The sequence below is a fragment of the Erpetoichthys calabaricus genome, chromosome 14, assembly GCF_900747795.2.
Source record: "Erpetoichthys calabaricus chromosome 14, fErpCal1.3, whole genome shotgun sequence".
Lineage (NCBI taxonomy): Eukaryota > Metazoa > Chordata > Cladistia > Polypteriformes > Polypteridae > Erpetoichthys > Erpetoichthys calabaricus.
The window spans coordinates 50,198,631-50,270,719 of record NC_041407.2 but is presented as its reverse complement, the minus strand read 5'-3'; positions in this window follow the sequence as shown (position 1 = coordinate 50,270,719).

The window sequence follows — 72,089 nt, the reverse complement described above, 5'->3', positions numbered from 1 at the left end:
CCCTTTTTCTCTTCTGTCTGTCTCCTTACTGACGATTATTCCCTTTCCTTTAATTATTATCACAAGAGAGTGTTCTTATTAGGTATATTGTAGCTGATAAAACCATTATTCCATCTAAATGGAAATCCCCAGAACTGATGACCACTCAACATTGGGTTGTTTCTTTTTTAAATTTAATCCATTTGCAAATGTCCACTGCTAGAATTAATAATGCTTCATCTAAATCTGTCAACCTGTGGAGGTTGGCTGCTGATGCACTAAATATATGCCTATATATAATATAGCTTCATTTTTCCTCTTATATTTTTGCACCTTCCATTAATGGTCGGGTGTTAAGATTTTATTAAATTTGTTTTTTATTGTGTAATTTCCATTTTTGTACCAGGAGTTGGTGTTTTGGGTTACTACAAGTATGTGCTGGCTGGGATTTTTTTGTGTGATAGACGTCCGGGGACCTTGCCCCACCGGGACACCTAGAGATGGGAAGGACCGGAAGAGGGGCTATATCTTCCCCGGAACGCAAGAGGGCAACCTCCCTGGATTGCATGGGGGCCACAGAGCTTGGAAGTGCAACCCTATGGGGGGACGTGGCCACCACCAAGGGGCACCCAGACAGCTCCGGAACTGTGGAGGAGCTGGATGCCCAAACAGCACTTCCGCCACATCCAGAAGTGCTACCAGATGTTAATTGTGGAGCACCTGGAGTACTTCCGGGTGCATTATAAAAGGGGCAGCCTCACTCAATTCTGGGATCCAGATTTGGGTGGAAGAGGACGGAGCTTGCGTGTGAGGAGTGGAGGTGACAGAAAAAAAGAGAAAGAGCATTATTGTTGGTGATTTGCACACTGTGTTATTGTGTTGTGCAATAAACGTGTGTGTTTTGGGACATTCGGAATCTGTGTCTGTCTGTGTCCGGGTTCAAGGTTCACAATTGCTATTACAATTGTTATTTGAAACTTTTGATTGTTTTTATTGATGGAAAATAAATTAAGATATGATTACAAAAAAAAAAATTGTTGGTGAGAAAACGATAGCACCTACCCCACAGGAACTGAATTTGAGGCCCTTGAGTTGGCTCCTCTTCCGTTGGTTTGGTTAACAGTTCTGGTTAATGTAAAAATAAACTGTTGAAAGGGATATGAATTTTAAAAAGTCAATTAAAATGAGAGCAAAAAATGTGTGTTCAATTAGCAGCAGTAATTGGATAATAATTAAGCAACTGGCAGGAACAAAAACCTTAAGCCACTAATGGCCCTGCAGGCTCTGATTTTGATACCCCTCTTTTACATGATATTTGTGAATACAAGTTGTTGGGGTGGCATGTTAACAATAGTTTGGCACTACTATTCAGAGTCTGTCTGACAAAACAAGCTTTCTTATAGGTGTCATTGTAACGTTACCCACGTTCCTGAAGTGGAAGTTAGTAGAAGAAAGGGTGAACGTTAGATCGAGGCAAGAGCTGAAGCCTTTTCACTTTCCAGATTATGTGAGTTTTACAGCATACGTATAGCATAATGTAAAATATATCTGTGTCCTCATGAAATCTGTAATTCTGGGTGATGTTAAAATCAGAACAAGTATTGAAATTGGCTATTGCCAGCACATTAAACTTAGTTTTTTTATTCAAACTTAAATAGCAATTATAATACTTCTAATTAAATATATCTATTGGTAATTAGGTTTAAAAAAATATTATAAGAATAGAATAAGAGGACTTATATTTGTGGGAACCATTGAAGCACTTTGTTTTGAGAAACATGATTCCTTGTTTTTTTTTATAGCCGCAGACTTATATAATATTCTTCATTTCAGTTCCGTACCCCATTTTGACACTGGAATCTTCCTTATAGCACATTAATGACCAACTGTTTTTGTAGGACAGGGTTACCTTTTCAGCATGGTGCATTGTATGCAATTAGTCTTGTAAGCAGTGAAAAACACTGGAGTGCTTTAAAAGATGTTTCTTCCTTTTAACTGGGGCTTCTTTGTTACTAAGAGTTTTTATAACTGTAAGCCTCTTTTCATGAATACTGATTTGCCTAGAGGTTAAAGGCAGGTTACTCTTGATTGCACTGCCTGCTATTGCAGAGATAGCCAACAGCAAGTCGACAGTAGCCATGCATAGAATGGCTTTTTTGCTGTGGTGTAGCTTTTATAAGAAAATGCAGAGGAGCAAAGTTTCTCTCCAGGCATGTATACATGCTGCTATATCTCTGGCTGTTGTTTACATAGCAAAGCTTCAACAACATCACAAGTTTTTGTCCTCTGACTTTTCTGATACCCAGGCATTATGAAAGTTGGAAGGAATAAGCACATCCTTAGTCTTTACTGTTTAGGTTAGTTGTTGCTTAAATGTACAAATACCCATATGAGGTTCATGATGAAGCATTACTGAAATGAAGTGTCCCTAAGGTTCCCAAATATGACTTTTGCTTAATTCTATTATCCAGCTTCATTTTCCTATATGTAAAACATTTATGAAAAAATATAATTTCCACAGAAATCTATGCATCAAGACAAGCTTACACATTTTATTTATTTTATTAACTGATCTTATTAAAAGTACAAACAGTAATCAGTTTTACTGTAGAAACTGGTAACAATTAATCATAATTAAAAGTGTCAGGCAGACACTTAGCAGATTGTATATATTTCAATTTTTGAGCAGCAGCCAGTAGCTAGAACACTATGTGATATAACCAGACATGTGAGTCATTGTAGTTGTACCACACTTAAAATTATACTGTATATAAAATAAGCTTGCTTCAGATTTCTTAAACATTTATGAGGCTAAGGATCTGCTCTGGTACCTGGAAAGTTTCTGGTTCAAATCCCATTACTGCTAGAAGGGATACTACTCTGTTGGGCCCTTGAGCAACGCCCTTAAACTGGAAATTGCTCCAGGGATACTATACAATGGCTGACTCTGTGCTCTGACCTCCAAAGGTCATGGGAAAAGACAGACAATTTCCCCTTGGGGGATTAATGCAGTGTACCAAATACCCCCCAAAAATAAATAAATATGTGAAAATACACTTTTGTAAGATAAAATACAGTACATCTTTTTGGGTAGATGTTCACCAAAAGTATTAGCCAGTGGGAAAGCTGGAAGAGAAAGTTCAAAGTGCCTTGTCTGTTCCAAAAAGATTTTCTATAAAACAGCCACTGACTGTTGTGATGCTGACAGCTATCCATGATCTTGATCATGTAATCTCTTGTCACTCAGTAATGGTACTTGTGGTGCTTCTGTCTTATCAACTGTCGCTGCTGTTGATGCCTTATTTCAGAATTCCTTCTAGGTGTTTATTTCTCTTTTGTTATAGTGTTTTCTAGTTCAGAACATTCAAAAGTGTGCCCAGGAGACCCCTCTATGTAACAGCTGAAACATCCTGCTGCCATTTTCACACTAAAACATAGAAGGAAGCTAACACTGCTGCATTATTAGTCAATCATCAGCATAATTACTCAATCATAACAGCATTAGGTGTTCAGATTTAAAAACAGTACATTTGTCATTGACAACCTTTATTAATTCAACTATTTTATAACTCTTCCTATTCACAATTCTGTGTCACCAGTTAAAGCAACATGCATATCTTAGGGATGTGGTAGATAACCAGAGTACAGAAAACTCTTATGTACTGTAGACACAAGAAGAACCACTTTAAAAAGGCAGTGGCCTGTCAGCGAAATAATTAATTGTTTTACTTGTGATTTATATGTCATGAATTAATATGTCTGTTTTCTTTTCTAAAGTACCCCGGGCAGCACGGTGGTGAAGTGATAGCGCTGCTGCCTCACAGTAAGGAGACCCGGGTTCGCTTCCTGGGTCCTCCCTGCATGGAGTTTGCATGTTGTCTGCGTGGGTTTCCTCCAGGTGCTCCGGTTTTCTCCCACAGTCCAAAGACATGCAGGTTAAGTGGATTGGTGATTCTAAATTGGCCCTAGTGTGTGCTTGTGTGTAGGTGTGTCCTGCGGTGGGTTGGAGCCCTGCCCGGGATTGGTTCCTGCCTTGTGCCCTGTGTTGGCTGGGATTGGCTCCAGCAGACCCTGTGTTCAGATTCAGCAGGTTGGAAAATGGATGGATAGATAGTACCCATCTTCAAGTACAGAAAAACTTTACCTTGTTGTGAATATTTAATATTGAAAATAGGCAAGAAAATGCTTTTTGTTTTTAATATAGTCAGGCAAGGTCAGTAAACACTGCTCTATTTTTTATAGTCTGTTGCTCACTAACTTGTGTGTGAAAAGTTCATCGAGTTCTTTTTTTCCCTATTGGAACAGGAGGCACGCTAATTTTAAAATTCAGATGTCTTAACAGGTTTCAATAAATCAGTAAACATCTAAATTGTATGTAGGTATTGAGGGGCTGCTATATTTTAAAACACTTTGAAATGAAAAAGATGTATGTCCTAAATGGCACAGTGTACATCACTTGCTTTCTGTGGAGTAAAGCAATATACAACGTGCAGTAGACTGATCCCACAAAGCATGTCATTGTCTCTCCTCCATCCAGAAAAAAACAGACATTTGGGAAGGTTCACTTCAGATTGTCCATAAAAATACAAACCCTTTCTCACTAGTGAGAAGTGTTTAGAAGAAGGAAGAATCTTATACTTGACCAGCTCTGAAATGTTTAGGAAAACAGAGGAAGGATTCCAGTTCAAAAACTCAAGAAATCCAGATTCTGTTTTTTTTCAGTAGAGGACAGGATAATGGACCATCAGCTTTTATTTTCTGAATTACTGTATTTAAACTTCAAGGACCAACTGTTCCCTAGTCAAAAATGTTATTTTAAGGAAGGGTATTCACAGATTCACTCAGCAGAACAGAACACTGTGTTTTGCACCCCAGTTGACATTAGCAGTACTGTGTCCTTCCCTTTGAGCTACACAGGGCTCCAACCACTTTCCAGCTGTGTTGGACAGACTGCTAAAGCCACATGCTGTCTATTCATATGATAACATCTACTATTCTAGTATCTGAAAAGGAAACCTACACCACCAGTGGGCTGTATTGCTAAACTTCAGAAGTGACAGAATGTTATGTTGTGCTAGCTGAAACAAAATCCCTATTGTATGTAGTAATACAGGGAAGGTTAAACTACAGGTGTCTAAAAATACATCAATAGATACTGTGGCCCAAAACAAAAGTGCAAGCACAAGATTTCCTGGGACTAGTGTGATACTGACATAGGTTTTCTGAACAACTGGCACCTTTGACAGATCTCATATAAAAGCATGCTCTTTCATCTCTATGGAATGGTATCCTAGGGCTGAACTTGCATTTTGTAGCTTAAAAAAACCACATCTCCCATATTGTCACCAAAAAAGATTTCTGGAATGCTAGCCATAGATGGATTGGATGGAGGATGTCTGGAAAAGCGGATTATGGTCAGCCTCCTGGAGTTGTCTTTACTCTGTTGCAGATGACACTGGAGTTTGGAGTGTATTTAAGGAAGAAGCCGACTGAAGACATGTAAGGCATTAGTTTCTCAAACTACATATTCTGACATATTTTTCCTCTATTGTACTTGTGCATCTGGGCCTTCCCCTTCTTTTTCTGGCCTAGTAAGATTTAGTTTGCCCCTTCTCTCAAGATGACACATTTGTATAAAATCTTCAGTTTTTTTGGCAATCTATTGCATTCTGCACAAATACTATAGACTCCCGTGGTTCTTGAGAAAGCTGTTTCATTGTGGCCCTTATTCAACTCAGAACTGAACGTTAGGTATACCTGTACCTAACAAACCAAGTGAACAGAAAAACAGGCTTTAGTGGTGTTAATTCAACTACAGTGGTTTCCTTAATAACCAATTATCATTTATGCATAACTAATTAAAGATAAACTAAGGGTGTTTACCAATAGAACACTGAGGCAATGGCTGCTGAAAATGGGTCTTTGTGGTCATAAGTGAATAGTAAATTAAAAATGAGTAATTTCAAGCAGTCATAGCCATTATCAACAATAATAATGTCTTGGCAAGGATTTTAAATACATTTAATTGTATCTTGATGAAAGAAAAGTACCAATTTCTGTCAAAAACATCAGTGAGGGACAAGCCGTCCATAGTATAATATAATATTCCATCACTAGCAGCTGGGTTGCCTATGAAAACAGCAAGCCTGCACACTCACAAATACTATTCCAAACAGTATTACATTTACTGAGGCAATGGCAAGCAGTCCTTTTAAGATTAGCGAGCCTCCTAAAAAAGCCATATAAAGAGGAAAAGGATCTGTTCTGTCAGTCGGTGCTGGCGCTACATTGTCTTCAAAAGGGAGATAAAAGGAAGACCTACTGCCCAATTTTAGCAAGTGCCAAGTTCTTCAGAGACTGCAGTAGACTGGTTTGGCTCTTCTGAAGAGTTGCTGGAAAGTTTGAAGGGTGAGATCCGGAATCTGGAGTGCCGTTTGCTGCATCGGTACGGGGGGAAGACAGCTAAGTGACTGCTGCCTCTGCAGCTCCACCAACACTTCTCCATCTTCTAAGGTCCCTTGGCCTGGGTACATGGATGCTGATGGAGCTTCTGACTTATGAAGCTCTGAATAAGTGTGGCAGATAGAGTTTCCAATGACCTGCAGGTAAAGTGTGTGAGGCCAGTGGTAAAACTGCACAGGGAAAGGATGAGTTGGATTGCAGGGGCATTACAGACCAAATAATGGAGGGAAAGTCTTAAAGCTGAGATCTACAAATGGGGTCTCATTTATAAAAGTATTGTGTGGAATCCAGCATGAAAATATGTGCACACCACAAAACTGGAAAATGTATAAAAAATATGCACGTTTGTATAAAGTGTATCTTTTTTAATCACAATCATTTGATAAATGTGCATACGTGAACACACCTATACGTTGAACCTCTTCTAGTTGCCACCCTGAAGTAACTTCATTGGCTGATAGAGTAGCTTCTCATTGAAACACTGCCAACTGCATCTATGGTGCACTTGGCATGGCATAGAAGCATGGGAATGGGGAAAGGCGTATGGCAACAGCATCTGAGTGGGTAGCAACTGTCACCTGGCATAATGGCATGATTGATGTTACAATAAATAGTATAGACTTCATGATAAACTGCAGGTTCAGCCAGTTACCTTATAAACAAGCCAGCAATCACCTATAATAGCATTGTAAGCAAATGGTTGACCAATGCTACTTTGTTTCTAAATAACTGAATCATGAGTTGACCCAGGCCACTGCTAGGCATCACAAATGAGTTGTATGTTTATGGAATTTCAGTCCTCACAGTTAACAAAAGTAGGGTCACTCTTTCTATGTGCCTACATTGCTGTGAATTCTATCAATAGCCCTTACTGTGTCTGGAAAATTGAATGGCTCTTGGGAGCCTAAACCAGCTGATAAGTAAGCCATCATCATTGGCAAAAAAAAAAAAAAAATTCCTTGTTCCTTTTGTATATGGCCATCTGCAATGTTTTCAAGCTGCATCAAACAAGCTGAATTTTTTAAAACCATTAGGCTATGAGTAGGCTGTAAGACATGATATTTATAGCTTTCTGGACACAGCGAGTGAATCACACCTGTGTTTTTACTGTGGTTTGGTTTCTAATTCTGAGAAGTGACAATGAGTAGACTGTAAAAAATGACAGAACAAAAACATTTTTTCAGTGCATATACACTGCATTAGACATCTTAAACCAGAACTAAAGTAAAGTCTGTATATCATATTGATTACTTTTGAGCTTTAATATGCTTGTCACGTCAACAAAAATTATAATTGTAATTATAAATACGAATTATTATACATGTGACTTGTAATTCTTGCATTTCCCTGTGTCACACATGTGTGTCAGAGAACGTCTCTGTGGGCTCAATTCAGGTATGCAATACCCCACTGAGACAAGAGGGTGGACTACCGCTAACTTTATTTTCTTGTTCCTCTTCCCTTACAAGGCCGAAAAACCAACCCAGAAAGGGTACTTAGTCCTGACCCTTCCAGTCCAACCACCATAAAACCCGGAAGTCTCAGAAGAAGCATCTTTTGTGAAGACCAGAGCAGGACGGTGCACTGTCTTAACGTTATACAAAGAAGAAAAACCTTTATGTTGTATATGAGAAGTCCCAGTTTGGGGAGCAGCACTAAGCTGCACATTTTCTTTTTGTTTTTTCCATATTTTTAGTCTGGAGACAAATAAAAGGGGCCACCCAGTTGACGTCCCAAAAAGTATTTTTGAGACTGTTCTTACACTGTCTGACCACAATTAATGGATCAAGGGTGTTGTAATTTTTCTGTTGTGTACAAATGGGTCAGAGTTGCCATAAATACATACAAGTTATAAATCCTACCTTTTGCATGGAAAGTTATATACACATGTTTTGAGCCTTTTTTTGTGTGTATGCAAGTTTTATAAATCTGATCCCTAGAACAGCATTTGCAGTATCAGTTAAGTGAAGGAAAACAGCTGAAAAATAATCTACAGCTCCAACTAAGGATGCCTGCTCACTTGAAATCAAAGATCACTGCACAGAAGTGCAAGGTTTAACACCTATGCTGCACTGCATGACAGTGCCATCTGAGAACACAACACACAACATCTCTGCTGCACCACCTAAAAGCAAAGGCACTCAAGACCCCTTCTGATGTGCTTTTGCCACCAACCACGTGATCGCAGCCGAAATGAAAACCACCCTACTCTTTTGAAGAATTGTGTATCGTTTCACAATGTAGGAAGTGGTCACTGGGGACAGCAACTTTGAGCGGAGGGCTGTGTAATAGTGCTGAGGAGTTGTATTAGCCAAGGTTGAGTTACCTATACTATGAGCTGCCATTCTATCATTAGCGGTGCTTATAAAAAATAAAAAAAAGGTAAGCCTGCAAAGTTGCGCACAGAAAAGACACAAGTAAACTCACCACCCCCAAGCACATTCCAAAAAATGGAGAAGACCCTCCAGATTTATAAAGTGGAGTGAAGTTCCTGGCGGTGATTGGCAGGTGGCCCCACCTCTTGGGGGACCACCCAAAAAACACATAGTACATAACAAAGGCAGCTTATATACATAGACAAAATAAAAAAAAAAAAAAAGAATGATGCACAAAATAAACATAAATGATAGAACCAAGAAAGAATATAAGACACATAAAACATAAATTTGAAAGCCAGCCAGGGGAGGAACCCTGGTTGAGACATGACATTTTTTTTAGTAAAGCATCAAGCCTAGCAGTTTATATTATAAAGTATTAAAAGTGCATTTCTTTCTCCAATGAGTACATTTTGCTTTTAATTGAACCCATGCCTGTAACTTAGGAAAAAAAAACAATTTTAGAAAGTTCCACTATGTTTCCTCTTATATAATACTCATTTTCAAATGCCCAAATATCAACCAAATCAAACCTTTTAAATGTGGTCATTACATACAGGTAAATGTGAATGATCAAATCCAGTAAGCTGCTATTGGTGCACAGCCTTGTCTTTTACTCTGCTTTAAAGGTATGTATGTAATCATTTTCTTAATGAAGAACACTTAGTTAAACCTGAATTCCACCATCCAGTCATTCTTAAGCCGTTAATGACGATATATGGTGTACTCCCAGATGATATTAAAATGCATAGGAAGAAATCAATGGTAATAGCCTTGTTTTACTCTGTCTTTTACAGAATATGCCCAAACGTCTTTTAAACATGCCAAGAATTCATTAATATCATTTTAGTATTAACATGCCAGGCCTATGATTGACTCTCTTAATGCTATTAATTGTATTATACAGTATTTTATAATGTTAAATCTGCTTTTTCTGCTCATGTCTTTCTTTTTCTGTTTCATTTCATTGAGGTTGAATATTGTTTTGCTTTTTTCATTGTATTTCTATTTTTCTCCAGATTGATTTTGAAGTAAATTGTTGCATCTGTTGTGCTATTATTTGTCTGATTGAATAGTATGCCATTGTAATGTTTTTCGTGAAAATAAAAAATTCCACCATCCATCCTTTTTCCTAACTGGTTCATGATCAAGATAGAAACCATATCTGGGAAGAGCACCAGTTCATTGTAGAGCATAGTCACACATACACCAGGCCAGTTTACCACTGCAAATTAATTTAACACTAGAATTACCAGAGCCTGCAAAAAACTCATAATCCCAGCCCTCTGTAAACTCTGTAATAGCTCTGTAAGCTGTGCTGCTTCATTGGATAGGTGTGGGGCAGACTGACTGGCAGGATGACGCTGGACCTCGTCCTGCATCCAAATGGTGCCATCTTTCATCTTACGTCCTGGTGCAGCTGTGTTGTTCTTATATGTGAGTAGACGTTTCTTGCGGGGAGGGCTTCTGTTCTCTTTCTCCGATGTAGAACCCTCGTCCTCATCTGAGTTCACCTCTGCTATAACATGTCTTTTATTTGAAAACAGCAGTGTCAGATCGGGACAAGCATGAACGTGACTGAGAGAATAAAACTGAATAAAAAAAAATGCTAACCTTTACAAGTACCATAAATTTACACCAGCTGTTACAGACCCAAATCAAATGTATGTTTTTATTCTATAATAGTAAGAATAAGAGCAGCTCACTTCTCAAACCTGAGTTGTCCAGTATCGAACCACGAACGTCTTGATTAAGAGTCAGCAGTTCTTACCACTGCATCACCAAAGTGGTTTTATTAAGGGTGTGTCAATGTTGCACCCTAACCCTATTTCTTTTTCTTCCATTATATTCTTGAATAAAAGAGCATTTGTTTTGTTATACTTATACCTTTTGTGAAAGTCTTTATTTGATATTTGGACTTCAGGCTGAAAACATTATACACTTCATGTCTACAGTTTGTCAATTATTACTAAAACATGAAAAACATTTCTGTTTAAACGATGTGTTAACATAGATTTTTGTAGACACGGAACACACATGAAATGCAGGTGTTCCAAAAAACGATATATTATTTACCCAATACAACTCCCGGCAACTCACACACAGGTAAACAGACTTCAGCTGTGAGATCTTTTTGCCCTTTCTGCGTTGGTGGGAGGATGGGATAGCAGGCTGCTTTGCTGCTTATGCTGATCGACACATTTAAAACACAAAAGACGCTGATGGAGAGATGCGAATGGATTTAAGGTGGGCTTTTCGTAGGCTTTGGTAATTCTAGTGTTAATCTGCACAACTTTGGGATGTGGAAAGAAAATTCAAACAGACATTAATGGAATGTTTAAACCTTATAAAAGCACTGATTGGGTCAGGATTTGAGCTCAGAAGGGTATAGCTATGAGTTCCAGCTGGGCCATGCTGTACTAAGCACAAATTCCCACAAAAAATATGCATTACTGGGAAATCTGATTAAAAGTACAAATTATTTGGATGATTGCCATTTTTCCTCAGCTAAAGATAATTTCTTTATCAGTACCTTTCAATCACCAGTACAGCTCAATAATGACACCTGCTTCTTCCTTTTATTAAAGCAGGAGTCAAATTAAAAACTAGGCATACATTACTTTGGCTTTTGAAATTAAATTACTTCTTGATAAATTACTCTTGGCACAAAATAACATTTATTCTAAAATGTAGTACCAGGTTTTACAAACACAAATGACAAAATAACAATCATTTACGCTGTTGTCAATCACACTCTATACCTGTTTAAATCTTAATGAGGAAAGCAAAGATTGCAGAACTGAGCTTCCTTGTGTGTTTGGTTTTGAAGTGCACCATTTATTCCATAAAGTCATTCTAATACAATAAGACTAGCCTGTACATGTGATTTAAGATGAACAGTGAGACTATTGCCCCCTTTTTATTCAAGTCTCCACTGAGACTAAGCAATATAAACGTCTAAGGAGATGCAGCACGTTACACCAAAGGACTTCTGCATGTAATTGATGAGTGATTATGGATGGAGATGACAATAGTTGTCAATGATGGAATGCAGCAATTTTAGTTCAAGTCATAACTTATAACTTGATTATTCTCTCAACATTTCTCTCAAAAACAATGTCCCTTGGAGAAGAGGACTGGAATAAGCAAGTGAGTGGTTACACCGGCACACTCTTTGAGAGATGAACAAGCAGACCTTTAATTTAGAAATTAAAAGATAAAAAACAGGAGCTTTGCTACCACCCTACTACCATATGACAGATGTGACTGCGTCTATAGCCAGTGCTACACAGGTCACTTGGGAATGTTATTTGTGGAAATTTAATACAAAACTCCCCCCCTTCCCCAGTATTCTTGTTTTGGACTGTTTGTAGATGCAATCTTTAAGGTCTACTTGTAAGAAAAGGTTACTACTTTTGTTACCTGAAATGACTACATCAGTTTATTGATAAGGTAAATCTCATAGAAATATGTTTTTGCTTCCCTTTACATCGGTCATATGTAACAAACATAACATTTACAGTGTACATGCCTTCTTATTTATTTATTTGGTTTAGTACAATGCTTGGGTAATGAATTATTATTATTAATTATTATTATTATTATTATTTTTATTATTATATACTGTATACCCTGCCGTTCTTTCTTAAACTCTGAAGTGCCTTGAGCATGGGAAAGGCGCTATATAAATAAAATGTATTATTATTATTATTAATCCAATTCAGGATCATAGGATTCTAACCCAGTGGCACTGAGTAAAAGACAGGAAACAGCGCTGAAGATGCTGTCAGTCTATCACAAAGCCCACACACTCACACATTCATTCTTATACTATAGTATAAGAACTAAGGTATAAGTGGGTCCATGGCTCAGAAAAAGGTGGCCAATTTTTAAATAAATAATCATGCCCTGAATGTGCAGGCTCCAATTGGGTGCGGGCATGTATGAGTGCATTTCGCTCTGCAGTTAATTGGGGAACTAGTTGACCGCTCTGCATCCATATGTGGAGGTGGGCCGATCAGTCAGGCACCAAAATGTTGCTGCGGAGGGAGCAGCTCCTCGCAACCATTCCTAATTTGGAAGCAGAGGATAAACAAGCCTGCACGGGACAGAAGGGACGGGAACCGAGAGGAGACATGAATGAATAAAAATGAAAGAAAAAAGGGAGGAACAAAGAGAAAGAGGCAGGAGTGAGCGAGAGCCGGTGCAAGACAGAAGTAAATAGGAGGACAGGAATGGGGTCCCAGGAAGGAACGTGTGGTCAACATTTAGGAGGGCGGCTGTGGCATCTCTCCTTTTGGGTGATTATGTAGCAGGAGCGACCATTGTGCTCAGGGTGTTCTCTCGCCGGGAGCAGTCAAGGATTGGAAGCGCTGGGAGGAGCCAGGTATCAACAACAGTGCAAGCGAAGCAGGGTTTGGCAGCTCCCCATGGAATGTTGTGGAACAGGGATACAGAATAAAAGGTTGTCTTCACCTGTTGGATAGACGTCTCCCCATGCTGCAGGGCATGTTCAGGGTAAGACGGACAGACGTCAGTTTTAAATGGAAGGCTTCAGGGCTCTGAATTGTGAAGGACAGTTTCCTGCCTGTGAGATTTTAACCTCATTTTGAATGTATTTATTTATTTGGGATTTTTAACTCCCACCATCACTTTTTATTGATTTATTCTACTTTTGCACTGCAGTTTGTTTTGAACACCATTAGTTTTGACTGTTTTAAATAAAAGACCCTAGAGCACTTCAGCACCTACACTTTTACTTTGTGTATTGTGTCCTCATCTGCTGGCTCATCCTCGAGTACGTTATTGGTGGTAGCAGGTTCAACATGCTCCCAAGGTGCAAATGGTAGTGTGGAGCCAACCTGCACTGTCACAAGGACCAACTTTGAGTACCTGAAGGAAAACATTCAAACTGCATTGTGAGATTTGAACCCAGGAGGCTGGACATATGAGAAATCATTGCTAATTATTGCATGACCATGTCACCCTGGACGAAAAGTCATTGCAGTTTATTTTGCAGGAAGTGGGGAAAAAGAACAAGAACAATATCCTATTTGAATAATGTAATAAAGTATCTATCTATCTATCTATCTATCTATCTATCTATCTAATAATCACGGTCTAAACATTTCTTGCTGGATAACTGAAATTTCATCTTCCATTAACCATAAAAAAAGAAAAATGCAGAACAGCTTGCCAGACTGAACACTACATTCTCAGACAAAAGAGGTGCTATAGATTAAGTCCACTCAGTTACATTTGTTTTATTTTTTTTCATAAACTAAACTGTGGACACTGCACGGTATTGCATAGGTGAGATTAGTATGAGCTTTCCGGGGACTGATGTTAATGAGGAAATGGGGGAAGAATTTGAATGTGACACTGCAAATTTACCATCTACTGTATCTCATCTGCCGGTAAGCAGGAAGAACACAACACAGAAGTGAACATGCTGCCACACTGCCTCTGTTTCTGCTTCTTTCAGCCCTGACTTACTTTATTTATGTATTTATTGTTCTGGGAATGCCTTATATTAGAAGCATTTTGGGAAAACAATATTAAAATATATCTTTCTGATAGCCTTGGATATACAGTATAATAACTCCTAATCCCTTAACAGCAATATCTGGTGTAATGCCAGAAGTGATAAAGGTGTGCTTTGAAAAATTGGTTGTAATTTTCTATATGGAGTTTTGAAAAATGATATGGGGCCATAGATGGAGATGTAACAATAATTGGTAATGATGGGATGCAGCAATTATCTACCATGTTCATAAATACTTATTCTACTTAACTGGAAGAAGTTTCATCTATAATTTAGCAGGAAAACAATGTTCTATATTATAGAGAATTTGAAAAGATCAAATTTTGTCTATAAGCATCTACTATTTTTTTCAGAACTTGATATTTATGCAATTCTATAGTACACGTCATTATTTATTTATTTATTTTTACCCATTTGTTGTTGTATTCTGTGTAAAGCATCTTTTACATGGGGCTCTGTAACTTACTTTATTGTTGGGTGAGTGGAGATTGATGACTTTCGTGGAGTGTCTTTGGAACATGCTATATTGTAATATTTTCTTTCTTAAATGATATAAAATTAAATTAAAGAAATACCTGACCATACTTAAACACATTTTGAAAAGCAGCCAATTTTGAAGACCCTTCATGGGATGGCAGAACAAATGCTAGGTTGTTAGTTAGCAAATGTCACCATTGGTGGCAGCCAAGTGAAGAGTGGCTGTAACGAAGACTCCACAGTCTTATGAGTTAAAATCCACCGAAGTGGTTGCTGCAATTTTATAAGAAAGACTTCCTTACTGTAGACTGCCATAAGATATTTTTCTCCAGTTAGGCACAGCAGGTGTATTATGGCCTAGGCGAGCAGCATGCCAGGCATTATCAAACCTTAAAAAAGAGAATCTTGCACATTATGGAGTGATTCTGGCCACTTGAACTGGGGAGTGCTGAGACCAGAGGCATGATCCCAATCAGACCTCTAGTATTTGCCTGTGAGGAAGGGCTGCAAATTGATGGTTGACAAATACCTTTTGCATTATATTCCAGATGTTCTCTCTAGATCAATAGAGAGGCAGATATGGAAGATATGAAACAGTTAACACAACCTAGAGACCCTGTCTGAAAGAAAGATGAAGTGAAAGCAAACTACCAAGAATAAAAAGAGAAAGCCACCTAAAACCTCTGGCCTAACAGATGGAGTCTTCCTGACAATGAAAACCAGAACCATCTGACTACAGCCAAGGCGTGACATGTAATCTTCAACTGCCCCTGCTAGGCCAAGCAAAAAAAATAATTTGTCTGGGTTTGAAGAAATTACATTGTATACTGATGTCTTCTTCGTGCTATGAATTGGTTCAAAGGTACTCTTGGTATAAATTTCAAAAGTACACATATCTAACTTCTCTACTAGGGTAATGGTAAAAATTCAGAGTCAATAAATCCCCTAATGTCCCTGCCATTAAGCCTTTCCAGTAATTTTTCTAAACAAAATTGCGGTAACTGTGATAATATTTAAATTAAAAACTACAAAGTAAAAACCATAATAAAGTAAAAAAATCATAGGATGTTCCAATAAATGCACAGTTGAAAATATGACAACAGAATACTCAAAAATCGGAATAAAAAGTAACCCAAAAAAGCATTATTTGAGTTAAGTTGTCAATTAAGGGAAAATAAAACCTCAAATGTCCAAAACTGATGCCATTAAAAGGTAATAGATAAAAGGCAGCTACAGGCATTATTAGGATCTGCTGATATTATCAGATGTATGTACAAAGTTATGTTAAGGAGCTGCACCTTTAACTGTTCTAAAATGAAAGACTGCCCCATTACATGTGCTATGTACCCCAAAAAAAGAGGTGGCATTTCACGACCTAAAGATAGTCTTGACCAATGCACCCATTTTTGTGCCTCTTAACTTCTTTTTTCTTTACATTTTTTCAACTGATGCCTGAGACACTGGATTATAGAAAGTATGTTAACTAAGATCAACCAGGAAGAACTGCACCCCTAATGCAATTAAGCTGGAAACTATTGGACCAAGAAACAAGGCACACTACAGGGGACATAGCAACCCTGGCTATTAAATCAACAAAATCCCAACACAGATATTATCTTTTGGTTTGGGTGAATTCACTTGCAGATAAATGGCCTCACAAGTGGACATTAATGCTTAAATCATTACATGGATTAATAATAATAATAATTCATTACATTTATATAGCGGATTAGATATGTATCTCTTCTTCCTGCAGCCAGGAAGATCCCAGCTCATAAGAGATTCCATGTACTAAATACCACACCATTTCCCTACACTTTAGCCGCAACTATATTTAAATAAGACAACCATAATGGAGTCAGAAGTGACCACATTGTAAAGACTGCACACTGGTGTTGCTTGATGCACTATGCTGTATTTTTTACATCATAATATGAATAAATATGATTAAATTCAAGTACCCCAGCTCTTTGTGCCACGTTGTGGCTCTTGTTTTCACAACAGCAATTCTCTAAATAAAAGATATCAACTAAGTGGGCATTATTCGATTTTGTTAGGCTTTCAGTTGCACACAAGGCCTTAAATGTAAAAAACAGTACCAACATACGGTCAAGCTCAAATTCAAGCTCTATGCTAGTGACTGAGACCAAGCTGGAAAATTAATCCACGTTTCAAGGAGGGGAATTTCAGTGCCTTTAACTCTTATGACAGAAAGGGTCCTCTTCAATGTGTCAATTGAGTGGCTGTAGACACAAAGAGCATAAAAGTGAGCTGAGAAAGACAACACCACACCATGGACTAGGGACCATGTGGCAGACACAATGAGTATACTTACTGCTAGTAAAGGTCTTTACTCAAAGCAGGAACAATAGTTCACAAGGTATCGAACATCATCCTTAATGACTTGGTGTCTTAAAACTGTTTATCTGTCCCAAGATAAATTAGAACTCCAAGTAGCTATTAAACAGCAAGCTAAAGACCTGCATTTCCAGATTTAATTGTTACTTTATAACAAGCTTATTATTAACTGTGCCAGATTAACTTCCTGATTTTACAACCCTTTATGACCAGTAATTGAGAGAAGAAAAAGGCCTTGAATTACAACATGGCAGTTTAGCGCTCTCTCAACCAAAGCTGTGTATTAGAGCAAGGACAAGCTGATGGTTTATACAAAATTCCAAAAGCAAACTCTGAATAAAAAAAGCTTGTAAAATCAAGAGAAGCCATATAATCTACAAATGAACAAAAATATCCAGCCTTTTGTGTGTTATATGGTTTTCTATCTTGCCTGTCTTTGAGTATCATCATTTATGTTGATATACAGTATAAGCAATTAGAACACTTTTGTAATGTTTATGTTCATCATTAAACTGTATTCCTCTGTTTCTTAAACTAAGTGTGCTTTAGTTACCTTGCTATAAGTCAAATGGCTGGAAACTCCAACTACAGAGAAAGGTAAGGAAAACAAAGTAGGAGCCTTAACACTTCTTAGCATTATATTTACCCTCAGAAAAATGAGCCAAAACATTCCACTTTTTTCCACAAGATAAAAATGTTATTACTTGTAACATAAAAATATAAATGCCAAAACTATAGGAATAAGAAACAATAGGAATACGTAATAAATGCACAACTGGGTGTTGCAACTTTCTTATAATAATTGTTTTTCTGTTTCATTGACATAAGAGGGCAGAATGTCAGTGCATTATCAATGCATCCATGGTCTTATTGGAGGCTACTACATCGTAAAGGCTTACTGACTTCCACATTTCCACTGGCATGAACACTGACAGTTGCTACATTATGAACTGTGCTTAGGTGGCTGACATCTTTCTTGTCGTTCCACTTGATCACAATCATTTTGCCTTTTTTCCACGCACCTACTTGCACCATATTAAATCGTCAGGAGATAGAAATCACCGGGCATATCACAGTAGTTCGATCCCACAATACTGTTTGCACCAGTTTCACTATCTGGACCATTGTCTAATGACCAATTCACATCATTATCATTTGATTCAAATAATGGTTTGGTTTCAGTTTGTTTAAAAGCTGGCTTTACAGTAATTTATATACATGCTATTGTGTGTTTTGGTTGAAGCCTCTGCCTCACTCATGAATAATGATGAGTAACCATAGAGTGGCAAACTGTACAGAAGGGTTCAAGATTTTTTTTTCAGCATGATATTATTTTACCCAGTAGATAGCAACAGAAATACTGTCCGAGCATTATTTGGGCTTAATAGTGTACATCAGATCATAACAGCCTATCCTGAGAAACCTCATTTACATAGAATTCCGAGCCTAACATATTCCCAGGGTTAATTTCAAGGAGGTTAATTAATTGACCTTTCCATTGTAGGTGCTGACAAAACATCACTCCATTAATCCATACATCATCTTTACTTTCACCTTTGCCTACACCACAGGTGAAGAACTCCGGTCCTGGTGGGCCGCAGTGGCTGGAGGTTTTCATTCTAATCATCTTCTTCATTAGTGACCAGTTTTTACTGCTAATTAACTTCTTTTGCCTTAGTTTTAATTAACTTGACTCAGGCCCCTTAGTTGTCTCTTTTTCCTTAATTAGCAGCCAAAACAATAATGAGACACAAAACATGTCACCACATGACCAGGGGGGTATTTTTTGTACGTGGATTAGTCGTTTAGCCGGATGTAATTGTTGACGACTTGGCCTGATCCTGGATCTGTCGGTTTTTCGAAACTCTTGCTGGAAGTGTTGTCATAGCAACACATCCTAATCCTCAAACCTGCTCGGAGCAGGTTTGTTCTACGTAAACAAGGATTAGTTTACACACGTAATCAGTGACGGTGCGTGGAAGTCATCCAGTCATGGCTTCGCCGTTCATGAATAAGCGACCAATGGATATTGGTGCGCAGATTATACAAAGAGAATTTCATAGAGAGAGGGTTTTGCGCGATCGGCAAGATCCTTTATTGCTCCCGGCGGAAATTCTTTTTGAAAGATACCGCTTTAGCCGAGGGGGAATATTGTACCTCAAAGATTTATTAGCACCTTATATTCGAAGTCAAACTAGGTGAAGTCGGGCTCTCACAACCACACAGACAGTAGGCATTGCTTTGAGGTTTTTTGCAAGCGGCACTTTTTTCTATACTGAAAGCGATGTGGAAAATCTAACTAAAAGTGCAGTTTGCCAGGCAATTCGTAAAGTCTGTTTGGCTCTGAAATATTTCCTTCGGGTTTTCATAGTGTTTCCTGGACACCTGCGTGTGCAGACAATAAAAGAGGCGTTTCATGCCATTGCAGGTAGGTAATACACAGGCAAAAACACCCACAGTTCCATGAAGAATCTCAATCAGCCTAACATTCTCATTACCAGGATTTCCAAATGTGATTGGGGCACATGGGACTGATCAGAGTGGAGTTTGATCAAACATTATTTGGAAAATGTACCTCTCCTCCTGATGAATAATCAGACACAGTGTCTTCATCAGATATTTGACCTTCGTCAATATCTCGTTGGTCAGACACAGGTTCTAGGGATATGACATTCCCTGCAACTGACCCAACAAAAAAGAGGGCTATATGGAACATACCTATGGCACACATGGAGGACAAATATATGCAATGACCATCCTTTACCTGAAATGAAGTGACCACTGCATCCTGCCACTGGTTCTGAGGAGGAGCTTCCCCCTGGAATGCCCTCAGAAACAGGGCGATGGGCATTTTGCTGGAAAGCCAACTCTTCTGCAGGGGTTAGGTCTGGACCGCGTGGACCTCCACCTGTTTTTTGCTTGTCTGCCTCCTTATTACCTTTAAAATTAATGATTTTTATATTATATATGATTATTTATGTCAACAATTCTTTAAATAGTTATATACCAATATTTACCAGTTTGAAGTATATTCTTGTACTTCACTTTAACCTGTTCCCATGTTGTCGTTGTGCTCACGTTTGATCTGGAATTGTGACCTATTAAATAATAATTAATCTGACACATAGGAAATGAAACGCTGCATTCAGTAAGTACAATGCACATTACTTAGAGTTTAATTTGTCGGCCACTTTTTACCAGCCGTCTTTTCTGGTCTGGGCTGCTTTTGCAGTGTTACTCCTTGTGCATATTAAATCTTGAAATTCTTCATGTCCTTCGAATTAAAGGTTTTGCGCCGCGTGTGTGAAAAAAAATGCGCCCGTTCTTTCGTCATTTTGTTACAGCCTATCAAAGACTTGCTGATCATGTTTTCTAGACTCAATATATATGGGCTTTTCACTCGTATGATTAGATCCAGCTCGACTAATCTAATACACGGCTGCGTTTGAAAAACCAACCTATCCTGGATGAGTGTCACCGGCATTAACTCATCCAAGATGAGACACCTGATCTCGGATGATTTAAGCGACGTACGAAAAATACCCCCCAGCTGTCCTGTGCCTGTCACACAGTATCCGAAAATAAAGAACGGTAATGGTCTCAGTAAGGTTGATCTCTCAGGTCACCAAAACATTTTGACGGTGTTCTTAGAAAAGACAGAAAATCAACAGTTTTGGAAATATCTGCTGTGGCAGAATGAGAGCAGCATCAAGCCTTGGAATTAACTAGTGGGCTTAATTAACAGCAAGAATCGGTTTTTCATTAAGAAACAGGTTGGAGTGAAATTGGTTGAAGTTTGAAGCCCCAATTTAGCTGTTTATCTGTTAGCTCGTTTCACATCTAATTTCTGTTTGACTGCCATTTAATGAAGAAATAAATCAATTCAGAGGACTGAATTCTTAAAAACAGGGCTATTAAAATGAAGGGAAAAGGAGTTAATTAGCAGTGAAAACTGCTCACGGATTAGGAAAAGGGTTAGAATGAAAACCTGCAGCCCCTGTGGCCCTCCAGGCCCGAAATTCGACACCCCTGGCCTACACTATCTAAAGAGTATATTATTTTAGAATACATTGAACTAAACTGAAAAAATAATATTTTATTTTTCTAAAACAGAAGTATGTGTAAATGCCATGTCCAGGATTGGTTCATGTATTGCAAATGATGCTAAAAAGAACAAGGAAAAAGGCTAGTACTAGAGCAAGTTGGTCTTGAAAACAGGTAAATCAATGCAAGGATTTTTCATAATGTAGACTAATAATAGCAGTAAGATTGCTATGTATAAGCAGTCCAATGACATGTGGCATGGTATGAGAGCAGGTAGCGTTCCTGTTCATGCTTACTTGCATTCGTTTCCACATTTCAAATATTCAGTTTAATTCATTCTACTCTTGTATTACACCTCTTTGTTGAGTGCAGGCCAAGTGTTTATCCAAATTATGGATATATTGCAAAAACAGATAATTGATTAAAAAATGATATATCCAAACATACATATAGCATATATTTTACATATTTCACAGGAAATTATACTAAATTCAAAAAGTTGCTAATGTATTTTCCAAGAAATAAATTAAATAAAACAACAAAAAAGATATGGATATTTTACAGCGGATGGGAGAAAAGCAGACCTTATGGCCTGTGGGGGGCATTGCAGCATCCCATATCAGAGACACAAATCCCAGTTTTTAATAAAAGGTTTTATTACAATAATTACCTTTAAAAAGGCTTCTCTACTGAACTAGCACAAGCACAATTCAAAAAACTAATCACTCTCTTCATCTTTGTTCTCTTCCATTTGACTCCAACTCGCCTAGATGAAGCAGAGTGGCTCCTTTTATCTGAGACATGGAAGTACATTTGGTGCCAGGGCATGACCTGTAGGAAGCACTTCTGGGTTACATGGAAGCCCCACAAAGTATGGATTATGGATCCCTGCTGTACACATAGAGCCTAACAAGGCTGCCCTATGGGACTACAATAGCCAGCATACCTTGTAGTTGTTCATACTGGTAGCATTGCTCAGGGTTATTGCCACCTAGCATACTGGGGGAGCATGTAGCCCTGAGAGACTGTCTCCCAGTTGGGATGCCCAGCCATTTGCAACATTCATCCCAACCTCCAGATGGAAATAAATGCATTGGGGGTGGGTAGTTTGGGGTGGTGTTTCATGATTCTTTTGAATAATCCAAATCTAAGGGGAAGAAAAATTGAACAGAAAAGGAGCAGTGACAATTTGTTTATGATGACAAAGCTTTTTCTTTCTTTTATCAAATAACTAGCTGTGTACACCCGTGCTGTAAAAAGCCTGGGGTCCTAGATACTATTGAAATGGTCAGAAAAAAAAATTCTGTAATTGAAAGGCACAACTCTGGGCATCTCTCTCCTAGGAGGATTTGTTTTGCCGATGTGCTCACTTCGTTTGTGCATTAGCGGTGGGAGGAAAAGTAAAAGGGATACCGTTTTGCCGATGTTAGCGGCTAAGTGACTTTGTCTTTCTCCTGAGGTTTCGTTTTGCTGACATGCTGGCCTCGCTCGTGTTATTAGCGGCTAAGCAAGTTTTCTGTTTCCTCGGAGGCGGAGCCCTTACCCCAACTAAACCTCTCACTTCCGGGCCGGACAGACACACACTTTCACAAGTAGATGTTTATATATAAAACTGACACACTGTACTTAATAAGATTGAGTTGGCACACATTATTGCACACATTATTTCTCGGTTTGGGGGCTCTGTATTTAAATTCTCTTCCAAAAGTAGTTCAGCTTCTTCTTGGAATCTGTAGTAGACTGTATTTTTCCATCATAATATACAATCTGTAATGTACACCTAAATATTGTAAGTTTTCTAAAGTAAAATGCAACAAAGTCTTTTAAAGGTATATTAAATAGAAAGATGATTTTGAATGTAGTGCTACATTTAACCTAAAACTGAAAAAGAGTCTTAGGCAAAATAGATTATTTTCCGTATTCCCACCACTAGTAATGACCTTTGTTGCAACATTTTACTTTAATATGTTATTTTTGAATAATTTCAGTTATTTATAGTTAATTATATTGATCTTGTTATTCAGCTTCTAAGTTACACTTTTATTTTACATGGTTTGTTTTTTTTACTTTGGTGCCATTAACATAGTGCTTTTGGAAAATCTATCTCCAATTATTTCAGTGCAGTCTCTTCAGTCTGATAATGAAGTTGAGGGACAATACTGCATCCAAACAACACTGAACATCACACAGGTTTATGTTAATGTACTGTATATACTCACGTATAACTCAGGTCTTGAAACCCGAAAAATCGATCATAAAATCAGACCCCGACTTATACACCTGTTCAATAATACGACACTTAATTATTTTTTTTTTTAACATATCTTCTATATCCTCCAATCTCGCAGCAGTTTCATAGACACATCGAATTTTGTTGCAGTAGCGCATTTACTAATTTCTTTAGGCACTTCAATGACTTTTAACTTAAAACCAGCTTCATATTTTCTTCTGATCGAATGCTTCATAGTAGATAAGGGATTCTCTTACGATAAAGGTGTATGAGGGTGTGAGATACAGGGTGGGGCAGAAATAACTCCCACATTTCGAAAAATCATTGTGGGGTCCCCAAAGCAGGTAGAGGGGTGCGGTCCGTTCCATTAGGTAGGGTACATAATAAAGTTTTCATTTGTCACCATGCCGTGGTCGAGTGAGCATCGAGACTTTGTAGTGGAAGATTTTTTCAAAAATGGTGAATCTGTAACTGCGACGCAGAGGGCGTTTCGCACGCGGTTCGGTTTACGTGCTAATGAAAGTGTTCCAGACCGTGGCCACCGCGCTCGCCTGATTTAAGTCCCTGTGACTTTTTTTCTGTGGGGGTACCTCAAGGCCGAGGTTTTCAAACATCGTCCTTGGTCCTTGGACCAACCAAAGGAGGCCCGACATGCTAGTGAGGGTGATGGAAAACTTCCAAGAACGGCTCCAAATGTGTATCAGCCGTCAAGGCCACCATTTGGACGATATAATTTTTAAAACTTAAAGTAAAAAAACTTTTTTATATCTATATTTGGGAAATAAAACATTTTTGGTGATACCTCGTACCATTTTTTTTCAATCCCCCTTTGAAATGTGGGAGTTATTTCTGCCCCACCCTGTACAAAAAACACAAAACAGTGCACACGTTGCTTCGGAATAGTTCAGGTATTACCGTGTGGTCACGTAGGCACAATACATAGGAAAAAAAAAAGGCGGTGTACTCTGTGGTTACTCTCTCAGGTGGGCGTTAGCATATCGTAATCTTTTGGACCAATAGCGTGAGTTTTCCGCATTCAATTTACCGGTATACGACAGACATTATAAAATACCAGAAATTATACGGTAAAATCAAGCCCCGACTTATCCGCGGGAGAACTTAAACGCAAGTATATACAGTATGTTTATATATCAGGTGTTCGTGTATAACAATTATGTGATTTAAAAAAAATATTTCATTATTAATTAAAATTGGTGAAAGTGTCCCTTATTACAGTCATGTTTAGAGCTCCCATAAGGCCATAAATTATTAGTCAAATAAGGGCAAAAATGTTCAGATACACTGTAGTAGTCAAGGAGAGCCTAAATCTTTGAGCCCACTACTTTTTCAGAAAAAAGTTTAATGAGAAAATATGTTTGAAAATGCTGTAATTCTGAAGTTTATTTTGCCTAGACCCACTTCTGTTCATTTTAAATGCTTCAGGACCAGCATAACTAAAGCAGATTTGAAATATGCTGTTTTTCCTGTCTTGTTTTTTATTTAAACAAAAATCAGTACTGCTGATGTCAGGAGGGATTTTACATGGCAGTTCAAATGTGTTACTTGTTAAATCAGTCACCTGTTTAAATAAGTAGGCTGATTGGCAATTCTAAATCTCTCCAATGTACTACAGAGTATTTGAAATACAATAATGGTGTCACATTCATGGTTGATTCTTATCTTGCACATTTTGTTGTGGAGATATATTTCAGCTCCACATAAGAATATGCTTGAAGATGTATTCAGAATTACTTGACCTTAGATAGAGTTATTCTGGGTTGCAGAAAAAAGACTAGACAATACTGTATATGGTACTCTCCACTAGGCAGGTGGTGTCTCTTTTATTAATAGCTGAATGGATGAGCCCTATGGTGATCGGCTGGATACAAGCTATATCTTTAATACTGCTACTAGTTAAAGCTGTTCAGTCTAATTTGTCACTTTTTGTATTTGCTGAATGGTCAAATTTTTTCAGGGCTTGTACCCAGCTTTGCAGTTGCCTCTGGCAATTTCTGTTTCGAGCACTGTACTGACTGTTCACATATTTTATAGTCTGATCTCAGCTTGGGGAAGGCGAGACAGTAAAAAACACAAAAAGAACAAAGATGGGTAGCTAATGCTTTGATTTCAATCCAGAGACTCAGTATTATCCTTGATTTTGTCATTAATAATATCTAATAGCAAATTCCACTTCTGTCCAACTGAGGCAAATCACTTGGCAGACTGCTACGTTTTCTTCTTGAATAAGACACAGAATGCTTTATGTTTACCTTCTGAAAATTTTATGCTATATAAATGTAAAATAAAATACACTTTGTTAGCAAAATGTTTTGAGAACTCAAGCAAAATGACACCTTTTACTGACTAACTAAAAAGATTACAATATGCAAGCTTTCGAGGCAATTCAGGCCCCTTCTTCAGGCAAGATGTAATCTTGCAAAATGTTTTATGCCTTCCTTTAATTCTTAATAGCACAGCTTCCTCTCTTGTGGCTGCTGCCTACCCCAGGTTGTTTAAATAATTCTGCCATGATAAAATTCACTTGCTGCTGATGCCAGAGTCAAAGGATCATTAGGAGTTATCTGTTGCAAAACAACATCCAGCCAGAGAGCCAGACTGGCCTCAGTGAATGAGGTACAAACAGCCAAGAAGAGATGGCGATAAATATATTCATAGAAAGAGTTGAGCATATCTAAATAGAGAGGAATAAGATTGGCACAGATGTACTGATTGAAAACTTGCATGTGCAAATAAAGATAGGAGAAGCTAATGCATGAAGGAGGTGACACTACAGCAGGGCATCCTGGTGGGGGCCAGGTGGAATCTTGCATTATCTGTCTTATCAACATAGCATATTCTCAGCCAGGACAGGAAATTTATTTAAAAAAAATAAATATGCTATTGTTTGCACAGGTACCTTTGTATATGTCAGAAAGACAAAGCATAGCCAGGATTGATATATGAGCAATGGAAAATGAAACCTTCAAGCTCTGAGCAATTGCCTCCAGCCTATCAGCCTTACAGAGCTTAAATAAACTGTATAGGAAGACCTGGGGAGAAAAAGAACAGATTGAAGAAAAGAAGGATTTATAACTGCCTGAACTTGCCAAGAAAGAAAAATTTATGACTCTTTCATTTTACATTAGAGGCCTATTAGTTTTTTTCTTAAAGCTTCTTCTGTAGTGAAATGGGAATGAGGGCAAAAACAAACCTGCTGATACAGTGTCAGTACACCTTTCCTTCCTTTTTAAGTACTGCCACTGTGGTGACAAAAGTGTAAAAGTGCATGCATAAAAAAACAGACTACTCCAGAATGACAAATTGCAAATACCCTGCCTCCTCCTAAAGAATATTAAAATATTCCAGAAATCAAGCCAGTACCACCCTAATGAAAGCAATATTAACTATACCTTTGAAATCTCTGACTAATAAAGGCCAAAAATGATAGCATAAAACAATTAAGTAGGCAAAAAGAAGAAAGATTACTATGCTTTTTAATTCCGTAAAATAAACCATGAGATTAATTTATAAGCCATGCGTATGTCTCAATTTTCATATTTACAAGTCTTGTCAACATGTTAGTTGGGCAAGACAGTGGTTGGGAAGACTGATTGTATGGTTGAGGAATTACATTTTGTCCAGTATCTGATATGTACTGTAATGAGTGGCACACATGAAGTAGCAGCCCAGCAAGGGTTGAGCACGGACCCTTACCCAGCTGGGAGGCCAGTGTAATGGAAGGAATGGTGAATATTTTCTCCCCCCAATACACTAGAAAGCATCCCTGTGCTTCAATACCCATTTAGATACCCACAGGGCATGCTGGGAACTGGAACCCTGGAGGGCTTTAAAACCCTAACTTTGTAGGACTGCCACCTGACCCAGAAGTGCTTCCAATAGACCATGTACTAGCAGCAGAAGTACTCCCAGGTAGGAGATGAAGGAGCCGCTCCACCTCACCTTTTGGAGTCAGAGTCGGGAGGGAGCAGGCAACACTCATCAGGAGGATGGAATGAGGAAGAGAATCTTTCATTATGCTTGTGTGCCTTGGCTGGAGCTTATTTGGAAAAGTGTTGGTTACAAGTGAAAACCTTTTTTTTTTTGAAGCTGGAATTGTGTTGAGTGACATTGTGCTGTGGTCTGGGGCTCAGTGGCACCCCCTTGTGATCATAGTGGAAATAACTTTTTTTATTGCAATTCTTTGATATTTTTTCTGGATAAATTAAAAAAGGTAATTTGTATATTTCATTTTGCACATTTTTCTGTTATGCATGCTGCTTTGGGAAAACCTATACTGGCAAAATGTCTTTTGAGGGCAAGATCTATCCCTACATCTATTTTCTCAGGCATTTTTCGCTTCATAGGGATTTCAAACAGGCACAAACCAGCCCTGAATAGACCACCAGTCCACATGGGTACTCACCAGACCAATTTAGAATAGCCAGTTAACCTAGCATATAGATTGTTGGGATTTGTGAAGTGCAAACACACAAACCAATGGACATTGGGAAAATAAGAAAATTACATAAAATTACATGTTTATTATTACTATCTTATTTATTAAGAATCCAACCCAGTAGAGTTGTGAGGCAGATGAGCTAACCACTCTGCCATTATCCTGCAAGATTAAGGATAAAGTCAACAAGATGCAATACATTAAAAAGTTCTTTGGACAACATAGCATGAAACCTAAAACAACTGAAAGAAATGAAAACTGATTGGTAAGTCGTGCAATGGTGATGGTTTTGTGTGTGTGTGTGTGTGTGTGTGTGTGTGTAACTATAGATTTTCATTTTAAAAAGTTATATGGGGTCACTTATCTTAAGTGTTTGAAGGCGATGCCAATAAGAAAGCACCAGAAGGAAACAGCTAGGTGGGCATGAATTTATTGGCTTCCTTCTGGGTTACGGACCATAGAGCAACATGAGTGAAGGCGCGCTGGGTAATTGGAAGGGGCTTGGTGAGGAATTTACCGGAATTGGAGGAAGGGATTCCGAAGCATAATAAAATGGAAAGATGGACATCTGGACCCGTCTTTGTTTTGCAGCATTGAGTCTGTTGCTAGTGGATGGTGCACCACAGTACTCCTGAGAAGCCTGTGTAAGGATAGCAAGGGTTGCACAAACATTGGGATTATCCCCTACAGCACTTAGAGGTGGGAGTAATGTAATGAGCGAGGATATTGGTTTAATTTTGTTTCAAAGAAGTCCTTAATTCATTTGAGTAACCTGGGGAAAGGAAAAGGACTGGAATTTTTATTGTTTATTTTTGTTTTTGTCTTAGAAAGACCTTGGAGTCCCTAGTTGCAGCCTGGACAAGTGAGAAGGGAAAAGAACTACAGTAACAGTGTTTTTGGCTGTTTTGATTTTTTTTCTTTATATTTGTTTAAGTTCTTGGAAACAGTAATTTAATGGACTTGTGTGATTTTTTTTCACTGATTTAACCATTGATTAAACCATAACTTTAATATTTTGGTATCAAGTTTAGTATAGCTTATAATAAAGAACTGGTTTATAGGAGTGGGCAGGAGGAGGAGTATAGGGACCTAATCAATGACTTTGTTAAATGGTGTGACTCAAACCACCTATACCTGAACACCAGCAAAACCAAGGAGCTGGTGGTGGATTTTAGGAGGCCCAGACCCCTCATGGACCCCGTGATCATCAGAGGCGACTGTGTGCAGATGGTGCAGACCTATAAATACCTGGGAGTGCAGCTGGATGATAAATTAGACTGGACTGCCAATACTGATGCTCTGTGTAAGAAAGGACAGAGCCGGTTATACTTCCTTAGAAGGCTGGCGTCCTTCAACATCTGCAATAAGATGCTGCAGATGTTCTATCAGACGGTTGTGGCGAGCGCCCTCTTCTACGCGGTGGTGTGCTGGGGAGGCAGCATTAAGAAGAAAGACGCCTCACGCCTCGACAAACTGGTGAGGAAGGCAGGCTCTATTGTTGGCATGGAGCTGGACAGTTTGACATCTGTGGCAGAGTGACGGGCGCTAAGCAGGCTCCTATCAATTATGGAGAATTCACTGCATCCACTAAACAGTGTCATCTCCAGACAGAAGAGCAGCTTCAGTGACAGACTGCTGTCACTGTCCTGCTCTACTGACAGACTGAGGAGATCGTTCCTCCCCCAAACTATGCGACTCTTCAATTCCACCCGGGGGGGTAAACATCAACATTATACATGGTTATTGTCTGTTTTTACCTGCATTATTATCAATCTTTAAGTTAATATTGTTTCTTTGTATCAGTATGCTGCTGCTGGAGTATGTGAATTTCCCCTTGGGATTAATAAAGTATCTATCTATCTATCTATCTATCTATCTATCTATCTATCTATCTATCTATCTATCTATCTATCTATCTATCTATCTATCTATCTATCTATCTATCTATCTATCTATCTATCTATCTATCCACAGCATGACTACTAGATGCCGTATGGTTAGACTGCCATGAGGTGGGTATGGGGTATAACAAACTGTAATACTCATTATATGCCAATAAAGTTCAATAGAGAGACAAAACCTTTAACTTTTCTCTAAGGGGGAAATTGAGAGAGAGAGAGATAGAGACAGAGAGAGAGAGAGAGAGAGAGAGAGAGAGAGAGAGATAGATTGCGAGAGACAGAGATAGATACTGTAGTCTGAGCACATATCAGAATGCATTATGCAGGCATATTGCTGTTGGAATAAAGGAGTCCCAGTAGTGTTTCTTGACACACACTACTGCTTAATAGTTCATTGGCTGAAAGTACTCAGTGTTAGTGTGTCAGAGAGAGGATGTGCAGCATTGTTCATAATGGATCTCAGTTTTGTTTTAATTATCTCCTTCGATATTAACTCCAGGGGGTCCAGAGTTTGTCGCATAATTGATTTTGCCTTTTTATTTAGCGGGTTGATTCAGTTGCCAGTCCAGCATATCAAAGCATAGAAAATCGCACTGGCCATCACAAAGTTATAGAAGATGTGAAGGATGTCAGTTCCCACATTAAAGGAACACAGTCTACTAAGGAAAAAGAATCTGCTCTGGCCTTTCTTATATAGTTCCTCTGTGCTCTGAGACCAGTCCAACATGTTATTAATGTGGACCCCCAAGTACTTGTAGGAGTGCACCACCTCTATATACACTCTATGAATAGTGACCACACATAGAAGATGTTTACAACAGTTTCCTTAGTTTTGCTGATGTTTAGTGGCAGACAATTCTCTCTGCCCCAAAACACAAAGCTTTCCACTTGACTTCTATATTCCTTCTCAACCCCGTAAGTGTAGAGTCATCTGAGAATTTCTGCAAGTGACATGTCCCAGTTTTATATTTATAGTCGGATGTGTATAGAGAAAAGAAAACAAGGCCCTTCCTTGTGGTGCTCCAGTGTTTTTCATATCTGTATCAGAAACACAGTCCTTGAGCCTTACAAGCGGCTGTCTGCCTGACAGATAGTTCATTATCCAGGACACAATAGACTCACAGTTCATTATCCAGGACACAATAGACTCATCTCTGAGTTTACCCCTTAAAAAAGATGGCTGGATGGTTCTGAAGGTACCGTACTTCAGAAATAAAAAAAACATAATCCTCACGGTGCTGCCAGCTTTGCCCAGATGAGGGGAGCAGATACTGTACGTAATTGTCTTCTTCCACTCCAATCTTTGTCTGATAGCCACAAAGGCCTGCACTGAATCCAGGTGGTCTACCACAAGACGACTCATAGTCCAGGACCAGTCTCTCAAAGATCTTCACAATGAAAGACATAAGTGCCACAGGTCTGTAGTCATTAGGTGAAGTGACACTTGCCTTCTTTAAATCAGGAATAATACAGAATATTTTCCATAGTAGCACCACTTTCTAGAGCCTTAGGGACAGGCGGAACAGGTTACAGAGGACAGGTCACTGGAAGAAGGTGGCAGTGGGAGGGAAAATCTAAAAACTCAGGGTGTTAGCTTTGACCACAAAATTCCCCTCTAAAACAGAAAGGTCAGGGAGAAAGTATGGAAACATTAACATCAGAAAGACATTTTACCATAAAATCACAAGCTGGAATTGAAAAAGGTTTCATTACTGCCTCCAGGAAACTTGGCTTTAGTCCCATGCAAGAGTGGTGTCATGGTAGCAAGGCGGCCATATGAACAATAATATTAATTTGCATATGCTGATTAACATTCAGGGGACAACACTTTACTGAAATCTGACAGAGATTAAGCTTCTACATGGTCTTGCCACCCAAAATCTTAAATACAACACAATTCATTAAAATTTTTGGCTGTACTGCATGTTGGCAACTGTTGTTACGATGATTCAGTAAAATATGTGTTCTATCAGAATCAGTGCTCATTATTATTGGGGATAGGGATTTGGTAGAAATGAGTGAAAATGTGTTTATTTATTTACTTGTGTTAATTTGTTCTTAATCCAGGAACTAAGCACACAAGTACTTTAATATGAGGTACACCAACGGATAACTAAACATGTAATATGTTATTTTGTTAGTGTATTTTTATTTCTAAAGTTCAGAGAAGTGACAATATGAGCCAGATTTCCAGTGGCACAATTCCAAAATGGTTTAATGCTCATTGCAACAGCTCTGACAACAGCTGTTAGGTAACATGAAGAGCTTTCTAATACACCCTGTGTCAGGCTGATTCACTGGGAATAAAAAATGCTGCTACTTCCAATTTCTCAATAAAAGAGAGGTGACATGCTATTCTTAACACCCTAGTAGTCTCACCATAGCACTTTTACACAATACTTCTCATTATTGTAGTGCTGTCACACAAAATGTTTGTTTTATATGTTCAGTGTGTCTGTGTTAAGGTTTGTGTTTATTGTTAGTTGGTGCCCAAAAAAGTTGTCCTCTATGTTGTAGTTTTTATATACAGGATTTGTTAAACAAATCGACTCGGGATTGTTCCACTTAGAATTTGCACAACTGAAGACTTCTCAAACCAGGAAAATGTTCTTTCAAAGAAACAGCTGTGCAGCAAATAGACAGGAACAATGGCGTTCATTTTACCTGCCACCTTACCTGCTTATCACTGCTCTTCTTCTGGAGGAAGATTTGCCAGTGGCACAGCACAGGATGTTATTTCTTTTTCACCATGCTTTTTTTGCTACTGGAAATGCAAACTAACATCAACAACAGTTATTAATTATAGGCATATGGATTTATCCTCAGCTTTTGAAATAACTGACTTGTTTGGGAGTGTGTAAACATTGTTTAGGTGTTAGTGTTTGTTTATTCTGTATTCATTCTGAGATATTGTAAATATTGAAAATATGTTGTATATTGGGACAACATAATCTTGATTCAAGCATTTTCTTCTGTTGCAATTCACTTATCTGAACAGGTGGTGGGGTGTATATCTTTACTGCATTGAGTTAATCTTGGCCTTAGAATCCTGTCCATCTTGTGTAAGTATAGCAATTTACAGTTACACAAATTTGTTGCAGACTTGGTGCTCCTAAACTTTTGGGGGCCTGTAAAATGGCAAAGAGATGACTGTTTGAATGAAATATCTCCCATAATCTCCACTTGTTTGATATTTCTTGCTATTTCACCAAACATAGGAGAACTGCAATGCATAATTGATTTAGTGCTTATATGTGAAATGCAATAAAGTAAAGATTTAAAATTAAATATAGAGGGCTGGAAATCATCAACTGTTGTGCACTAAAGTCATCATATGTACAAACATTGAGAAGTTAGGAATACAATGAAACATCAAAAGAATGAAAGTTATATTCAATTTGGAATTATAATGCATGAGATATAGGAATGTAAAAATTCTTAAAAATAATTAGCTTATTTTTTGTGACCAAAGCTTTAATTTTTGTCTTCTTCTTACTGTCATGGCTGAAATTATTGGCACCCCTGGAATTTTCCTTGAAAATTCTCCATTTCTCCCAGAAAATTGTTTCAATTACAAATGTTTTGGTATACACGTTTATTTCCTTTATGTGCATTGGAACAACACAAAAAACAGAAAAAAAGCCAAATCTGACATCATTTCACACAAAACTCAAAAACTGGGCTGGACAAAATTATTGGCACCCTCTACTTAATATCTGGTTACACGCCCTTTGAAAAAAATAACTGAAATCAAGCGCTTCCTATAACCATCAACAAGCTTGTTACACCTCTCAACTGGAATTTCTGACCACTCTTCTTTTGCAAACTGCTCAAGGTTTCTCAGATTTGAAGGGCGCCTTCTCCCAACAGCAATTTTGAGATCTCTCCATAAGTGTTCAATCGGATTTAGATCTGGACTCATTGCTGGCCACTTCAGAACTCTCCAGCGCTTTGTCTTCAACCATTTCTGAGAGGATTTAGAGGTATGTTTGGGGTCATTGTCCTGCTGGAAGACCCATGACCTCTGACGCAGACCCAGCTTTCTGACACTGGGCCCTACATTGTGCCCCAATATCTTTTGGTAGTCTTCAGATTTCATGATGCCTTGCACACAGTCAAGGCATCCAGTGCCAGAGGCAGCAAAACATCCCCAAAACATCTTAGAACCTCCACCATGTTTGACTGTAGGTTCTGTGTTCTTTTCTTCGTAGGCCTCATTCTATTTTCTGTAAACAGTAGAATGATGAGCTTTACCAAAAAGCTCTACCTTGGTCTCTTCTGTCCACAAGACGTTCACCCAGAAGGATTTTGGCTTCCTCAAGTACATTTTGGCAAACTCCAGTCTGGCTTTTTTATGTTTCTGTGTCAGCAGTGGGGTCCTCCTGGCTATCCTGCCATAGCGTTTCATTTCGTTCAGATGTTGACGGATAGTTCGAGCTGACACTGTTGCACCCTGAGTCTGCAGAACAGCTTGAATATGTTTTGAAGTTGATTGGGGCTGTTTATCCACCATTCAGACTATCCTTCGTTGCAGTCTTTTATCAAATTTTCTCTTCCGTCCACGTCCAGGGAGATTAGCTACAGTGCCATGTGTTGTGAACGTCTTGATTATGTTGCGCACAGTGGACAAAGAAGCATGAAGATCTCTGGAGATGGACTTGTAGCCTTGAGATTGCTGATATTTTTCCACAATTTTTGTTCTCAAGTCCTCAGACATTTCTCTGCTCTTCTTTCTGTTCTCCATGCTTAGTGTGGCACACTCAGACACACAACAGAAAGGTTGAGTCAACTTTTCTCCATTTTAACTGGCTTCAGGTGTGATTGCTATTTTGCCAGCACCTGTTTTTTGCCACAGGTGAGTTCAAACGAGCATCATATGCTTGAAATAAAACAATTTACTCACAATTTTGAAAGGGTGCCAATAATTTTGTCCTGCCCATTTTTGGAGTTCTGTGTGACATGATGTCAGATTTGGCTTTTTTTCTCCGTTTTTTTGTGCTGTTCCAGTGCACATAAAGGAAATAAACATGTATATACAAAAACATTTGTAATTGCAATAATTTTCTGGGAGAAATGGTGCATTTTCTGGGAAAATTCCAGGGGTGCCGATAATTTCGGCCATGACTGTAAATATGTCTGGCTCAGTTATGGGACACACTGTCGGCCACTGGGGATGAAGACAAAACTGATGGCTGTTTTGAACAATGCTGCACATCCTCTCTCTGACACATTAACACTGAGTATGTTCAGCCAACATATTGTTCAGCAGGATGGAGTCAAAAAATGCCACTCTTATGTTCAATATGTCCTGTGTTAAGACTTGTGTTTACCGTAAATAGGAATCCAAAAATGTACTGTATTGTGGGGTGCAAAGGGTACTTTGTGGATATTGTACTTTTGAATATTTGTTACACTATATAAATTTATGGGGATGACAGATGGGGCTCACTTTGTTCAACTTTCCTGACTAAAAGAAAAAAAGACTTGTGAAACATGGAAAATTGCATTTCCTTGCAAACAAAACAGTTCTTTATTAATAATGCATGAGGTATAACAATAAAACTTAACAAAATACTCATTTTTGTTATTTTTGTTTTTGTGACTCATTTTGTCTTCTTTACTTCTTAAATATGTCTAGTTTAAGATAGGACAGGCTCAGTTATGGGACACACTCTGGCTCCACTGGAGTAGAATGGAGGAATGAATAAGGAGAGAAGGTTGATAAAACTAATGGCCATCCAGAACATTGTTGCACATAACTAACTCTATGACAAATCAACATTGAGTATCTTCAGCCAACAACTTTTTCAGTAGAAGTGTGTCAAGAAATACTGCTGAGGCTCCTTTATATCAGCAACAATACACCTTTATACATGCTGCAGAGAGATCATTCAGACTGGCCTTTTATCATCTCTCATTCCATGATCTCCAAAAACTGACCTCCTTTCCTGCCCCTGCTCAGTCAATTTGTCCTTGAACATATAGGAATTTGTAATTCCAAGTGCAGCTAATGAGGAGCAACTGCCCTGATCTCTCAATTACATGTGCCTATTGGCTATCCACTTACTGCTCCCCCAATCAGCCGCTCTGTGTCTGCCCATTTTTAACCTGCACCGCGACTTTGTGCAACTTGCCCATCTTTGACAACTGTGGCAGAGTATCACAGTCAATGCATTACAATTAGCTCAGACATGCAGCACCTTAATACAAAAACTGAGATAATGCTAAGTCTTTGGTGTGATATGTCACAATGACATACTGTATGTCTGTCTCATTAGATGATTCAAACAAAATTATTATGTCCATATATGCAGTTATTAAATGAAAGAAAACATAAATCCAAACAATCAAAACTAGGTATATTTTTTTAATGATTGTTGTTCATTCACAATAAATTTTAGTTTTTGTTCATTGTATACAGTACATGTATTGTTTTCGTAGTGTACTGTCCATTTTAATTTTACCTCTGAAAATGAAATTTCCTATAACAAGGTTGTTTCTTAGAACATATAACTATAATTATGTTTCTTGCACTTCTAGACCTGGCAAAGAGACCTCAGAAAATTTTAATGACATTCTCAAAGCTTTGGGTAATCTGAAATTTGCTTTAATCAGTCATTCATGTTTCAAGAATGGACCTGCAAAGTGCTAATGGATCTACTACTAAAGAGATATGGGCTATTCCAAATGCATGCGCAATGCAATATACTGTAGAGCAGAAAATGTTTGAACTCAGCGCAGCTATTTTGAATTACTTAACATATATTGTAGCAACAGTAACATCAGAACCAAACAGTAATGATATTTGTCCATTCTAAATCACTCTTTCAGAAGTCAAAGCAGCAGACCCATTATCTCTTACATTATCCCATCAGTTTTCCACATTTACCTTGTTCTTTTTTTTCCCAAACAGACAGTATCATAACAAAAAGCTACATGATCACAAATAATTAGCCAGCACTGGTTTTAGATGAAAGTCAGACCTGGATGCTGTGAGGCAACCTCTCCTACCAAATTATTTTTATTCTTCTCTTACTTTTTTTGGATACTCCATATTTAAATAAGTCTAGGAAATGCTACAGAACAACTAATGTTTCCTAAACAAGTACCAATAGAATGGAACAACCAGATTCAAAAGAATGATATAAGGTAGGTCCCAAAAACACAGACAGACCTTCATGAGCATTGCATTACAGTAGAATAGGAGGACATCTATATTTTCTTACTATTCTTTTTGCCACCATTTTTCTGTTTAATAAAAAAAGTGAATATCTGTCTAGGTTCTAGAAATACATGGTTTGGACTAACATTTTATTTCAAATCTGGAGTCTTCATAAAGCAATCTTCTTTCATCCTCCTTCATAATTACCTCTGAATTTTTTTCTGATTGAAAGGGCTGCTATATTATAGTAAAGTGGGACAACTGAATTAGAGCAGATTAACATGTATGCAGCTAATTGGGATAATACAGACTTATGGCTGTTGTGATGGGTGAACACAGCAATTTACCTGGCCAGGATGCCAGCTGGATGGAAGGACCAGGGGAGAGGGCATCTGCAAGGTACTACCTCCCCCGGGATGTTAGAGGGCAGCCCTCCTGGGTGACTGTGGCACCACAGATTCCCACAGGGCATGAGAGGAGCTGGAGTTTGGCACAGACCTGTTGAGTTCTTTGGGGGCCACCAAGGTTATTATAGTTAACAAAAACTAAAATCAAAACTGAAACTATTATTAAAAAAACATTTTCGTAATCTGAAATAAAATAATTAACAAAACCGAAATGAAAAACTAAACAAAACTATTAAAGTAGCTGGAAGGACTAGCTGAAATAAAGTAATTTACTAAAAATAATTTTAGTTTTTGTATTTGAATGCTGTTAGTTTTTAACCCGTATAACTATAAACTCTAAAACTGAAAGTCATCCACCACAAGCCAACCCCACATATTCATCCAGTGAACCGCAGCTGGTGAAGGAGGGCAGGTGCCCACACAGCATTTGCAGTGCCACAGCAAGCTGAATGTGGGCACGTAAAGCATGTGGAATAGAAAGCGATTTACGTGCCGCCTTTCTTTTCGCTTCTTGTATATCAAGATGCAATTTAAACCCCTGAAATCGGAATGTGCTGGTCAAGAAAAACTTTACCATATGGACAGAAAATCACAAGTGAGTAACGTTTTAGTTTGTTTCTCAGGTGCGTGCTTTTTTTTGACAGTATAGAGAAAGTACAGTAATCATGAAAATAATTTGACCTTGAGATTTTGATGAATCTTGACATTTTAGACCTCCCCGAATCCGAAAATACCATTTTTTGGAATTATGTGTGTGTATAAATATGATAACACAAAAATGCAACTAGATAGATGGATGAAATGTGGCATGTGGCTGTTACACCATAATTGTAAATCTCTTAACTTTTGGGCCAAGTCCATCAACCGGAAGTGGTACTTTACCTGAACACATACTCGATTTTATTTTATTCCTGCAGCTGCAGGGTCAGATTTATTCAACTTTACTTCTGTAATAATTGATCAATGTATTATTATTTTGATTTGATTTGTTGTTGATGGTTCTTTAATGTACATAATCTAATCATTGGCTTGCAGTTTACTCCACAAATATCCATTTCCATATCCGAGTACACGAGAAAGTCTAGGGAAGACCACTCCCGATTTCTGAAAATAAAATTGCACTAATCAAGAGACTGACAGTCATCATACAAGATCAGCATATTGTTACTGACCAATCACTTTTGCTTTAAAAAACGTTGTTTAACAACGAAGCGATATAAACTTTGTCAAATTCCTGAGTTGGCAATGTCTCCACTGAACAACAGGAAGGTAGTCTCCCAAGTGATGAAAAGCTAAACATGCTAATGTGTTTTTGTATTTATGCTATCTTTATTAGTTTATCTTTTTTAGTTAATATTCACAGCTCAAAATACCTGATATTATGAAAAATCCAGTAGTACAATTATGTTTTAAAATATCTGTCCCAATTTTTTCATTGTTTTGCTCTCTCTCAAAATAGATAGTTGAAATATCATATTCTTTTTGTTCTTAACATCAGCCATATCATACACTAGCAAAATACCCGCGCTTGGCAGCAGAGAAGTAGTGTGTTAAAGAGGTTATGTAAACATATATATATACATATACATATATACATATATATACATATCTACATATACACATATCTACATATACATATATATACATATGTATATATACATATACACATCCACATATGTGTACATATATATATACACATATCAACATATATATACACATACATATACACACATACATAAACACACACATATACATATATACATACATACATAGTGCGTTGTAACACGGGCTGTGATTGTTACATGGGAGGGAGACGACAAATCACAGCTTCCCGCTTTCTAATCGGGCCTGTGATTGGTGCTTTGACGGATGCCCAGATCCCACAGTATCTCCCCTTAGGAGAGGTGTTAGGCAAGTGTAATTGAATAGCGGTGCTGCAAGTTTAGCTTTATACCTGTTTTTAAGGCTTATTGACTGAAAGGGGCTTTCATGAAAAAAGTTAGGGCTTTGCTACAGGATACACCCTCCACAAGTTAAGGAAGTAAAAATAAAGGTGTATATTTCTGTTTTATTTAAACCTTTTAAGTTTGTATGCGGGCGGCATGGTGGCACAGTGAAAGGTGCCGGTTAGGAGACCCGGGTTCGCTTCCCTGCATGGAGTTTGAATGTTCTCCCCGTGTCTGTCTGGGTTTCCTCCGGGTACTCCGGTTTCCTCCCACAGTCCAAAGACATGCAGGTTAGGTGCATTGGCGATTCTAAATTGTCCCTGGTGTGTGGGTGTGTGTGGGTGTGTGCGCCCTGCGGTGGGCTGGCACCTTGCCCGGGGTTTGTTTCCTGCCTTGTGCCCTGTGTTGGCAGGGATGTTCCTGTATTTAGGATATAGTGGGTTGGATAATGGATGGATGGACATTTGTATGCATAGCCCCATTTGCCTGTTTTTGTTTTTTTCTTTCTTCAGTAATATTTCAGCAAACCCGGAGCTTGTCAGTTCAAATCCTGGTACTGACACCACTGTGTGACCCTGAGGAAGTCACTTCACCTGCCTGTGCTGCAAAAAACAAAAGTAATGTAACAAATTGTACTTCAGATATTACAAGTTGCTGGAATAAAGGCATAAGTAAAATAGATAAATATGTATTATACACATAGGAACTATTCATTTATTTTCAGTTAAGTCATCTGCAGCAAACCTTTATAAATGAGGGTTTCTCCTTTTTAGATAGTGCAAACTGTTTCTTCTTCATTGAGGTTTTCTCTTGGAGAGCTTTTTTCATTTCATTGAAAATTAAAGCAGCAGCCAAAATATGTAGCTTTCTTATTAATTTTTAAACATTGTGTAAAATAACTTTATAAAGTAACATAAAAGGTTTAAATACTGGTTATCCTTTTACACTAAAATATTACTAAAGAGATACAAAAAAAAGTAAAATGCATATGTTGTTTTTCTTTAAGGAGATTAAATATTACTGAAGAAAGAAAAAAAAAACTAAAACAGCCAAATGGGGCTATGCATACGAACTTAAAAGGTTTAAATAAACAGAAATATATACTTTTATTTTTACTTCCTTAACTTGTGGAGGGTGTATCTTTTAGCAAAGCCCTAAGTTTTTTCATGTCATGCCCGTTTCAGTCAATAAGTCTTAAAAACAGGTGTAAAGATATTGACAATAAGCTACGCAAACCCACCAAGACATGGAATCATTTAAATCAAGGCGCGAGTCGAAAAACGCCATCCCATACTATTAGTTAACGATTAACACATTTCTATATGTATTGTAAGCATACAATACAACTGATAATATGTTGCGCTTATTTATCTGGTGTACCGACATTTTTGCTTGTTTAACGGCTGAAATCCAACGTGGTTTGTGCCCTTCAGAATGAAAACAGTTTGCATTTATCTTTTTAATAAAAGGCAAGCTTTTAAGCCTGAGAAATCACCCCGTAAATGCACACGTTTAATTCTTTATCACTTCAAACAACTGAACTATCCGGAACATTTCAGGCATTCATCCAGCATTCAAACTATGTATAAAAAGCACAACTGTTAAAGGAATTCAGCATTTCTTAATTGAAAATGTTGCTTTAATCCTCAACATGTCTCAATGAGTCGTTCTGGTGGTTTTACTTGACGTTTTGATCTTCTGGTTAATTGTGATTGCAGTTGAGATGTTCTTTCCTGATTTATACTTGTTTTCTTGTTAATATTTGTTTCGCTGGTGTTAGTGTTCTGATTAGAGGTTATTGGTCCTTTGATGTATCGACGGTTTCTTCTTAGAACAGCTCCTATTGCGCAATTCCATCACATACTGGTCTATTGTTTCGCCGCTTTTCTGGAAACATGTAAAAAACTTGTGCCACTCAAACGTCACATTGCGCTTTGGGTTGCAACACGTTTCGAATTTTTCAACTATTTTGTTCAATTTCATATTGTCTCCATCTTCTTCAAACTGAAAATTGTTATACACCTCTAGCGCCTCTTCCCCAATTACATGTAGAAGCATAGACGCTTTCATTTTTTCACTTTTCCTATCTGCTTCAATCGCAGCAAGATACAACTCGAATCTCTGTTTAAATCTTTTCCAATTTTCTGCTACATTTCCCTTTAACTGGAGATTTGGTGGGGGCTGTAATCCTTCCATATTTTTTTTTCTCTTTTGCTGGAACGTCTTAGTGCTTTCTGACCACGTTTTTGGGTTACTCACAGACACGAGATTCGTTCAAAAGCTGAACCTCTTCTTCACATTCCTCTTCCAATCCACCACTTCTGACACAATGTAGTGATCTTGTTAGGTTCGTAGTTTAATCAATACACAGGATTGAAAGATATAATAACTTTTTAATAGACAGACTTTAGAGACATTTACTGTACAAGTTACTACTTGTTCTTTAGTTCACGCCCATTCTCCTACTTGCATCGGCATTCACAGGCATTACTAATCATTCTGTAAGTATCCCTTAATAGACCTTACTAATCAACTATCATTACAAAATCCAACGTGGTTTGTGCCCTTCAGAATGAAAACAGTTTGCATTTACTTTTTTAATAAAAGGCGAGCTTTTAAGCCTGAGAAATCACCCCGTAAATGCACATGTTTAATTGCACATGTGTTAATATGTATGCTTACACAGTATTAAACCCACCAAGACATGGAATCATTTAAATCAAGGCGCTGCACTACCTTCTTCCAGATCGGCCCCAAGGCGTTTCATGTGATTACGTAGGAGGCGTGATGACGCGATACGCGACTCCGCCCCCGTCCATTACAGTATATGGACAAAAAAGAGGTTCTAGTTATGACCGTTACGCTTTGAATTTCGAAATGAAACCTGCCTAACTTTTGTAAGTAAGCTGTAAGGAATGAGCCTGCCAAATTTCAGCCTTCCACCTACATGGGAAGTTGGAGAATTAGTGATGAGTGAGTGAGTGAGTGAGTGAGTGAGTGAGTGAGTGAGTGAGTGAGTGAGTGAGTGAGTGAGTCAGTCAGTCAGTCAGTCAGTCAGTCAGTGAGGGCTTTGCCTTTTATTAGTATAGATATTGCATAACAGGGATTTTTCCTGCCTTGCAATCAAACCTGCTGGGGTAGGATCCAGGTTTCCTGCAATCCTGCTCTGGATAAACAGGTTTAGATAATATATATATTGTTCTTAATCTCAGATGCTGTGTGTCATTTTGTGCCTGTCCATACTCTTATTACCTGCTCTTGCTCTGCTCATTATGGGTTTACTGTCCTTTATGCCCCTGCCCCTAACTTTGACACTACATGCTTGTTTTTCTTTGTTTTCTGCAGTACAGCTAAGTGGGGTCTGCACACTGATTCAAGCCTAAGAGCCTTGCTTTTCCAAAGCTGCCATGATTTTCTTGATCACACCTGTCAGAATACAGTACATTCTGTTTTGTAATTTTTTATATCATTTCAGGCCTTCAGGTGGCAAAATTCTGCCTCTAAATTGTTTGTGCCTGAGATGGAATCAAAGATCAATATGGCTGGTAGAAAATAATGAAGCCCAGTATTTGAGATTTTTGAATGCAATGTTGAAGGCATTCATTATAAGCACATTGTCTTGGAGCAGGATATGTTTTGTGCTGTAGACATTTAGAGTAAAAAACCTTCACATCTTAAAATTCACCTAAATTTCATTACAAATTGGTCCATTCTGGGCAATAAAAGGAAAAGAAAAAAAGAGCCAACAGTCAGCACAGATTTTTTCAGCACAAATGACTTAGAAAATATTTTACAAATTATAACATTGTGTAAAATTGTTCATATTCAATACCTGGTTTTGATTATGCTTGTTTTTATCAGACTAAAACAAAACCAGATACGAAACTGTGTTAGCTTCCACTAACATTAAACTCATATTATATCCAAACCCTTTAAGTGTACAGTTCTGTCTCATTGTGACACAAAACTAAACTCCATAGCAGCTCTTGAACTGTACCATAAATACTAAAACTAAAACTGAAACTAATAGATAAAAAAAATAAAATAGAAATGTCTTTGTTAAGTAAAAACTAAATTAGAACTAAAGATACACGTTGAAGGAAAACTAAAACTAAACTGAATTTCCAAGTAAGGTCAGAAAAACTATAGAAATAACAAGTAATATAAGAAGGTAAAACTATAACAACCATGGGGGCCACGAGTGGGAGCTGCAGAGCCCTACTTCGGGCTTTCACCACACCTGGAAGTGATTCCAGGTCTGATTAATGAGCCACCTGAATCACTCCCCGGATCAGCTTAAAAGGTGACACCTCACTCCATTCAGGGAGCCAGAGTCAGGATGAAGCGGGACGAAGCTTGCTGCTGGAGGAGGAGTGGAGGTGAGAGAAGGCAAGATAAAGGGAGGCGAGGCGAGGCGAGAAGAGTGTTAACTGTGCTTTAAACTTTGCTGAACTTTGGGGAGCGAGGAAGAAGCGTTTCCTCAGCTCAAAATAAACGTGTGCTGTATTGAACATGTGTCTAAGCCAGTCTGTGTCGGGATAGGGCAGCTGTATATGCCCTGGTGGTCCACACTGTAAATTAATGTATTAAACGCTGCTTTACATCAGATCTTCAACCACAATCACATCATTTAAAAATGCTTTAATAATTAATAAAATTACTTTTTTATTGATGATAATTTGCCACCCTCTGCCAAATCCTGCAGTAATTACATTTTCATTATTTTTGAACATGCTTCACTTATCAACAAACTTAGAAAGGCAAGCACTAATAATTAACTGTATTTTGCAATTTAGTCCATTATTGTTAGAAAATGAAGATTGTATTAAATGTAATTATCTCCACACAAATTTATATTTTTGTTAAAACCAAGTCATCTCTATACTGTATATCTGTCCTACAACTCTCTGGGAAACCCTAAGCATATTTGATGTGGCAAATAGTTTAAAACAAAAATAACTTGCAAACCAACAGTGGAGCAGGGATAACTAAATCACATTTCTTAGACATACAATGAATATCAAAGATCACCCACCCATTTACTGTATCTCTACAAAATAAAAAGAATGGATTTGATCACACAATTCATATTATGAGCATGAAGCTAAGACTGTTAGCCAATCAAATACATAAGAAAGAAGTTTGGAGCAATATTGTAGAAGTAAATAATGTAACCAAAGTTACTGAACATAGAGAGCTGAGCAACATATTTAAGGAATATTACAAGATGTTTATTTAATCACATTCTAATAAAAATAATATTCTAAAGAAATTCCACGATATGCATACATCATGTATAAATAATCTGGATAAATCCTTAACGATCATTTAAATCTTGGTAGTTCTTAAATCTTTACATTGTGAAAAAAGCTGAAACATAGTTTTTACAATTATATTAAAATAACAATAAAGCCCCTCTGTTAACTTCAGTCCATTGATGCCATCAGGGAAAACTGTTACCTAAACACCAAGCTAAGAGACAAATTTCCATTTTTCCCCCTAGAAAATAAAAAGCTTTTTTTGATTGCACATCACAGTTTCACAGTTTTAATATTCTGGCCAATCCTCCCAAAAACAAAACAGATACAGTGCATCCGGAAAGTATTCACAGCGCATCACTTTTTCCACATTTTGTTATGTTACAGCCTTATTCCAAAATGGATTAAATTCATTTTTTTCCTCAGAATTCTACACATAACACCCCATAATGACAACGTGAAAAAAGTTTACTTGAGGTTTTTGCAAATTTATTAAAAATAAAAACACTGAGAAATCACATGTACATAAGTATTCACAGCCTTTGCTCAATACTTTGTCAATGCACCTTTGGCAGCAATTACAGCCTCAAGTCTTTTTGAATATGATGCCACAAGCTTGGCACACCTATCCTTGGCCAGTTTCGCCGATTCCTCTTTGCAGCACCTCTCAAGCTCCATCAGGTTGGATGGGAAGCGTCGGTGCACAACCATTTTAAGATCTCTCCAGAGATGTTCAATCGGATTCAAGTCTGGGCTCTGGCTGGGCCACTCAAGGACATTCACAGAGTTGTCCTGAAGCCACTCCTTTGATATCTTGGCTGTGTGCTTAGGGTCGTTGTCCTGCTGAAAGATGAACCGTCGCCCCAGTCTGAGGTCAAGAGCGCTCTGGAGCAGGTTTTCATCCAGGATGTCTCTACACATTGCTGCAGTCATCTTTCCCTTTATCCTGACTAGTCTCCCAGTCCCTGCCGCTTAACAAAATGTTGAAAAAGTGATGTGCTGTGAATGCACTGTATTTCAGATAAGATTAGACTGGAATTCTTAAAGACAAACAATGACTTTCAAATCTGTAATATGGGGACAATGTAATACCTGCATAAACTTCATTAGCTACAGAGCTTTTGGTGGGTTTGACAGAGGTGACTTAGTTGCCCCATTATGCAAACTTAGGTTTAGATAAATATATATTTGCATGGATTAAAATATTAAATTCAGGCCCAGAAGCTTCAGTTTACATAAATATAAATTATGATTTCTTTGTTTAAGAATGTGGAACCAGAGATCAATTATTTGTGTAAACAGACAGAGATTTTGGAATTGAAAGGGAAGGAGTTTAAACAAAAAATATACTTTTATACAGATTACACAGTGTTATATTTTACAGACGCAAATTCATCACTTCAATATGTTATAAGAATATTGAAAGACCTCTGCATAATTTCAGGGTTGAAGATAATTTGAATAAAACCGTATTTTTTCATGTTAATGTCAGTTTAAATTGGATACCTTTTTTAAGTGTCTCATAGCAACAGAATTAATATTTTTAAAACGAGTATTCTCCCAGTAAGATTAGTGCTTGTCAATGAATATTTGTATATCAACTAATCTTTTTAATAGTATATTCAATAGTTTGGAATGCAAAGAAGTTTCAGATTAAAAAAACTATTTCCACATAAAATCTGAAGCAGGGTGGGAGGATGGCACTAGGTAACTTTCAATTCTACTACTAAGTTGCAATTATAATATATAAAACATTAGATTGATGTAAATTTTGATGTTCTCAGTTAGCCATGTAGAAGACATTCTGCACTAAATATTCCCTGTTTTGCCCAGTTTACCATTAATTACAACCAACCAAGTAAAAACCTGGTGTTTTAACACTTACAAGACAATCATATATTACCGCCATGCTTAATGTACACAATAGTTAATATATGGAATCAACCTGATATTGAGAAAGATTTGTAAATTAATATAGACAGTATATGTCCTTTGAAGAACCACTACCACAAATATATTTGGTTAAAGATTTCTTTCTTACATGCAGTTCAGTGTATTTGCTAAAGGAAACCTGGCTGACTTCCCAAATCATTCTGTATTGTTAAACACAGAAATTATGCTTTCTAGTGCAATTAAAGACATACACTTAATAAGCAAATTGTTAGGAACAACTGTACACCTGCTAAACAATGCAATTATCTAATCAGCCAGTCATGTGGCAGCAGTGCAATGCATAAAATCATGCAGATGCAGGTCAGAACTTCAAGTAAAGTTAACATCTAACACCAGAATTGGGAATACATGTGATATCTGTGATTTTAACTGTGGTATGATTGTTGGTGCCATACGGGCTGTTGAAGTATTTCTGTAACTGCTGATCTCCTGGAATTTTCATATACAACTGTGTCTAGAGTTAACTCAGAATGGTGTGAAAAACAAAAAAACATTCAGTGAGTGGCAGTTCTGTTGATGTTAATGCCTTGTTGATGAGAGAGGTTAGTGAAGAATGGCCAGACTGGATCAAGCTGACAGAAAGACTAAATTAACTCAGATAAACACTCTGTACAACTGTTGTGAGCAGAAAAGCATCTCAGAATGTACAATCCGTCAAAACTTGAGGCACAGCCAAGATCAGAAAGCTGAAGCTGCAGTGGATAAAGTCTCACCAAACCTGAAGGATGGAAAAAATGTAGTCTGGCCTGATCAATCTTGATTTCTGCTGAGGCACACAGATTCTAGTGTCAGAATTTGGCATCAACAGCATGAATCCATGCCACCAACCTGCCTTGTGTCAACAGTCCAGGAGGGTAGTGGTGGTGTAATGGTGTGAGGAACATTTTCTTGGCATACTTTGGGGCCATTAATACCAATCAATCATTGCTTGAATGCCATTACCTATTTGTGTATTGATGCTGACCACATGCATCCCTTCCTGACCACAATTTACCCATCTTGAAATGGTTACTTCCAGCATAATTATGTCGTAAAGTAAAAGTTGTTTTAAACTGGTTTCATGAACATGACAATGAGTATGGTATTTTTCGGTGGCCTTCACAATCACTTAATTAGAACACTTTTGGGATGTTGTAGAATGGTAAATGGCCAGCATGAATGCGCAGCTGACAGATCTGCATGGATTGCATTATGCAGTCATTTCAATATGGACCTAAACCTCAAAGGAATGTTTCCAGCATCTTTTGGAATCCATGCTACAAACAACTGATGCTGTTCTGAGAGCAAAAAGAGGCCCTACCCAGGATTAGTATAGCGATATTAATAATTTGCTTCATGAGTGTAGATAATGATATTTCTAAACTATAACAGTGCTTTCAAAAGAGTTCACCTTTAATTTTTAAGTTTTATTAAACACTAGCAGGGGTACCTGCCATTGCTCAGGGTGAAATAAAATGCAAATACAGTCACTGCATAAATTCCCCAGAGGGAAAAATATGGTTCCAACTTGGCATACCAGTGCCAAGTCCCAAAAATGCTTCCTATGGGGCACTACCCTATTAAAGCACAGTGCAGTCATTAAGTAAAGTTACAAAGAACAAGTTAGGAATCACAAATAAGGCAGAAATCGGCTCAAAAGTATGGATTTGTGTACTGGACAAACACAGAACATTAGAAAGATTGTAAAAGAACAAGCAGTTCTGTCCAATAATCCCATCCATCATATTCACCTAGTTTGCCCAAACTAACATCAAGCTGAGAACTGAAAGTCTCTAAAGTCCTATTTTCCACCACATTAATTTATTTCATGTGTTTATGGTTCTTTGTGTGATGAAAAACTTTTTAATATTTGTGCAAAATCTCTGCTTGACATTTCCAAATTTGTCTCTGTGTTCTTGTTGCAGATTTTAAAGTAACAGCCTGGATCAACTGTACTAATTCCTTTAGTAATTTTAAACACATTGATCTTGTCACCTCTTTTTACTTAAATTGAAAAGTTTCAACTTCTTCCCTCACTCTGTTTATAACTCATATCTTTTTGTCCTAGAATCAGCCCAGCTGCTCTTATAATACGGTGACCCAAACTGTGCACAGTATGCCAAGTCAGGCCAGACAAGTGCATTATATAACTTAAAATCCCTTGAACTCTACATATCATGATATACTGTTGTTGCGGACGGCTGGGGCTCCTCTCCAGCCGGGACACGTGGAGGATGGAAGGACCGAGAGAGGGACAATACCTTTCCCCAGGACACGAGAGGGCAGCCTCCCTGGTTTGCATCAGGGCCAAGGGATCAGAGCTTAGCAGCTGCAGCACTTCCACCACCCCAGGAAGTGCTGCCGGAACAAGAACCAGGTACACCCGGAGTGCGTCCGGGTGCCCATGCAGCACTTCTGCCACACCAGGAAGTGCTGCAGGACGGTTATCACAGAGCACCTGGAGCACATCTGGGTGCATTATAAAATGGGCCACCTCACTCCATTTGGGGAGCCAGAGTCGGGAGGCAGTGGACAGAGCTTGTGAGAGATGAGTGAAGGCGGCAGTAGAAAAGAGAAGAGAGAAGAATAAGAATAAGGAAAAGAATGAAGGACTGTGAACTTACTTGATTGCTGATTTGTGCACTGTGTGCTGGAAAGGCAGTGGTGAAAATAAACATGTGTGTTTTGGACATTGGGTGTCCTGTGTCTGTCTATAGTCGGGCTGATCCACCACACTGTATAACCTAACATGCTGTAAGCCTTTTTGATTGCTTCTGCACATTATCTGGATGTAGATAGTGATGAGTCCACTAGATATTTCTCCTAGGGTGTACTTTCAAGTTTTAGACTTGCCATTGTTTATTTAGATCCAACATTTTTACTTCTATAGAATTTAAATCAAATATTTTTAATCAATACATAGTAATTTTTACAATTTAATACAAGTATACATGCATACCTAAAGACATATCAATGGAATATTAAAAGCATAAGAAATTGGACTAAAGGTAACCAAAGGGTTAACTAAACACAGTCTAGCGCTTGAGCATGTGAAGGTTGCCTCATCTTAAAAGGAACCATTCAAGGTAATTACTAAGGTTAAAATGAAGTAAATGAGTATAAACACCCCTTTAAAAAACGAGAACAAACTAGTGAGAATGCCCAAACACAGCTATTATGAAGTGGTGATAAGATCAATGGGAAAAGCCATAAGACACCCCTATTAACGAAGTGATGTTTTAGATAATGGAAGAATCGACATGTGTATGAAGTTACTGGTGGCTGTAATTGACTGGTTAAGAGAACTGTGCATATTAAGAGTCAGATGACATGATGTATTAAATAAGGTAACATTAATAGAAAAGTATAAAAGGGAATGAATTGTATTATTGATTATATGGAGAAGTGATATAACTGTTATGCCCATCTTCTCATATTTACTGGTATTATGTTGCCTTTATGTTTTGATTATCCCTCGTTACTTTTTGTAGTTTGTGTTGTCCTCGTATGATGCATCAATACTTAGACAAATTACTAGTTTACTGTATGTTAGCATACCTGGAAAATAAAGCAAATCCTAATTTTCATTTCAAATATTTTTCTATTTTTGGTTTTATTTTAAATATTTTTTAAATGTGTACAGTGATGTGATCTTTTCAGTACTAGGTGTATTTTCTCAATATGAACTGAATTAAAATATCCACTTATTGCAACAAACATCACAGATAAACATAGAGGTAGTCTTATCTGGATGGTAGCAAATCATTGTAATTCTTTTACTCTTCTTTCCAGCTAAAAGTGTAATGTTTAAAATGCTATTAAAACCATAGCATATATTGTAGAGAGCTAAAAACGTAATCTTTGCTTAGGTGTACACCATGCATTATCATTAGTTTTTTTTTTTTTTTTTTTATGTTTCTGTGGGGTACCAAATCTAATAGAACACCAAGCTTGTTACAACTGCACACTGTACAATGAATAGTGTTATTACCACAAAACAGTTCTAACACTGAGTGCTATAACATACTTGATTCTGTAACACAGATGTTATTTTAATGTTTAAAATAATTCTCTGTTACTCCCTATTCATTTTTCCTCACAGTCTGTTAAACTAAATTACTGACAAGATGCTAGCTGCTTTGACAGCTGCAGCAGTTGCTGATATAATCAGACAGCACCCCAGCGGCTGTAATTGCATGATGCCCCTGCTGTGGCCAGGTCACTAGGGATGGCATTTTTGCATTCATCCAAAACAGTTAAGTATGTGTACAGAATTGGTGTGCGTTTCTGGCTAAACACATTTCAACAGGTGTTATGCAAACAACAGCTTCCTTCTCTTCCCCATGTATTCCACCACTAGATGAAGCATATTCTATGAAGAATGAAAATACTTACTGTATCTGATTTACATGAATGCATTTACAGTAAATCTTTCTCTTGATCTTGACTTACATACTTTTCAGCATCTTTCCCATTTTTGAAATCATTGTGTAGGTCAGCTGCTTAGCAACCACATTCCCTATGAAATATTCTGCAGTGTATTGTTTGACAACACATGCTGTGTATAAAGTTGAACTAATGCTTTATATGCCAAAATGAAATTAGTTACTATAAATATTCTACTTCAATTACCCTGTTATTATTGATAGATAAAACACTATATACTGTATAATAAAATTTTTTAGATGAATTTATTAGCTTAACAAATATGATTTGCATCCTTTCCATATGTGGCAATATGGAAGGACATCACTCTATTGAAGATGCTGTAAGGCCTGCAGCCATGGGTTTTGTTTATTTTGTATTTGTTTTTATCAAATCCGATCAAATAATAATACTGCATTGTCAATGACATGATGATACAGTGAATGATTGTCCAAAGGCTTTATAGAGAAGCAGCTGTCACATCAGAGCCCATTGCCATGAGCGATCCCTGCAGCTGTCCATAGCTCATCATTAAAGAGTAGCATGTTATAATATAATTGTTAAGCTATCATGTCACTACATTTTAGTTAAGTAATTTTGCAAATGCTGCAATTTAAAGGTTATAGCAAACATATTACAATATGATCTGTTGTTTTGCAAATGCTTTCTTCATAGCATTCTGCTTCCTCCTATTTTGTTTGTCCGTAAATTAAACGACCTCTTGAAATATTAAGTACAGAAGGTTAGAAAATAATGCTGTAGCAGTACACAAATCTCAAAATACAATATGTATGTTGATTTTGGGTTAATGATTAGGGTTCACATTTTTGACAGAGTTCCCAGACTAGAGATAATATTCAAGTAACAGGTTCTTCTAATAAAGGGCACCGGCTCTTTTGATTTTCCACTCCAGAATTCTGCTGGTAAGACCGATTGATAATTTATCCCAGTGTGAGTCTAAGAGTGAACGTGAGTGTGTGTGTTTGTGTGAGTGAGTGAGTGAGTGAGTGAGTCTAAGAGTGAACGTGAGTGAGTGAGTGAGTGAGTGAGTGAGTGAGTGAGTGAGTGAGTGAGTGAGTGAGTGAGTGAGTGAGTGAGTGAGTGAGTGAGTGAGTGAATTGGCCCTGCTATGGGCTGATGCCAGTCCAGGGCTGATTCATGCGTTGAGCTGCCCAGGTTAAACTCACACCAAACCCTGAACGGGATTATGCAGGTTTGAGAGTGTTATGTTATATTATGTTATGTTATTCAGGCATTGCTTGGATTGCTTTGCTACCCCAGGGCTGCCTGTACTTTGCAATAAAACAAAATGTAAACATCAGAAAATTAAAAGAGATAATGGGCACAATATATGAAGGATGAATGTGGTGCTCTGTGCAATGGCACCTTTGCACAGTTTCAGACTCTGGGTGCCTGGTGCTATAACCAAATGACCAAAGGTTGGGAGAACTGAGACACAGACCCAAGAAACAGTTCAAAACAGAATTTCTGGTTTATTTGAGACACACAAAAAATTATTTACAATAATGTCTTGCAAATAAATGCAAAGTTCAATTTGAGAACATAAAAAACAAGAGAAATAAGTGAAGATGGTATATACAGTTAAAGTGGCTCCAAAAAAGACTTCAACACTGAGGGGCATTACTTTCAGATTTGATATACCAGTGGTGATATTGTAGTTTTAAAAAAATAAATAAATTAAAGTCCCTTGAAAATAACATCTCCTTGTACAGTAGGGCAAGTATACCAATCAATAAAAGAGGTAACACACATTCATTCATTAAAATATAATATTTTACTAAAAACAGGAAATTCTCCAAATGTAAAATATAATTAGATATCAAAATGTACAATGGCTGTATCTCTGGGTTTCAAGATTAGGCTTGTGCCTGACAAGGTCTGACTGAATCACAATTGGGGGGAAAAATAAATAAATAAAAAAATTGCACAGATGTCTCTGTTTAAGGGCTTTGACTTACCACATGCATTTCAGAGACCATCTAGGAAAAGCTTGGGGATGCTGCTGGAAGAGGTGCTGGTGAGGTCAGCAAGGGGGGCTTACCCTGTGGTCTGAATGTGGATCCTAATGCCCCAGTGCAGCGATTGGGACACTGTGCTGTAAAAATGGTGCCATCCTTCAGATGAAATGTAAAACTGAGGTCTTGACTCTCCATGGTCATAAAAGATCCCTGGGTGTCCTTCGTAAAGAGTGGGGTGTATCCCAATGTCCAGGCTAAATTGCCCACCACAGCCTAGTCATTCTGGCCCCCTAATCATCTCCTGTCTTTAAGTGGTTCTCTCTCTCACCACTTCACTGCCTAACAGCTAGTGGGTGGTGAGTGTAATGGCAAAAATGGCTGCTGTTTTTATCATCCAGGTGGATACCACACATTAGTGGTGGTGGAAGTGGCATGTTATTAGTCAGTTTATTCACAGGTCTACTCAAAATCAAGCAGATCAATGGGCTCCGCTCAAAGGTTTACTTTACTGTTTATAATGATCCACCTGTATCTTGATATAAAGGAGAGTGAAAATAGTGTTGTTGTATTTATATTTGTAAAGTTCCATCTGTCCATTTTCAGAACATGTTTAGTCTTTAGAAGGTTGCAAGATATCTGATAAAACCAGATTGCCTACTGAAAATCTCAGTGAACACAAGATGAATCTGCAAATTGCACAATGACAGTGAGGCTGGCATACAAGGTCAGGAGTCTGAAGCAGTGAAGCTGCCTCTACAACCACAATCCAAATGACACTCCTGAATAAAGGTCCACCAAAAGAATTACTTGCTTTAACAGCTAGCTGCGGTTACCATGTGCATTCTCAATGAAACCTGACTAATCTGAAGCAGCCACCTATTAACTTACTGTAATTGTTTCCATGTTCACCTGTTGTTTGCAATACTAAAATAAATAACTACATATTTCTTAAAAATAATTATTACATAACTCAATTACCTAACAGCATGATATCAAATCACAATATGCTTTTTCAGTTCCAGCGCCACTTTAAAAGTGAAATTCAAATAATAATATTGCAGACAATGCCAATACCACAAGGCTGTTAAACCCAAAACAAAGCATGCAAATCCTGCAGCTACAGATGCTAACCATTTGCTAACAGATGTCAACCTCATTGAAGAGCTTGATAAGCCTGTTACCATGTTTGCTAACCCCACACAATCTTTTATCCACAGTCAGTGCAGTAAAAAAACATGAACTGCAGTAGGCACATCTACATTTCATGATCCACCAAAAATACTAAAGCTACTGCTTTCAGCATAAAAGATTGCTTACAAATTGGGAAATTTTGCAGCTTAATAATATCAAAGATATAAATGCACTTCAAATCAGCATGGCTAGAAATTCAGTCTTTTGCAAACTTTTAAGACATTTGAGAGATTGTCTAATTAAGGATATACTTTTTGTTTGCAGTTTTTCTGTCTAGCACCTCATGCATCAGGCCTTGAATTAAATGGCAGTCAAGCAAGACCGACACGACAGCACCTTTTAAATATGTCAGTTACCAATATTTTAATTTACTGTAAATGTGTTTGACCAGGTAATCAATAGAGTAAGAGTAAATGACCTCAAGTAATAGTTACAATATGTACTGATATATTTTGTGCTAAACATCTGTTAGACAAACATATCTAACTCAGGGACAATGCCGACTCAAATACCTCTTCTAATATTGCAGTGTTGTACTTTGTTGAAGTGGTATTAAAAATTGTTTTCCTCAAAATGCAACTGTAGATTATCAATGATATTTAGAACAATCTGAAACATAAAGCAGGAATTACATGAGATACTGTTATCTATTAGCTTTTTTTTTCAAATTAATGCAAAGACATGTCCACGAACAGCTGGTACAGTTGCACAGTTGCTCCTGGCGTATGACTTTACAGTCAGACATTAATAAAATTATAAATATGTACAGTTTAATTATAAATACAGTCAGGTAAAGAGAGTTCAAAGTTCCACCTGTATACACAAGTGGGAGTGAGTCCTATAATGCACTATAATCCCAGTAAAGTGATGGACCCTACCAGGATATAATGCAACTTTCTTTGACCCAATACAGGAAGAAAATGAATGGCTTTCCAAGTTAACAATTGTAGCAGTTTGTTTGCAATAGGAACAGATAGAGCCTACTAAAACACTTTTTGTAGAACTTTTATATCAACAGAATGCATTGCTTTAATGATACTTAAGATTCTAGAGCCACTTGGTTGGGTATATCTACTCATCATATGTAACTGAGTACTCTTATCTGTAATGGCATTAGACCTACAAACAATGCTGTTTAAAGACATTAGGCATTGTAGCGGGAGATCTGACAAGACTAGAGTGGCTTTGTATTCAGGAACTGTAAAACTGTTTGAATTGTTATGTATGATCACACCAACATTGTATTAATAATGGACCACCACCCAATAAATAATATAAGACAAGGAAATCCAGACTGTGGCCCTTGGGCCAGGTATGGCCTCATTATTGCATCATTGCAATTTTGTAATTTGCATTCTAAAACAGCCCATGAGGGACATAGATTGTGTTACTAGTGTAAAATAACTGAAGTTGCAAATTATTTGTTTATCAGTTCCACCCTTTGTTTTTTCTCTTAAAAGTTTTGCCATCAATCACTACATTGGTTGTGGGAAAATTCACAAAAGAAAGCTGAAAACAAAAATTAGAAAAGTTGATGGTGCATTATTTCTCAGAATTTCAATACAGATATCTGTGTTTCATTTGTCTCAAAACAGTTGCTGTCAAAAATAAAGAGTAGAATGTGAAAAGACATCACGAAACAAGGCACTCAACAACAACAACAACAACATTTATTTATATAGCACATTTTCATACAAAAAGTAGCTCAAAGTGCTTTACATAATGAAGAGAAGAAAAATAAAAGACAAAATAAGAAATTAAAATAAGACAACATTAGTTAACATAGAAAGGAGTAAGGTCCGATGGCCAGGGTGGACAGAAAAAACAAAAAAAAAACTCCAGAAGGGTGGAGAAAAAAATAAAATCTGTAGGGGTTCCAGGCCACGAGACCGCCCAGTCCCCTCTGGGCATTCTACCTAACATAAATGAAATAGTCCTCTTTGTAGTTCGGGTTTTTCACGGAGTCACTTGATGCTGATGGTCATACAGACTTCTGGCTTTTAATCCATCCATCATTGTTGGAACATCATGGTGCTTTGGGTAGATGGTGGTGGCGCACGCCACCACCAACAGGACACCGGAAAAGGAAACAGAAGAGAGAGTAGGGGTTAGTACAGATTTTGAATGAATAGTTATTATAATGAATTGGATATACAGAGTATCAGGATTAAATTACAGTGAAGTTATGAGAAGGCCATGTTAAAATAATGTGTTTTTAGTAGTTTTTTAAAGTGCTCCACTGTATTAGCCTGGCGAATTCCTACTGGCAGGCTATTCCAGATTTTAGGTGCATAACAGCAGAAGGCCACCTCACCACTTCTTTTAAGTTTTGCTCTTGGAATTCTAAGGAGACACTCAGTTGAGGATCTGAGGTTACGATTTGGAATATAAGGTGTCAGACATTCCGATATATAAGCCAGGGCGAGATTATTTAAAGCTTTATAAACCATAAGCAGAATTTTAAAGTCAATTCTGAATGACACAGGTAACCAGTGTAGTGACATCAAAACTGGAGAAATGTGTTCGGATTTTCTTTTCCTGGTAAGGATTCTAGCAGCTGCATTCTGCACTAATTGCAAACGATTGATGTCTTTTTTGGGTAGTCCTGAGAGGAGTGCGTTACAGTAATCTAGCCGACTGAAAACAAACGCATGAACTAATTTCTCTGCATCTTTCGATGATATAAGAGGTCTAACTTTTGCTATGTTTCTTAGGTGAAAAAAATGCTGTCCTAGTGATCTGATTAATATGCGATTTAAAATTCAGATTACAATCAACGGTTACCCCTAAGCTTTTTACCTCCGATTTGACTTTTAATCCTAATGCATCCAGTTTATTTCTAATAGCCTCATTGTATCCATTATTGCCAATCACTAAGATTTCGGTTTTTTCTTTATTTAATTTGAGAAAGTTACTATTCATCCATTCTGAGATACAGGTTAGACATTGTGTTAGCGAATCAAGAGATTTGGGGTCATCAGGTGCTATTGATAAATACAGCTGTGTGTCATCAGCATAGCTGTGGTAGCTCACGTTGTGCCCTGAGATAATCTGACCTAATGGAAGCATGTAGATTGAGAAGAGCAGCGGACCCAGGATAGAGCCTTGTGGAACACCATATAGAATATCATGTGTCTTTGAGTTATAATTACCACAACTAACAAAGAATTTTCTCCCTGCCAGGTAGGATTCAAACCAATTTAAGACACTGCCAGAGAGGCCCACCCATTGACTAAGGCGATTTTTAAGAATATTATGATCAATGGTGTCAAATGCGGCACTCAGATCTAAGAGGATGAGAACAGATAAAAGGCCTCTGTCTGCATTTACCCGCAAGTCATTTACTACTTTAACGAGTGCAGTTTCTGTGCTGTGATTTGTTCTAAAACCTGACTGAAATTTATCAAGAATAGCATGTTTATTGAGGTGCTCATTTAACTGTATAATGACTGCCTTCTCTAGAATTTTACTTAAGAAAGGCAGGTTAGAGATGGGTCTATAATTTTCAAGAGCAGAGGGATCGAGATTATTTTTCTTAAGTAGGGGTTTAACTACCGCAGTCTTAAGACAGTCTGGGAAGACCCCCGTATCTAATGACAAATTTACTATGTCAAGAACATTATCAATAAGCACGCCCGATACTTCTTTGAAAAAATTAGTTGGTATTGGGTCAAGGGCACAGGTGGAGGGTTTCATTTGAGAAATTATTTTATGTAAATCAGGTAAATCTATCCTAGTGAAAGACTTTAATTTGTTTATTATGGAGTACTGGGGTTTAGGAGGATCCTTAGTGTTGAGGAGATATACTATGTTATTTCTAATATCATTAATTTTTTGATTGAAAAATACAGCCTCACAGGTTTTACTGGAAGTACTTAGGAGGCATTCCTTTGAGTTACCTGGGTTTAACAGATGATCAATTGTCGAAAATAAGACTCTGGGATTACTAGCATTGTTATTTATAATCTTAGAGAAATAGCAGCGCCTCTCAAGACGGACTGTGTTATTGTATTCTGTTATTTTAACTTTTAATATTTCATAGTCAATAGTTAGTTTAGTTTTCCTCCATTTACGCTCAGCTCTACGGCATGTTCTCTTTAAATCAGACACTCTTTGGGTCTTCCATGGTATAACAATGCTAGAAGATTTTTTAACTGTCTTTTCAGGTGCAACTAAGTCAACAGCAGCCCTCACTTTAGTATTAAATCTTTCCACCATACTATTTACATTCTCCTTGCTATTATAGTTGGCACTATAAATGGACTGATTGGTTAGAATGTTTGTAAGTTTTAAAGCTGCTGATGAGTCAAAGAAGCGTTTTTTAACAATATGCTTCTCATGAGTGTTTTCTATCATTATTTCTATATTAAAGAGTAGAAGAAAATGGTCTGATAGACCCGTATCAATGACCTGCTTTATATCAACTTTTAGTCCTTTAGTAATTACTAAGTCTAACGTATGACCTGCTTTATGTGTAGGCTGATTAACGAGCTGTCTCAAATCAAAAGAGTCCAGGAGGTTCATAAATTCTTTTACTTTTTGGTCACATTGATTATCTATATGAAAATTAAAGTCACCGACTATTAAGAGTGTGTCATAGTTCGTAATTAAGATTGACATCAAGTCAGAGAATTCCTCAAAGAAAGACGCGTTGAATTTTGGAGGTCTATACACGGATAATACTAGAACGTGAGAATCTCCCTGAATAATAATGACGAGATACTCAAAAGACTTGAATTTACCAAAACTGATATTTTTACATTTTAACCTGCTTGAGTAAATGTTTGCTAGTCCTCCACCTCTCTTTCCTTTGCGATCAGCACGAGTAAAACTGTAATCCGGAGGCGCAGATTCGATTAAAACAGCTGCGCCATCTGAGCTAAGCCACGTTTCACTTAGTGCAATAAAATCTATTTTTTATCACTAATAAAATCGTTGATAAAAAACGTCTTGTTAGTTAAAGCTCTAATATTTAATAGTGCCATATTCAATGTTTCGGAGGAGCAGAGATGAATACTATGTGCGTTATTGATATATGGAACAGGAATTAAGTTATTTTTATTAGCGCCGCTCTGTGTGTATTTTTTGTTTAATCTATAATCTGTTTTTATAGTTTTAATACATTGTTCATCTAAAGTAGTAACTTTAATTAAATTATTGGTGTTTATGCCGTATTGCCTAGATTTTCTATGTGCATTAAGATTGGTTATTACAGTATTTATGTTGTGCACTTTTATGGAAGATTTTATTAAACAATTATCATGACCAAGCACAGGAGTGGCATTTCGGAAGGGGTTAAAAGCAGAGATAGATAGTCAAGATAAACGAATTACCTTGGATATGTTTTCGGAGAGGACCCGGGCGCCGAAGCTATTCGGATGCAGGCCATCTCGCTTGAAAAAACGCGGTCTTTCCCAAAAGAGGTCCCAGTTGTTGATGAACCCGATGTCTTGATTCTTGCAGAAGCCCTGCAGCCAGTTGTTTAAACCAACAGTCTTACACCTGACTGTAATGGAATACTTAGCTTCAAAACGCAGCTTCACTGTTCACATTAGACAGGCAAGGATGAGTTTGTTGATATAGTTATTATAGTGATAATCATTCTCTCAAATCACTATTAGTTCAAGTAAATATACATTATTAAATAAAACCATATTCTTATTGGCATGTTTATAATAGTAGGGTTATAAACCTATACCTTTCTTTGATTTTATTGTCAAATTTTATATACCAGTTTTTGTACCTGTGTTTGATTTATTGAAATTGGAAAAGATACAGTATGTAGATTTTATTGTTGAGCAGCTTTACTGATCTGTGTTTTTCTGGGTTCACCTCTTTCAAGTCCAGTAATATGATGGCATGCAGTCAGTTATTGTGTTTTTTTTTTAAGTATCAGTCAAAAAATAATAATAATTACATATAAATACTTAAATTATATTTTATTAACATAGCGTGGGACAGTGCTTCCCAAACTCGGTTCTGGGACCCCCTGTGGCTGCAGATTTTTGTTCCAATCAGATTCCTAATCAGTGGCAACACCTGATAGCACTGATCACATTTAATTAGCTGGCATTATTTTTTCTTTTATTCCACATTCAGAAAAGCACAGCAGCATGATTTTTACATTTATAAGACATTTTGAAATATTTCTGCTTTTGCTATAGATTTAACTGCTTAACTCTCTTTTGTTGATTTCATTATATTTTGCCTTTTCTCTGTGCAGTTTCCCCTCTTCGTTGTATCTTAATAATGACAATTAAAAATGAGCACAGCAGACATGCAGGCAAACAACACTGAATAATCAAAGGCTGCAACTACTTTACCATCTGACCCACTAATTAGTAAATAATGGATTAATTAAACAATTAAAACACCTGGAAAAGTAGAATGAAAATCAAGAAGAAAATATTGTTAAAAAGAAAAAAAAAGACATTATTCTCATATAACTGCTTGGTACATTTTTTTTTCTTTTACCAAATTTAGTTTTCTAATTTCTATATTGTTCCCAAAACACAGAACATGGGAAATAACAGTTCAATTAATTAGTCCAGGAGTCCAATTAAAAACAGAATCTGGTTGAAACAAAACCCTGTAGCCACAGGGGGGTCCCCAGGACCAAGTTTGGAAAGAACAGGGATATAAATATACCAGTTACATTTTCTATATCTGACCCCTAGAAACACTCAAATATTCACATGTGGTTCTTCACAAAAAAAGAGGGGATAATGCTATGCACAACTTTTTGTTATTGAGTCAAGAATTGGTAGTAGCTACCAATAACTATTGAGTTCCACTCCATTCACTGTAAAATTATGATTGCAATCACCCAGGAAGCAAAGACACAGTCATAATCTAGTTTGAAGGATTCAGTTTCGTGATGATTCAGCTGTCTCTACTGAGTAACCATTTAGTAATGATAACCATAGTACTGATAATAATGTCAAGAAAGAAAGAGGCAAATCTTTATATTAAGAGAAGATAATCATCATCTTCTATTTCTATTAAATTTATTTTGTATCTCTGGGTGGGCCATGAAACAGATCTGTTACACATTTCCTATACCACCTCTCTTTTGGGGATATCATACACAACACTCACAAGCCTTCTTAATCCAATTTAGGATCAACAGGGTCTGAAATGTATCCTGGCAGCATCTGGTGCAAGGCAGAAGCCATTCTTGGTCGGGGTGCCAGGCTACTGCAGGGACCACTCATTCTTACACACTTCCAAGTTGGAATTAGAACTTAAACGATCCTTATATAGGCACATATACTCAGAAGGTGCAACATATTTCTTCTAATATTTAAAAAGTATTTTTATAAAGACACTTTATTCCTCTTCTATGTTAAAACTGCTTATTATGTTATATGCAAAATATACCTCTGAAAATAGTTTTATATTAAGGTAAATATTAGTTTAAGTGAAAAGGGTCAAATATTCTACAGCATTTTAAGTGTATAGTTTGAAAATGTTGTTGTGTAGGATGTTGCTTGGCTGTGTATGTGTTTGCTGAAAAAAAAGAACCAGTTAAATATATAAAAAAATGTATTAACTCAAATTGTGTATGCCATTTATGGCTTCATTAGCTGTTAAGTTATATAAGCATGCTGCACTATTGCCTACTGATGTGTTAGCTACGAAAGCAGCTAATTTTGGAAACAGGATTTTAATTTTATGATCTTCAGATGAAGGCAACATTTTCCTAGAGACAGGGTGATAGCTAAAAATAGTTGTATAAGATCAGACACTCCAGACAGAGTTGAAGAGGGTTCAGGACTTCAAGCAACTGTACCATCTGATCTTTGTCTGCCTACAGAACTATAGAATGATCAAGGCTGTATGGTTTGAATTTGCTTTTGTTTATGGTACTAACTATTTGAATAATGTTTAAAGATTAAAGCTTATTGAGCCTGCTCTAAGCCTGCACATTTGCCCTGTTCTACCACTGGGGGCTGGGAACGGAGTTCTTTTCTCAACTATGTCTAAGCTTTCAACAGTAGGCTACAGTGACGGTCATAGCTCGGTGAAGTCTGAAGGACCTATCCTGACAGAAGGTAGCAGATCACAGTCCTGGGTGCAAGTGCATTGCAACAATGAACTGTATAGGATATGAAGAATACGAAAACAAAAGTATAGACAGAAGTTACATTGTAGCTCCACATTATAAAGAATCTGTACAAGTAAGAAAAGATACACATTTTGAGTCAAGTCAAGTCAAGTCAACTTTATTTATAAAGCACTTTACATACAACAGCCGCTGACCAAAGTGCTGAACATAGGCTGGAGAGGTATCTCCAAAAGCCATTCTACCATAAAACAGCACAATTCTGGGAATCTAGGAGGAGAACAAGAGTACCCCAGAGGGAAGCTTCTGCATACACAGGGAAAACATACAAACTTCAAAAAGACCACAACAAGGCATGGAATTTGAACCCATAAGGTAAGTCCATGTGGCCGCAGGGCTAATCACTGCACCATTATGTTGTCCTTGTTTTGGGGTGCATAACAAAATTAGTTATTGGAAAGTAGGTGATGTGCAGTATTTTTTACACTTTCCAGTGGTCACATCATCCTGAGTTGCTTCATTTTTTCTGTCTTTGCTTTAGTGTTGTTGAGAAAAGCCAAGCAAAATGACACCTTTATTGGCTAACTAAAAAGATTACAATATGCAAGCTTTCAAGGCATCTTGCCTGAAGAAGGGGCCTGAGTTGCCTCGAAAGCTTGCATATTGTAATCTTTTTAGTTAGCCAATAAAAGGTGTCATTTTGCTTGGCTTTTCTCTACATTCATAATGGCTAACTGGGTACAACTCCCTAGTACTTTAGTGTTGTTTAAAGTTTGTATTACTTTGTACTTTTGTGCTTACAATACAATACAATACAATACAGTTTATTTTTGTATAGCCCAAAATCACACAGGAAGTGCCGCAATGGGCTTTAACAGGCCCTGCCTCTTGACAGCCCCCCAGCCTTGACTCTCTAAGAAGACAAGGAAAAACTCCCAAAAAAAACCTTGTAGGAAAAAATGGAAGAAACCTTGGGAAAGGCAGTTCAAAGAGAGACCCCTTTCCAGGTAGGTTGGGCGTGCAGTGGGTGTCAAAAGAAGGGGGTCAATACAATACAATGCAGTACACAGAACAGAACAATTCCTCAATATAGTAAGAAATAAAAAATATCAATTTTAGAAGTACAGAGCAGAATTTAACAGTAGATGATATATCCCATAATAAGATTTGGATTTGTGTAGAGTCCTGGAGACCTCATCCTTCAAGCTGCCTCCTCCACTTGGCCATTCCACGGCTGAAACAGTGCTGGGCCAGCCAATCCGATGAAAGGACCCCTCTTTCCCATGATTCCTGCGATCCTCCATCTGGGATGACTTTTCCTTAGGCAGGCAAAACAACTTGGCAGGTGGGCCGTGGCACCAAGTGCCACATTTGAGTACCGAGAAGAAAAACAGAATAAGTGAGGGTTATTATACAATTATAACTGTCATGTTACTTATGTTTAAGTGCTAATGACTAACAATAGAGATGCAGTCTGTACAGTTAATCAGCAGCTCTAGTCAGGGTATGCTAAACTGAAGTAGTGAGTCTTCAGCCGGGATTTAAAAGCTGAGACCGAACTGGCATCTATTATAGTAGCAGGCAGACCATTCCACAGTTTAGGGGCCCTGTAACTAAAAGCTCGACCTCCCACTGTTATTTTAATAATCCTTGGAATCATAAGAAGACCGGCATCTTGAGATCTTAATGTGTGCTCAGGTTTGTAACTCATAATAAGTTCAGACAAGTAAGCCGGACCTCGACCATTTAATGCTTTATATGTTAAAAAAAGGATTTTGAAATCTGCCCTAAACTTAACCAGGAGCCAGTGTAAGGATTTAAGAACTGGAGTTATGTGTTCGTATTTTCTTGTTCTTGTAATAATTCTTGCAGCCGCATTTTGGATTAACTGGACGCTGTATAAAGAACAGTTTGAACATCCAGTGAACACCACATTGCAGTAGTCAATCCTACTAGAGATAAATGCATGAATTAGTTTCTCAGAATCCTGTTTATTTAAAAAGCGCCTTAATTTCCTAACATTTTTAAGATGGAACAAACATGTTTTGGACAACTTTGTAATATGCGCTTTAAATGACATGCTAGAGTCAAAGATAACTCCTAGATTGCGGGCTGATTCAGTAAAATTGACTGGGATTCCAACTGAGTTAAATGATGACAAAATATTGTTGTGATCAGCATCATTCCCTCCAACAATTAACATCTCTGTTTTATCTGTATTTAAAGACAAGTAGTTCTCATTCATCCACTCCTTTAATTCGCTAGCACAACTAATTAAAGTCAACATTGGAGAAACTTCATATGATTTAAATGAAAGGTATAACTGGGTGTCATCTACATACGAGTGAAAATTAACATTATGTTTCCTAATTTGAGATCCCAGTGGAAGCATGTAAAGTGAAAACAGTAAAGGTCCCAGTACTGAGCCCTGCGGGACACCATATTGAACTTCTGTGTATAATGATGGAGTACTGTCAGCACATTTCTGTACATATTGGAATCGATTTGATAAGTAAGAACTAAACCAAGCGAGAACGGTGCCTGTAAGCCCAACAGCATTTTCTAGCCTGTGCAGTAAAATAGAATGGTCGATGGTGTCAAACGCTGCACTTAAGTCCAACAACATAATTACAGTGGAGTTTCCTTCATCAGAGGATATCAGAATGTCATTTACAACCCGTGTTAGTGCCGTTTCTGTACTATGACCAGTGTGAAAACCAGACTGGAATTTCTCAAATAAATTGTAATGCGTAAGGTGTGTCTGAAGCTGACTGGCAACTACTTTTTCTAGTATTTTAGAGAGAAACGGTAAATTTGAAATAGGCCTATAATTATTTAGTATATGTGGGTCAAGGTCTGACTTTTTAAGTAATGGTTTAATGACTGACACTTTTAGTGTATCAGGTACTGTGCCATGCAATAATGAACTATTGATAATGTTTAGGATAGGCGCTGCAAGAACATCCATTGCACTTTTTACTAGTTTTGTTGGCACTGGATCTAGGGAACAAGTAGTGGGCTTCATTTTAGAAATTAAACTTAAGACTTCCTGCTCAGTTACAGGATTAAAATTACTAAAGTGCTGAGTGCAATGTGAGACAGGGTCTGCTAAGCTAGTATTTGGTTTGTACTGTGATGCAGAGATCTGGGATCTTATATTTTTAATTTTCTCATTGAAGAAGTTCATAAAGTCTGTACTGCTAATGTCTGTTGGTATTTTGCACTGTTAATCTGAATTTCCATTTGTTAATTTAGCCACTGTTCTAAACAGTACCCAACGATTTTTATTATTGCTATCTATTAATGTAGAATAATATTCTGACCGAGTTTTAAAGATGGCTTTTTTTATATTTATTAACACTCTCTGTCCATGCAATTTGAAAGACATGTAGCTTTGTTGTTTTCCATCTGTGCTCCAGTTTTCGACACTCTAATTTAAGAGCTCGAGTGTTTTCATTAAACCAGGGAGAGTTTCTATGTGCTTTGATCACTTTTGTTTTAAGGGGAGCCACTGCGTCCAGAGCATCTCTCAAGGTCACATTATAATTTGATGTTAGCTCATCTAAATTGTTTTCCGTGTTTACATTTGATGTTAACTGATCTAAATGGTTTTCCACAATTACACTCGACTTACTCAAAGTATCTATAAATTTTGAAGCAGAATTACAATCTAGATGTCGCACTGTCTTTGTTTTAATCTGGGAGTGTGTTGGCAAGGGCAGGACTAAATCAAAGGTAATTAAGTAGTGATCAGAAATAACTTCATTTAATGGAGTAATAATTAAATTTTGAATTTCAACTTTGTAAGTTATAATTAAATCTAATGTGTGGTTATGATTATGAGTTGGACCTTTGACATTCTGACAAAATCCTACTGAATTTAACAAATAAGTAAAACATTTGCTAAAAGTGTCAGTTTCCACATCAATGTGTACATTAAAATCTCCCATCAGTACTACATGATCATAATTTATAGCCAAGTCAGATAAAAGGTTGCTAAATTCAGACATGAACAATGAATATGGGCCGGGTGGTCTGTAAACTAGCACTATAATTGTGTTGGAATCTGTTTTAATATTTAAAATGAATGCTTCAAAGGATGTAAAGTTGCCTAAATTTTTAGAAGTGATTTGCACTTTGTTACAATGAATTATTCCAAGGCCTCCTCCTTGGCCTGAATCTCTAGACTTATGAAGGAACGAGTAGCCATCTGGTGACGCCTCAGTTAGGGGTACAGTGTCACATTTACTAAGCCAGGTTTCGGTGAGAAGACACAGATCAGATTTTGTACTTAATATAATATCATTTACCAAAACAGCTTTAGTGCCAAGAGAGCGAATGTTCAATAAGCAGCATTTAAAACTGCATGTTTCTTTCTGAATTGGTGATATACTTTTTGTTTTAATTTGAAGTAAATTTCTATTACAGATGCCCCTGGTGGAGGGTCTGGTTTTATCCATTGGTCTAATTATACACCTTATTTTTTGGTTATCAATTAATTTAAGGTTTGTATCAAGACTAAATTTGCTGGAAGCCCCAAGACAAGGATTATGGGTAACAGCTTCAGGAAAGTAACAGGTGGGATAAACAACAGCCTGTGATTTCAGATCACATGACTATGGCCTGGATGGTGCTCTAATCAGTCAACCAGGCAGTTTTGCTGCCATATTTTGGGATAATACATAAGATCCCCTCCAGTTAGGATGAAGACCATCTCTTCTGAAAAATCCAGGCCTTTCCCAAAAATCATCCCAATTGTTCACAAACGCTATGCTTTTACTTGCACACCAGGTTTCTAGCCAGCAGTGAAGGGAAGGCAATCTGCTATAAATCACATCCCCTCTATATAATCTTGGTAAGGGGCCAGATACAACTAAATTCTGACATTTTCTTTTAGCTTTGATGCAAAGAGAGATGAAGTTCCTCTTTAATACCTCAGATTGCAGATTGCAATGCTTGGCTTTGCATTCTTGACTAGATTTTCCTGACACCTTTTGGGTTTATTTTTAGCCTATCCAGTCTTGGATTGTTTCATGTTTGTACATATTTTTTGCCTTCTGTTACAGTCTTCCTTGAACTTTTGTGCCCTCCACCACAAACAGCTTTACTATAGATCGGGGTGGGCAATGTCAGTCCTGGAGAGCCACAGTGGCTGCAGGTTTTTGATCCAACCCAGTTTCTTAATGAGAAATCCTTTATTGCTGATGAAGCACTTATTGTTTAATTGATATTTTGATGTTTCATTTTAGTGGTCTCGCTTGTTAAGGTTCCCCACCTTTAATTGCTTATTCCAATTTTAAACAGCTTCATTCACTGTTTTAATGGCTCCTTATTAGCAACAAGATGCAAATCACTAAAGAGACAGCAGTTCTCCATCTAACTTGTTTCCATTCATATCTTTTTGTGTTCATCAAGCACTGTTTGATTTAATAAAACACTTTAATAAAACACACACAGGGAGAGTAAGCCATGAGGGATGAATAGGAGATTAAGCATAGTCGTGCACATTGTTTCAGTGTTTTCCTTTTAGACCTCCCGTGATGAAGTTTAGTGCTAGAAGAAGCAAATACAAACACAAGGTCATGGCAGTCTGGTCATACTGTGGGCCATAACATAGCTGGTGGCTTTCAGGCTGCACTTTGAGCAACTATGCTTCACTACAGATCAATAACTTAATTGTGACCTCTGACTGCTATATGGTATGAAATACCAGCTCTCCAGTTCACAGATATTGCCCTGCACATTAATGATGGAGAAAGTTTTGTAGTACTTGAGACAGCAATGGCAATGGCAGATTTGGTTTGTTTTGGACATACAGATAGATGGCATCCCTTTGAGGCAGACAAGCGGCCTCAGTGGTTAGAGCAAGAGAGGGCACCAAAAGTAGCAAATTGAGGAAGACTGTTATAGTGTATATTAAAAGGAAAACCTCAGCCTTGAATAGTCCCTGTGTAAATAGGAGACACGTTTTACCTCATTGAACACAGTGGAAAAGAACCGGGGAAAGTGATTTGAGACTGAGCATCCAGAGAGCCGTAATGGAATGATACTGAAAGAATGGGGCTATTTTGAGAAGGGGAAGAACGGCCCAGTAGCATGGCATTGCCACTTATTATTCACAAAAAAAACTTCCCCAGTTTAGGTAAAAGCAGACTACCAAATGAAATAATGAAGAGAAACCCTAACAATTTCCTTGCTATTCGGGAGATAAACTGGAGACACACAGGTTTGGCCTAGCAGTAGGCAATACATAGTACAAGCCCCATGAATCTGAATTTGTCCCCAACAAAAAGCAGGCTATTCTAACAAGCACATTTTCAGTACATAAGGAGGGGAGGGCATGAAACCAGAGAACCTCATATGTGAAATTTTAAATAAAGACACGATACTGAGCACTGAATCCTAGACTATTATGAATTGGTTATGATTTTTTTTCTTTACATTTCAGCTTTTTGCTTTACACATCGTTAAAAGGTTTTGTGTTGCATATTCCTTTCTTATTTATTTTTACTTCAAATATGTTTTAAAGTAGGTAAAGTTAAACCATATTTTCTTTTCCACCACCATTTTGTAGGTTCTTTGTGTGTTGTTGCTAGGGGGGTTGCCCTGTGGGATGACTGGAGGTCACGACTTGTGATGTCATCTTGCCAACAGTATAAAGGTCAGCACCAGTCATTTCCAGGTGTGAAAGGCGCAGTATAGCACCCAACCCGGCACAGACTGACACAGAGGCACGTACCTAAACAAACAGACTTTTATTTTCTCTTCAGCCGTGGTGCACACCTTCCCCATGTCCCACAGGCCCAACACAGTCCCACAAAGCACTTAACACACCAAAATACTCTTCTCCTTGACCACCACCACTCCTCCTCTAGCTTAGTCCTCCTCCTCCCGACTCTGGCTTTTGAGTGGTGGTGGCTGGCCCTTTTTATAACCCACCCGGAAGCGTTCCAGGTGCTTGACCACCTGGTCCTAATTGCACTTCCGGGTGGGTCTGCAGATTTGTCCAGCCGGGCTGTTGGAAGCAGACAGCCCCCCCTAGCTGCCACCCCGGGCCCCAACCAAGCTGTGGGGGACTCCATCTCCCGTGGAGCCCTGCGGAAGGTTGGGGAATCAGCGTCGGCCAGGGAGGCTGCCACCAAGCGCCCCGGGGAAGGTATTGAGCTGTCCATGGCTGCTCTCCCAGAACATACACAGCAGGGGTGTCCCGGCCGGGCATGGGACCCGGCCATTCGTCACACAGGTCATCTTACATTGAATCTTTCCTTTAGACCTGGTATGTGAATTTTTCTTTCTTTCTTTGTAGATACCTGGTAATAGAACTTTGGTTTTAACTTTTGTCTTTGATTTAGAGTTTTGTTTTTGGGAACAGTGCATTTTGATCTCCCACTTTTGAATTTCTGCATGATTCTTTCTGACTAAGTTTTATTTCTTGAACCCTTTATTTATATTTTATTTGTAAGCTAATTTTTTTTTAGCAGGAAAGTTTGGCACTAAAAGAGCAGGTGGGCTTTGCCTAAGCTGAACTGTAAGCTGAACTGCTTGACCTCTATTCTGGCATTATTAATTTATTTAAATAAATTAAAAAAAAAACAACATTTTTCCTGCCATTTTTTCATCTATGGAGGAACAGGGCTCAGGTCAACTATATGAGGAGCATCCAAAAACATAGGGGTGCAGCCTGTATAAATTGACAAAGAAAACCTCATTTAAAAACCTTGAACAAAACAGAATGTGTACCTTGAAATAGAGGGCACCTACCACCTTATCAATCCCTTCTCAGCTCTCAAATGTAGGTGGTCCCAGTGGTGCCAAGCAAGATGACTTTAGGGTCCAGGTCATTATTAAAAAATTCAGATGGCTTCGACAGTTTTATTATTTGTTCAATGATATGTTGTTGTGTGTCTCCTGAACCTGGAGTGTAAGCAGAGAATATCACCTTTTTTTGCAATATTCTGAGCTGAAAACTGGCAAAGGAAATGTTTTTGTAATAGAAGAGAGGCAAAATGTCAAAGTCTTATGTTATACATACTGTACATACTGTTTGTGCACTTATTTTATTTCACTTAGTTCTTGTATATAAATGTCTGTTTTTCCTAATCTCTACGATTCCCATGATTCTGTAAAGACTCATGTGTCCCAGTACAGTTTCACACTGTGACTATTCACTCATAGTCTAGTACATCACAGTGTGCTGGTATGATTATCTTACTGTCAACTCACCTTAAATCTCAGAATAAAGTGGTACACCAGAAAATATTGTGGGATATTCTAACGTTAATTAGGATCCAAGTAACAATCATAGACTTCAACACTGTGGATAATGCCAGAAGTCTTTCATACCTATTGGCCAAAGCTGAAAGAAATAAAGTTTATTCCATTGTAGCCTATGGCCCTACTCTTCCCAACCATTTTTTTTTTGTTTTGTTCAAACAATTGCTTTATACATGACTGTCAGTATGACAAGATGCTGTTGTAAGTACCAGTTTTGAATACTGTTTTTAATAAGCTGACCTTTTCATGTATTGACTCACATAACTTTGTGCACCAAAATTTTTCTATTCCTTTGTGAGTAGTTTAAATAATCTGAAGGGGTTCATACACTGAACTGTCACAAAAAACATTGTTACAAATTGATTACATACTTGAAATATTACTGTAAAGTGTATTTTGTTGTATGACTGTGCTTTCCGACTCAGCCTATACTAGAGCTGCTGGTTTTCATTCCAATCAGTTTATTAATCAATCATATTTAATTTATTGCATTGCTGTTTACTGTAACAGTATTTGATCCAGTTTTAGTAAAATATTGTAGATGTTGTTAACAGATTGTTTCCTTAATTATTCCGAAATAGTTTTCTGTTTAAATAACACATAACAGACTGCAAACATCAATGCAAATAGCAATGTGTTATTGAGAGGAGCTGTTAATTCAAATGTATCTGGTTCCATGGTAACTTGTTTTCTTTGTTTTGGGTATTGAAGCTAAAACACAGGTAGGCCAATATTTGCCCAAAACTGATGCTTAGTCAATATTAATTGGAAAAAACCTGATGTGGCCAGCACCTGACTTCCTCCCCACTTCAAACATGAAAACAGCATACACTGTGGATCTAAATACAGGCAAGATGTGATACCAGTGAAGGTTAATTTTTTGGCCTAAATTTGAACAATTACCTAATTAAGCATTCACATCCCACCATATGAATTTTGTAATAATTTATTTAATCATGTTTTTATTGTTACTTTTTCATCTACAGAAGTAGTATTGTTTTCATTAAAAAGTCAATTTTAGGTTGTCTATAGGTTTTCATATCTCTCAAATATATTTAGAACATTTCTGGAAAGATATGCATCTACACTATGTGCATCTGTGTGTCAGTGATAAAAATGTTTTGTGAGTACTGTAACTCAAGAACAAATGGACTGGTACTTTTAAAGTAGCCGATCCCAAGAGCAGCCAAAACCCTGCTCAGAAGTTAACAATCTTTAGCACTTAGGACTTTGAAAGAAATACTTTTGAGATAAATCCAAAGCTTGAGCTTTGAGTTTTGAAAGTTCAAATTCAGGAGTCACAGAAGCTAAACGCAAGTTACAGTGAAGCACTTATTCAGTTTAATGGCTTTATCATATTACTAGGATGTCAGCTTGTAAGTGGCAGTTGTTTACTTTTTTTTGTATTAAAAAAAAAGATTTCCCACTTAAAGAGTTGAACTTGGAACCTTTGGAGATCAACACTCAGGTCCCAGCTATGTGATGGAAGGTATAGATTTTTACTGCCACTCCTCTAATTTTTAACATCTTAAATAAATCATAAGACATTAATACACAATTCACATTGCTATAGGTTAATTATGTCATTACTATTTCAAATTTAGGCCAAAAAAGGAAGTTTTA